This window comes from Enhydra lutris, unplaced genomic scaffold, assembly GCF_002288905.1.
Source record: "Enhydra lutris kenyoni isolate GAN:26980312 unplaced genomic scaffold, ASM228890v2 scaffoldscaffold9, whole genome shotgun sequence".
Taxonomy (NCBI): Eukaryota; Metazoa; Chordata; class Mammalia; order Carnivora; family Mustelidae; genus Enhydra; species Enhydra lutris.
Window position 1 is genome coordinate 2,925,437 of NW_019154093.1, and position 70,457 is coordinate 2,995,893.

At 57.1% G+C, this 70,457-nt stretch overlaps 1 protein-coding gene across 2 annotated transcripts; it reads right to left on the bottom strand.

The window, feature by feature from the left end:
* Nucleotides 1-22,698: 22,698 nt before the first annotated feature.
* On the bottom strand, nucleotides 22,699-59,642 carry LOC111143536 (syndecan 3). 2 transcript variants are annotated; one of them, XM_022497360.1, is made up of 5 exons: nucleotides 59,599-59,642; nucleotides 31,881-31,998; nucleotides 29,602-30,215; nucleotides 27,521-27,812; nucleotides 22,699-26,704 (listed from the first exon to the last, which is right to left on the bottom strand). In XM_022497360.1, exons 3-5 carry the CDS (start codon nucleotides 30,181-30,183, stop codon nucleotides 26,538-26,540), a joined length of 1,041 nt encoding a protein of 346 aa, XP_022353068.1. In that variant the 5' UTR covers nucleotides 30,184-30,215; nucleotides 31,881-31,998; nucleotides 59,599-59,642; the 3' UTR covers nucleotides 22,699-26,537. The 2 variants fall into 2 exon arrangements, with proteins under 2 accessions (XP_022353068.1, XP_022353066.1); XM_022497358.1 differs by lacking the exon at nucleotides 59,599-59,642 and adding an exon at nucleotides 34,543-34,554.
* Nucleotides 59,643-70,457: the final 10,815 nt, after the last annotated feature.

Genomic DNA, 70,457 nt, shown 5'->3' on the forward strand with positions numbered 1-70,457 from the left:
CGACCCCAGGGGACTCCCCACCCTTGGCTCTAAGGAAGGCCTGAAGAATGCTTCCTTCCTGCCTCCAAAAAACACATTTGGTCTCTGCCTTTGGAGGGCTCTTTCTGACAAACGGAGGAAAAAGCACTTTGTAAAACTAAAAGGCTGTGCCTGGCATGTGGCAGATGCCTCATAAACGTGTGTGGAATGAAGGAGTGGTCCTGGGAGATCTTTGCAAACTGCAACGCACAGCACGATCTCCACATATTATTCTTACTGTGACTAAATAACACGGTTATCAGAGGTATTATGGGAAACTCCATATTTCTCCCTAACGAGATCTTTTTCCTGTGAGTCCCCATCAGACAGGGAGCATAGGGCCTGGCTCTCAGTGGGCATCAATAAACGTTTGATAGATGAATGAACGCATGGATGGATAAATGGGGGATACACGAATGGATGAATCGCTGGGCGGATGATGAGCGAATGGGAAGACGGATGGAGCGGCTGACACATTTGCCTACTCATCAGCCACCTCCCTCTTCCACTTCCTTCTTCCTCGCTAAATGAATCCCAATTTCCTTCAAGTCTCTAGTGGCCGAGGAGGAAATCTGAGCCCCTGGTGACCCATCTTGCTTGGTTCAAGGTCATCGTGGAGGTGCCATTCCCCTTGCCAGGGAGTTGTTTGAGAATAGCTATGTGATGCAAGTCTAACCCAGGAGACACGAGGGGAAGTCTCCTGGGGATCCCTCAGCAAAGTTTTCCTCATTAACAGAACACAGAGAGGGGATGTTCTCTCTTCTGGCTTCTGATGTGTGAGGATGAGATGCTCGGAGATCCTGTAGCCATAAGGATGGAAGATGGGGAACAAAAGCCTGACATTCTGAGTACCACCGAGCAAAAATATAGATAGAGCCCGGGTTCTCACTGTTTCTCAGAGTTAATTCAGAACCACTGAATTAACCAGTGTGCGTGTTGAGGAGGGGAGGCTGGAAGGATGGATGGATGGTTGGATGGATGGATGGATGGATGGATGGATGGATGGATGGATGGAAGGAAGGAAAAACTGAGAGTGGGTGGGCAGGTGGGTGGACAGGTAGATAGACGGACTGGTTGATGAATCATTGGGTGAATGGGAAATGCTTAGAGAAATAGGGATGGATGGATGGATGGATGAATGGATGGGATAGGTGAATGGGCAGGTGGATGGATGGATGGGAGGATGAATGGGAGGATGAGATGGATAGATGGATGGGGGATAGATGAATGGATGGGAAGATGGGCAGATGGATGGATAGGTGGATGGATGGATGGACAGACGGACATGGAGATGGAGGGTTGGATGGGTGAATGGATGGCTATTTACTTATAATAAAATATATAGTCTCATCAATAGTATTATTGTCTTCCTCTGGAGGGCACTCACACTCCAAGGCACCCAAGGTCAGAACTAGCTGAGGAGAACTGAACTTTTCCAACACTTTCCTCCAGGCCCTCATGCCCACTCCCTATTTCATGTACCCTGGGCCTATCTGTCAGGGCCAACACTTGCCTTTAGTCACCTGAATGGAAGGGCTTGAGCCCATCTGACCCTTTGAGGCAGGGCCCTACCCTGCCAGAGAGATGTTTGGTCTGTTAAGAAGTTCAGGTGAGTTTGGAAGACAGCCTGGCACAGTGGACTCAGACAATCAGGTCCAAAGGCTGGCCCGGCATCCCAGCCCACCTGAGCATCAGCCTTCTCATCTACAAAATGGGGCTAACAGCGCCACCTCAAGGGTGTAACGAGGAACGAGCGAGGAGATTGTGTATGAAACGCTCAGCACGGTGAATAGCCCCTAGTAATTCCTCAACAAATGCCAAGCCCTCCTGGGTTCTTGCCAGCTCGGCCATGGCTGGGCATGCATGGGCTGTGGTCCGGCAGCAGCCAACGCGGGGCTACTAAGGAGTCTCAGGTCAGAAGAGCAGCCCATGGCCTGCCATCCGTCCTGCTGTGCAACACTGTCTTGAGGCATTGCTCCGTGAGCCAGCGCAGGCATAACGGAAGGACCACAGGAAACCGAGCAAGCTCAGATTGCTTCCTCCTCTCTCGTGCCACGGGAGCTGGCAGGGTGTGGCGGCGGCCGGGAGCCTCAGGAGCTTGCAAGTTCAGAGCTGACAGTGGACAGCTGGCTCGGCAGGCTGACGTGGGGCCAGCCGAGGGTCACAGCCTCCCATCTTGCAGCTTCTGGTGCTCACCTGGGCACACACAGGTCATCCCAGAAAAGCCAAGCTTCTCACTCCCATGCCTTTGCTCGGGCTTTTCTGCCTGGCTTATCTATCCCACCTCACCTTGTCCTTCTAGGAAGAAGATTTACCCGAAATGTTAAACACTCCAGGAAAGCCTTCCTGGTCCCCACCCTGGCCAAACCACACACAGGACCCTGAATTTCTGCATTTACTGCATATATCACACTATCTTGCCAGCTCTGTCTCCCCACGAGACTGAGCGTTTCTTGAAATTAGAGATGATGTCTCATGGACATCTGCTCCACTGATGTGTAAAACGATGTCTGGCATGTAATCAGTTCATTCATTCTCTTATCTCTGAACATTTATTCCAATGCATCCAAGTAGTCCTCTGTCTATTGTGGGTGTGTGACCATGCAATGATACACCGATGACTTCAGCTTATCCTTGGTCCTGTGCATTCTTCAAAGCACTTGACCTCAACTCAGTTAAATACACTGAATTGTGGCTCTGAGAATTACTATGTGTCCTTGGGCAAGTTACTGAACCCCCACGAGCCTCAATTTCCTTATCTGATTCAACCAAGATTGATGGAGAATCTGCTGGAGGTCTGTCCCAGATGCTGGGGGAGGTGACACCTCAAAGTCCCCTGCAAGCCAGCGGTAGAACAGGAACCAGCACTCACCCTGCTCATGTGCATGGATGGCTTCATCCTTCCTGCCCAAGTGCTCACGTGGTTGGCCTTCCCTCTGGCAGAGGCTGGGATGCCAGGCAGAGCCTGGACCATCCCCAACTCCACACTCCTCTCCTGAGATACTTCATAATCACATTTCATTCTGAGTTTGATAAATAAAGGTAATTGTGAGACAATTAGACTCTCTTCTCTTCCAACATCTTAATTGGAGCAAGATGCATGATTCTTTCTTGTACATCATCTTGCCAGGCGTATTTGAGGCTTTACATCTGGGTGCTCCTCGTGCACTGCAGGAAGAGTGATGGCTTGGAAACCACCACCGTGACATGCCTAGAAGCCAGCAGGCAGCTCCCATGCAGCCCTCAGCTAATCACCATGGATGTCTCCTGTCACATGCCGGGAGGGTCCCCAAGTAGATCATGACCTTACAATCACCCTCATCAATCACATGGTTCTGGTGCTCTCTGCAGCACCTGTGCAAGGGGGAAGCACATGACTTTAGGAATCTAAAGACTCAAGTTCAAGTCCCAGCTCTGTTACCAGTTTGCTCCATGACCTTGGACAATTTGCTTAACCTCTCTGAGCTTCATTTGCCCCAAATAGGGATGATCTTCCTTAACACTATCAAACAAGACACCACATGTGGCAATGATTCCTAAGAGCTGGTATCACCTGTGTGCCCCCTACCCCCACCACCAACTTCCATCTACATAACGGGCAAAGCAAAACCTAACTGAAGGGAGGGAAGGACAAATGGAAAGATGGACAGCCCCTTCTCTTGGGATCAGCAGCCCAAGATTGTACACTACTTTTCAGATGCACAGAGGAAAAGTAAATGCAGTTTTCTTATAGCTCTCACTAAGGATCTCATCTCGTGCTCAAACACCCATCCTGCTGATGCTAGAGAAAGGGTGGGCGGGGGGGAGGGCTCTCAGTTGGCAAATCCATTACCAATTAAATATGAGTCTGTCCCCCTCCAGTTGAATATGGTCTTTCTGGGGTGAACTCAGTTGCCTTGGGGTGAATGCTCAATGTTTCAAGATTTACCCCCATCCCACTTCTTCTGGCAATATGGCAGCCACAGTAGAGGTTGGTGGGAAAAACTGACCAGGCTTCCTGGAAACAATGGGCTGAGATCTCCGTCTATGTGTTGCCCACTTGGTCCATGCTGGCACCCATTCATAGCACCTCTTTCTGCTTCTCTTGGCGCTGACCTGATCCACACTGGTGCTGCTGGTGATGGAAATAGTCTGCGGACCTGGGCCTGAGCCCTCCTTCATTGTGGTGGTGGCCCAGGGAGCTCTCCATTGTCCCTGGTCACAAGGTGTGCCTCTCTGCTGGTCTCTTGATCCTAGAGGTATGCTGGAATTCTGGACTTCCTCGTGACCCACTCAGATGTGGGACCCAGCCCTGTCCTAGGTCAGATACCCCTCCTGCCGGTGTCCTGTTCCCACGCCCGCATCCCACCTCCTTCCCCACGCTGGTAAGTGGCAAAGTGGATCATCAGCCCCAATGTCCTAGGACCCTATGTAGGATTTCTCGGATCCGTGGTCTCATCCACACCAGAAGCTGGAGGGCCCCTGAGCCCCAGGGGTCTCCCTGGGCCCCAGGCCATGTCCTCACCCAGGTCCCTCCTCGCCCAGAGCCCCTGCCTTGCCCCTCCTGTGGTGGCAGAGCCTCCCTGTCCTCTGCCTGTCTGGGGAGAATTTCCCTCTTCCTCTCCTTCATCCTCCCCGCACTCCTCCTGTGATCTCCCAGACAGCCAGGCTGGGCTCTTGATATGCAAAGAGGACTTTGGGGACTTACAAAGCCTTCCCCTCTCTCCACAAAGCCTGGCTTTCAAGACTATTATCTGGCTAAGAACGGCAGGATCCTATTCAGTCAAAAGTGAACATCAATTCTCCCCTTTTGTGCTCCTGATCCTCAATCCCATTCCTAAAACCCTGGACGCCTCTGGCTGAAAAGGAAGAGAGTCACATGAAAGCAGTTAAGAAACACACGGGTACATTCAAAAACGGTATCATTCCTGTTACACCAGATTCCCTGGGTGTAGAGCGAAAAGAGCCCTGGGAAGAGCTTCCCCCACACTGCAAGGCCGTGGCCAGGTAGAGGCTCTTTCCGCCAATGTCTCTGTTAGGGAAGGGGTGCCGGGGACTTTCCTCTCTTGGGCCACAATGTCGGAGCCCTTTTCAGCCCTCTGAGGCAGGGACCATGCCTGCCTCGCCCACCAGGGCATTCCACACACACACACACACCCCCCAAGGCGAGTGTCCAGAACACATTGACCAGGACTCATCCTCCCACAGGGCATTGTAACCACATGGATGCCCAGTCTTTCGACCCTGTCCAGACCTGGTGCATCCCTCTGTCTGGGCCACACTCTTCCTGCCTGCGCCGGACCTCGGGGGATGCTTGCGCCTGCAGCGGGGTCCTCCCTCCCTGTCCGCCCTACCTCCGCACAAGGTGCAAGACACTGTAGGGCCTCTTCATCCCCACTCCCGCGGTCCCCAACCATATTCTTATTGAGTCTCAGTTTCCCCACCTTTAAATAGAATCGGATGAAAGGGTGACTTTTAGCACCATTTTTAGCAATGGAAAAACAGCTGCTCTCTTTCAAGAAAGGAGATGGGGTTCTCCTCCCATAGTGCCTGGAAAATCGAGGGTTATGTATGTATAAATATGCATGAACATGCACACACACATATAGAGTTGTGTAGGTAAGTGTGAGATAGATATATATATACATATGTGTATTTTATATATATATATTCAAGTGACACAGTCAGGCTGGGTCTGGAGACCCTGTTCACACAAGACCAGCCAAGGTCCTTGGCTTCACACAGGATGGAAACCAAATGTGAGACAGCAGGAGGTAAAAGCAGAGCTTCGTGAAGATATAAAGAAGGCAGACAGAGATGGACTAAGCATCTGGGAGGCTCAGAAAGAAAAGGAGGCAGTCCCATCTTTGCTTGTCTGGGGGGTTTTACTGGCAATTGTGACCTGATGCACACGTCCTCCCAGGCATCCAGGAACTGGTCAGAATAAGGACAGGGTCTAGGTGTCCTTCCCAAGTCACTCACTCCCTGAAGCCAGGGGTCTTGGTGTTTGGAGTCCGCGGTCTTGGAGAACGTTCGTGTCTCCATATGTTATGTCTCTCATGCCGGTAGACCCAGAGAAGTCATTAACTCCTTGGCCTTAACAAGGAGGACATACAGTAAGACGGGGTGTAAGGTGGGGGTGCAGGTCCCAGCAAGAACACAAGCAGGAAAAGAAGCAAAGGAAAAGGGCTTTTCTCCACGAGGTCCCTCCAGTCTCTCTGTCTCACAATGCTTTTGCAGGTTTCCTAAGCACAGATGCTGCACAGAGGCCATCACAAACTTCAAGAATCACTGGACTGGATATTTCTACTCAGAGAATCTAGACACAGGTCAGGACGACACTTAGCTGCAAGTAACAGAATTTAAAAGATCAACTTTGGCCCGGGGCTTAAATCACAGAAGGCTGTTCTTGTCATTATCCACCAGGAAGGCCAGAGCCTCAGGAACACAAGATGGCTGCTCATGCTCCAGCATCCTGTCTGTGGTTCCAGGTGGGAAGAAAGGGACTGGTAAAGAGCTAAAAGCCCATACCAGTTGGATGACCTTCCTTTAAAGACTCTCCTGGAGGGGCGCCTGGCTGGGTCCCCAGTGGAGCGTGAGACTCTGGATTTCCGGGTTGTGAGTTCAAGCCCCATGCTGGGTGTAGAGATTACTTAAAATTGAAATCTTAAAAAATAAATAAACAAAAATAAAGACTCTTCTGGAAGCCTCGCCCAGTGAATCTGCTTATATTTCAGGGGCCAGAAGGGGTCACACAGCATCCCAATACACCAGGGAGAATGAGAAAAATAGTTTGGGTTTTTTAATCTGGGCACACTGCCACCATGAAGAAAGCCTGTGTCCCATGAGTAAAGATGAAGAAGAGGATGGGGGGCAAGTCACTGGGCCAGCCAGTCCCAGTCTGCCATGAGCACCTGCACCCTAAGGCACGCCCCTTCCCCACTCTGGGCCTCAGTATCCCCATTTCAAAAACAGAATTGGGCCAGACGACCTTCTCCAATTCTGGTTGCCTGGGTAGAAATCCTGCCTCTGCTACTACTGGCTGTGTGATCTGGACATTTGACAACTCTGTCCCTCAGTTTCTTTGTATGGAAAATAGGGACAGTCGTGGTGTTTACCCCACAGTGTTGTGAGGATCAGACGTGCTGTCCTGCGCAAGGTGATGAGTCTGACAGAAAGCCAGAGACCGATACTCATGATTAACGCGGCCGCTGCTGCTGCGGAGCTTCCAAGAGTTCTCCTTCTGCCTACCCCTGGGTGCTGTGTGACCCGGGGCAGGTCCCTTCCCCTCTCTGAGCCTCAGCAGCTCATCTTACGAAATGAGGGGCCGGAAGCTATCTTGGGTGTGGGGGGCTCTGAGAGTTGCTCTCAGAAGCCGGTCTGAATTGTTGACAGGACAGCAAATCCCTTCCTGGGCATGGGGGGAGGTGGGGAGGGGGGAAAGGAAGGGGTCAGCTGGTTTCCTGTGGCCAGGGCGGTGATCTGGGCAGTCCAAACTTCCTGTTTCCCAGAGGGATTTGAGGACCGCTGTGTCCAAAACTGTCGCTGGGGCAACCTTCCTGCGTCATCTCCCCGGTCGGCCGTGTACTTGAGGGAAATGCCAGCAACAATGGCCCTTTGTGTCCAACTCCCCTGGCCCCAGCCCTGGGAGTCTTGTGCCCATTTTCCAGATGAGAAACTGCGGCACAGGGAGGTAAAGTCATTTGCCCACAGTCACAAGGCTGGTGAGAACTAAAGCAGGAACTGGGACCTGAGTCTTCTGAAAACATTCAGGCCCCTTGACTCCAGACTGTACTTCAGCCCCCCACCCCCAACCCCAGGAAACTGAAAAAGCCTGGAGTTTGACTTTCCAGGCACCCAATGACCTAGGACGTGACTCTCAGGAGGAGGGGCCAGGGAGGGAGGTGACCTGAGACAAAGCTGTAAGACAGGGGAGTCCTGCCCGCACCACGCCCCCCCCTCCCCGCCAACGGCCTGAGCCAAGCTTCCAGAACAGGATAGAACATCTATTGAGCAGTTTTGATGCGCCAGGTGCTGTTTTGGGTGGGGGGTTTATTTATTTTTTTATTTATTTGACAGAGATCACAAGTAGGCAGAGAGGCAGGCAGAGAGAGAGAGAGTAAAGGAAGCAGGCTCCCTGCTGAGCAGAGAACCCATTGTGGGGCTCTATCCCAGGATTGGGATCATGACCTGAGCCGAAGGCAGAGGCTTTAACCCACTGAGCCACCCAGGTGCCCACCAGGTGCTGTTCTAAACCTTCCATACAGATGGGTTTGCTTATTCTGACAAGCAACCATATGAGGCAGGTGCCGTTAACCTCATTTCATAGACCAGAAACCGACCTTTCTAAGACTTGCTAAGAAACTTGCTAAGTGCTGAAGCAAGACGGGGACACATACCCAGGTCCAAAACAATTCCTGTGCACCGGGAGGGGCTGAGAGAGCACAGGAACCCGACAGCTTGGGAGGGGAACAAGGGGCAGCATAGCTGGGACATCTGAGGGCTGACTTCAAAGGCCTGGCAGGCACGAGGGCATCTCAACAGAGCTGGTGTGGGGTATCGACAACCCAGAGTGTCTGCCACTAGGCCTGCCCTTTCTCCCCTTCCCCCAAATCATCCCCCCAACCCAGCTGATTACTTTCCTGGCACACTCGGTAAAATGGGGTCAGTTTCAAAAAAGGAAGTTACCTTTCTTATGAACTGATTTTATGACTTCGTACCTGACACCCTATCATCAAACCCATTACACAGATGGACAAACTGAGACTTAGAATAAGTAGGAAAGATGTGCCTCCCAAGCAAGGAGCTCACAGTGTTCTTAGGTCACTTTGAGTAAACCCGGATGGACAGTGGGACAAGCTGGGCTGGATACTCTGAGCGTTCCCAGGTTCAAATCCTACTTCTGCCATGTGGTTGCTGGGTGACCATGAGCAAACTGCTCCTCTGACCTCAAGTTCCATGGCTGTAAGGTAGAGCAAGCAAGAGCCTCCTTCATAAACTGGTTCCACATACGTTTATCGGGCATGTACTGCATGCCAGGCCCTGTGCTGAGAACCAGGGATGCCGAGTGAACACACCTGCTACAGGGCTGTCAGGATCCACCCGTCAATGCCAGGCCATCCCCTTCACCTTCCCCGTGCCCAGGTGTACCCCACAGCACCTGCCATAGGGCCTTCACCTGCACACACAACCACAGACATCTCTCTCCGCGGTTCGAAGGCGCTCCGATGGGAGGCTTGGCACCTGCAGTGTGTGCTGCGCAAGACTGCCGGCTGAACTGCCCTCTGCCAAGACCCTGTGCCCTTGGTGTTTTCCAGAACTAGTGACCCACACAGCCACCTGCTGTCCTGCCATCAGAGGTGCTGCCACAGGACTGGAAATGGAAGTTGCGGGGTGGGGCTGGCTCTCAATCACGCTGGGGTGTAAGGAAACATTCCCACCCAGGACAGGAAGCCCCGGGATCCACTCCAGCCAGCCTGCCCCGGGGCAATGGCTCGCAGCCTTCCTGCCAGAGGGTAGCCCCATGCAGAGCCAGCCCTGGGCAGGGTTACCGGAGGCCTCCAGACAGACCTCTGTGTGTGTGTGTGTGTGTATGTGTGTGTCTATGTTTGTGTGTAGCTGAACCTCTGCGTGGCTCTGTCCATATGTAATTGTGTGTGTGTATCTCAAAGTTCCTAGGCCCCAGAGGGGAATAGTGGCCCAGACCCTCCCATATGCACAGTAACACTGAGGCAGACACACAAAACCCCTACACAGACACACGACGCACCCACAGTCTTATATGCACATAGGTGCACATGCATACACAGAGACACACAAACATATCTTCACACGAGGACACATAAAAGACACACACAGACGCACAAGAACTGGCAGAATCAAAGCCTGAGGGAGGGGAACTAACTCAGAGAAGACGGACATGGGCCTTCAAAAGGCCCATAACTGAGGGGTACACTGATGTGTGGGTCCCTCCCTGGAGCACACGGTGAGCCGGGCAGGGACAGAGAGCATAGGGCCCAGAAGAGAGAAACACCAGCTCTGCAGATTGAGGTGAGGTCTGAGAGGACTTCCCAGAGGAAGGGACAGGGTGTGCTTTAGAGAGTAGCCTGGCCCCTCTTAGTCCATCCGCTCTCACAGGAATCAGTGTGATGTGTTCTTTCCTAATAATTAACTAGGATGCCAGGAGTCCAGAGTAGAAGAGGGGATTGGAGGTCCATTTTGGGGTATGCTCACTGCAGGAGGAGAGGCACAGAAAGATCAAACCTCAAGCATCTGTCAGCCTCTGCCCCCACTAGGCCTCCCCTAACCACCCTCCCCACCACCAGTCATTGCCCTGCCTCCTCCCAGAAGTCTCCTCTCCCCTCCCTGTCTGGGGCTATACTGTCCACCCAGGAATTGTGCCCCTTGCCTCCAAGTAACAGAAAAACACTTTTCTTCCTAAAGGGAGTTTCCTCTCCTTTACTCCATGTGGGGGGCACAATCCCAAGCCCCCAGCCCCTTGCCCTAGACTGGACAAGAGACCCAGGCCCGGCCATCGTAGCACCCCCTCCTCCAACCAGTGATTGATCACAGATGGGCATGCCCAGCAGGGAGCCCAACTCAGGGCTTGAACTCACGACCTCGAGATCAAGGCCTGAGCTGAGATCAAGAGTCGGACACTTAACTGACTGAGTCCCCCAGATGCCCCAACTCTGCCCTCTTCTGAGGCATCAACCCCCTCTCTGATCATCCAGCCTCCCGTCTCTCTCCCCTCCAACCCACCTTGTACTCTGCAGCCAAACCTTCCAAAAATGGGGGCACCTGAGTGGCTCAGTGGTTGAAGCCTCTGCCTTCGGCTCAGGTCATGATCTCAGGGTCCTGGGATTGAGTCCCGCATCGGACTCTCTGCTCAGCAGGGAGCCTGCCTCCTCCTCCTGTCTCTCTCTGCCTGCTTGTGATCTGTCTGTCAAATAAATAAAAACAAAACAAACAAACAAAAAGACCTTCCAAAAACGCAGATCTGACATCGTCACTCCCCATCCAACAGAACTCCGCTCACTGCCTCTGCCCTCGGGGAAAGAGCCATTAGCCTGCCCATCAGCTAGGACATGGGTTTAGCCTTCAAGGCAGAGACACCGAATAGCAGTAGCCTAAACCAGAGAGTTTATTCGGCCGTCAGATAGGGATTCACACACACCCCACCCAGGGGCTGGTGCTCCTTGGCCTCAGGAACTCAGGTTCCTTCTGTCTTGTTGCTTCATCATTCCTGGGCTCTTGCCTCCATTCACACGTCCCAGGATGGCACCGAGTGCACCTTCCAGCCCACATAATAGGGGGAAAGCTACATAGAGGAGAGGGCACACCACTACCCTTTTGGGGAACAATCCTGAAACTGACCATCCCTTTGCTCATATCCTATTGGCCACATTGGTCACCTGCCCCCAGATGCAAGGGAGGCTGGGAAATGTAGTCCATCTTCCAAGCAGCCACATATCATTACTGTGGGAGGAAAGGAGCATGGGTATTAGGGGGCAGTCCCAGTCCCTGCCACAGCCTGGCATCCAGAGCCTTCCACAGCCAGCCTCCATCCGGGGAGTCACACCTTTATGTGTGCTGAGCACCAGTGCCCAACTCCACTTTCCTTCCTCCAGTTCCGAGAAGCCTTCCCTGATCACCACCACCCTGGCCTGAATTAAGGGTCTCCATGCCTACTGACTGAATAATGGTGGGCCTGCCCTCCCCCACCCCCAGCCCCAGTCCTGCCCTCAGGAGTGCCCTGCCCATCTGCGGGGCGCTCCTTTGTCCCCAAGACTGTCGAGACTGTGTGCTGCAGGAGGCAGTCCCTGTCCCTCTCTCATTGTGTCCCCAGGTACTGGCACAGCACATGACACAGCACTCGACACATAGTAGCCAGCCAGGGCCAGCCAGTGAGGGAACCCGACCCCTAGCACTTTGTCTAAACCGGTCGATGTGTTGGTCCCCAGGAGGGTCGGGATCATGTTTGTGGCACAAGGGGTTGTCAGCCTCAGCTCTGAGTGAAAGGTGGCTCTAAGAGCCCGTGCACAGGAGTAAGCCTGCCTGAAGGGCCTGTGGCAATGAGGGACAAGGAGAAAACTGCCCCCAATCCCAGGACCCTGGGCTGGGTCTGCTACAAGAAGAAAAATAAAAGGTTTGGGAGCCACACCTTTGTCTTGACTGCCCGGGAGGAGAGGGGCCCCTGGAGGCAGAAGATGTTATGACATGGTCGGCAAGTCACTTTGAGGACTCTGTGCCTCGGTTTCCCCACTGCAGGAGGGATAACAACAGTGTATTTCTCACGGGGTCTGGCGAAGACTAAAGGGTTCATCCACACGCAGCGCCCCCAGGCTTGCCCATCCAAGCATCCACAGAGAATACAAAGGGGCACCCCAGGCCCCCTCACGGAGCCTCCGTTTTCGCATCTGTAAAGTGGGACACCAGCATCGAACCTCAGGGGCTCCCAGTGATGCAGTGAGACAGGGATGTCGTGGGCTCAGCGCCATGCCTGGCACCAGGGAGCCCTCCTCCCATCACCCCCCAAGACAGAGGCGGGAGGGACGGGCCCAAGAAGCCTGCCTGCTTCCCTGCTGGAGCCACGACCTGGTGCGGGGGAGGCCTCCTGGTGAATAATCTCGTTAATGGTAATCATCACCCCGATGCTCGTTAATATAATAACACTGGGCTCCCAGCCACTGCCTGGCGCAGAGCTCCTCTGAGCCTCTCATCTCTGCCTGGCAGGGGCTCCGTAAACACTCATTACGCTCTGTCCCCGGGGAGGCCGCCAGGAGAACCAGCGACTCCAGGCACACCGCTCAGCTCTGGGCCGCAGGCTCTGCTTTTAATAAGCATCCTCACGCACACTCCCGCACACGCACACACATGCACCTGCACACACTGTCACACGCACCAGAGGTGCACACTCACACTCAGGCACACACTCAGGGGGATACACACTTAGGCACATGGGCACACACACACATACACACTGGGGGGTGTGCATACTCGCACACATGGCAGGGTCCACACGCTCAGGCACGCTCACAGTCACAGACAGCATCTACACTGCAATGGGGAGCGTAGGTACTTACCAAGCACCTCCCACATGCCGGCCGTTGGTCGAAATGCTCCACTTGCATTAGCCTGTTTAATCTAAGTAAGTGATCCTGCCAAGTCCACCTTGCGCTGAGGAAACCGAGGCACCTGGAGGTTCTCGGATTTGGCCGAATCACCCACCCATTGAGCAGCAGAGCTGGGTCCTGAATGCAGGGAGTCTCCACATGCTGCCCTCTCAAAGGACATGAACTCACTCTGTCCTCATGGCAATTCTGGGTCCTTATTCCCCTCCGTTGCGCTAATGAGGAAATGGGCTCAGAGAAGTGATGTCATCTGCCTGGGAACACACAGCCAGGACCCAGGGGCCGTCTGATTTCAGAGTCTGCCTTACCCCTCCCCTGAGATGGAGGCAGGGAGGCCAATGCTGTTCCTCTTTTCAAGAGGGAGAAACTGGGATCCAAAGAGATGAGACACCCAGGGACTGACACGGAGAACCCGGGCTAGCTCGAAAGCCTGGAGTCCTGGGCACCCTCCTCCCTGCCTCCCACCCTGGCCCCACCAGTGAGCCTCCTACTCAGGGACCTGGATTCAGACTCGGAAGCCCATGACCCGGCTGCTGGTGGAGTCTGCATCACAGTGCCTCAGCCCACCCGGGATTCCTCCAGGCCATGGTGATCCAATGTCACCAGTCCCAGCCACGTGTCCCTGGGCAAGTCACATCACCTCCCCTCTCTGGGGCAGGCAACCGCTGACGCTCAGAAGCCATTTACCACATTCCAGCATGTTCTATGTGCTTCCATGTAAGGTTTCACCTTATCCTCATCTCAGCCTTGAAGAAGATATGAGCAGTCTATGGTTTTCAGATTCTGCTATTCTATAGGATTCTATGATTCCCACAGGGTCTATTATGAAAGAGCCACATCCTAAAACGATTCCATTTTTCTGGGATATTCAGGAGCCGGAAGGTTTCAGCCATTGGTCTGCAGATCACAGAGTTAAGGGATTTCCTGAATTGATGATTCTTTGAGCCTCAAGGGCAAGAAGCAATTTGTCAGCCCTCAGCCAGCCTTGAAGACCGCCAGAGTCCACTCCCTTGCCTCGCCCCCTCCCTCAGCTATGACATCGGAGCCAGCCGAGGAAGAACAGCCTGTCTCTATGGCACAGCCCCGAGTCCAGAGCCAGCGAGGACTGCGGAGGCCGCCAGAGCGCTGGGTCGGTGACTTGCACACAAAGGGCTCCATGGACCAGCCTCCACCGCCCTGGCCCAGCCTCACACACAATGGAAGGACCTTTCGCAGTTGCACCCAGCCTGCCCCCGCCATCAGCCAGAGACACCCAGAAATGCAGCTGAGTTCTGTCCCAGAGCCAGCCCCCTCCCTCCCCCCCACCCAGTGAGAAGGTGGGGAGAAGAGAGAACAGAAAGGCAGGTGCCACTCCCCTCTTTCTTAGCTGTTCTGACCTCTCTGCATGTGCTCCTATGGTCCCCTGCCCGGCATCCCCCTCTTTCCTCCTGCTCCGTTCCCGCTCTCCTCCTTCTATGAATGCTGCCAGGGCCAGCTCAGGCCCCACCTCCTGCAGGATATCTGCCTGCCTACTCTAACCCTCACTGACGTTCTCTCTCACCTACCTCATTCTGCCTGGCACTGAGTGCTACTACGTGACCCAGACATTCCAGAGATGCCTTTCCTCTCCAGGCTCTCTTCCATGCTACCACGAGAGCAATCTTTCTGGACCACAAACGTGACCTGGTCACTCTCTTTCTATAGATCTTGACTCTCCAGCATAGCATTCAAACTCATTCCCAACTCTGGTCCTGAGCTTTCCGTCTGTCTTCATTTCCTGCCTCAGATCCATGCACTGAGCCTTGGCCAGATGAAGTGAGGATCCACTTCCCAGACTACACAGGCCCCTGGAGAAGCCCTCCTAAAGCTAGAGCAGCTGGGACCTTGCCTTGATGCCAGGAAACAGGTGTTGAGGGTCCCCTCCCGTGCTTCATCCCACATGCACACACACAAACACACACAAGCATGCACATGCACACACAAAGCTGCCACCAGGGAGCCCACAGGGCTTGGCAAACTTAAAGTGTGGGTTAGTACCATGGACAGCACGGGGTGGGGGTTGTGGTTGGTGCCGAAGCAGACTCTGGGTGCTGTTAAAATCCACGTGTGCACACATGGCCTGGGACATGCATGGATTTCATACAGCAAACATTGGCTGAACACCTCCCTCATGCCCCACCCCTGCTAGGCGTTATGGAAAATACCAGAAGGAAAGACATTGACTGTCATTGGTCCCCAAGGAACTTATGGTCTAGTTGGGGACTTGATTGTCTCACCACCAATTTCCCACCTACCTCGGGGCAAGCTGCCAAACCGTGTTTACAAAACCCGTAAATCTGTCCATATCACTCCCTAAAAAGTTCCCAAGCAACACCCCCCCCGGCCCCGCCTCGGGCCACCTTTGCTTATAAGCTAAGCCCTCACCACCCCTGTGAACACTACACTCCAGCCTCAATTGCCTTCTGCCTGTGCCCAAACATCCTGGGGTGCTTTCTGCACACTTTCCCCCTCATTTAAGGACTGTTTCCCTTCTTCTTTTCCCCGGGAACTCCTATACAGCCTTCAAAACCCAAATATTTTCTCCTCCTGGAAGCTCCCAAATTCACTGTTCCCACCTCTGTACTCCCAGAGGCTTTGTCCATATCCCTGTCACCAGGCATCATTGAACTCTGCTGTTCCATGTGGCCCTCGTGTCGCACAGGAGCTAGCTGGGTTCTTCCGGGCCGGGTAGGAAAGGAGCGGTGGTTGCCAGGGCGCAGGAGCTAAGAACTCCAGCTGATCAACCACGGCTCCAGCAGTACTCATATTTGACAACTTCAGATTTCCTTGGAAGCCTAAAAATAATGTCAAAGCTGCGCTTTTTACATCACTTTCACTGTAGAAACCTGCCTGCCTTGTCTTTGGGAAGAGAGAGCATTAATTTTTATACAGACCATACACCCGGTAACTGTTGGAGTATGGTTAAAGAAAACAGCCTCTAATGGATCTAACGCAGACGGGAGGCTTAGCCCTGTTCCTTCCACATCAGGAATATTCTCAGGTATCTGATTCCACGTCTACCTTCCTTGCCTCAGCCTGGGAGTTCCCTGAGGGCCAGGACTGTGTGTCTTTTAATTCCACATCCCTGGTACCCAGCACAGTAGCCAGCACACAGGAGGCATCTCCCAATATTGTGAATGACAGATGAGAATGAATCACATGGGCTCGAGGTCAGATGGCCCAGGTTCAAATCTTCATTCCACCCTGTATTAGCTCTGTGATTGTATTTTATTATTTTTTAAGATTTAATTTGTCATCTGAGAGAGAGAGAGAGAGCACGAGCAGAGGGGAGATGGAGAGGGAGAAGCAGACTCCCCACTAAGCAAGGAGCCCGACATAGGGCTCAATCCCAAGACCCTGAGATCATGACCTGAGCCGAAGGCAGAGGCTTAATCATCTGAGCCACCCAGGCGCCCCAGAGCTGTGATTTTAGACATATTTTAAAGAGGTCTCAATTTTCTCATCTGTAAAATGGGCATCTATCTATCTATCTCATGGGGTTTTTACGACAGCTAAACAGAACACTATACAGAACAGGCCAAAAGTCTGGCCAATAGAAAATGTCCAATAAAGTTTCATTGGGTTTTTTAATTTGGTTTGGTTTTATTTAGAGAGAGGTGGGGGGAGGGGCAGAGGGAGAAGGAGAGGGAGAGAATCCCAAGTAGACTCTGCGCTGAGCACACAGCCCGAGGGGGTTTCCATCCCAGGATCCTGAGATCATGACCTGAGCTGAAACCAAGAGCCAGACTCTCAACCAACTGAGCCACCCCAGTGCCCCAGGTTCATTGCTTTTATCACACTGTTGTGATAAATTGTGTGGTTTATAGGCAAGCCCATTGGTGCTCAGAGAAAGGAGAGATCACCGTGACAAGGAGTAACCCCAGACAACGTTGTCGGCTAATATCCACTAGCATTTACCAATAAGTATTTTCTATGCACCACGTATCAACTTAATTCAACCTCAGGCCCCTTCTGTGAGATGCGTTCTGTAACTATCCCCATTTTATCCGCACAAAGAAACTGAGACACACGAGAGTCAAGAACTTCATTTATTACTCAGCCAGTAAGTAAAGGAGCCAGGATTCAAACCGGAACAGTGTGCCCCTGCTCTGTTTCCTGACTTGGCCCCACACAGTTGACCTCAAGAAAAGCTGGAAACTGAGCCGTGAGACAGAGCCACCTGCGGTGGGTAGAAGGACCAAGATCTTTTCTATTCACGCCCTTCCCGACAGCCAACCCTCAAGCTGCTGTCTCTTCCTCAGCTCTCCTGCTCCTGACCTCATACGCCTGACGGTCTCCCTCAGGCCCTCCCTTCTCTCCATCCCCCACTCTTCCAGGTCCAAGCATTTTCCCGGCCTCCTCTTACTGAGCCCAACAATCCCAGGGAGGTGTGGTCAGAACAGGGCTTTGAAGGACACACAGGAGTCTGCCAGGAGAAGGGGCGAGGGAGAGTCAAGGTTGACTGGACAATTTCATGACCTGTGTCCCCAGCTTTATTGGAATCCAAAAGCCTCAGTCTCCTCATCTGTAAACACGAGAGTAATAAGAGTATCTACGATCTATCAGGGTTTCGGTAAAGATTAAATGTATTAGTCGGCTTTGGCTGCCATAACTAGATCCCACAGACCGGGTTTACCGGCTAAACAAGAGACATTTGTTTTTTCACAGTCCTGGGGGCCGGAAGTCTGAGATCAGGAGCCCTCTTCCTGGTTTGCTGTGTCCTCACATGGCCTTCCTCCGCGCTTATGCAGAGAAAGGGCTCTGACACTCGGATGTCTCTTAGAGGTAAAGACACCGATCCTGTCCATTTAGTGTCCCAGGGGTCCGCGCTGGAGACCTCATCTAACTTCTGTTGCTTCCTTAGAAGCCGTGTCTCTAAATCCAGTCCTCCTGGCGGGTAGAGCTCCCAGATTTGGATTTGTGGGGGAGACCATTCTGTCCACAGCATAAAATAAGCTACTATGTGAAAAATTATTCTATTTCAATAAATACCTATATGGTCTATATCACGTGCCAGGTGCTGTTCTGAATTTCACACATATTCAAAAGCACTCAGGGCAGGCCGGACACTTGCGGAGTGCTGTCCATGTGTCCTGGGGACACTATGACTAGGAGGACCAGCGCTGTCACTGTTGTGCACCTGCTGTGTGTCATGCACTGTGGTGGGCACTTGGATCTGCCTGCCCTTTGGATCCCAACACACCCCTTTAGTGGTCCCACTGTGCCCATTCTACAGAGGAAGAAGCCAAAGTTGGGTGCGGGGTGGGAGCACAGTGGCTTCCCGGGGACGGCCGGGAGGACTGGCTGAGGCTGGGCATAACCCATGTCTGTTTGTGCCGAGTCTGTGTTCTTTCCTCGCAGCCTGCTCGGGTGGTAAGGGTCCAGATTCCCAGCAAGACATGATAAAGGTCTAGACAAGGCCAGAGCCTTGCAAACGGAAGGAAATGACCAGATCCAATGTTCTTCAAAGTGGGAGAATGAATGCCCAGCCAGCCCACCTCCCGGGACCCACGTGACCAGTGAGCAAGGCTGAGAATTCCCCAGAAAGCTGAGACATGCCGTCCACAGGGGAAGGGCCATGTCTGTCCCTCTCTCTGGAGGAGGGTGGCCCTGCCACGTCAGCCCTCCTAACTGCACGTGAATTCTGTCTCCAGAGTCGCTCAGGGGTGTCAGTGTTCCCAACAGGGGAGGGGATGACACGCATGGACAGGGTGGCCTCCTAGAAGTCGGCCACACGCAGCAAGGGGCATGTGGCACTGTGGGAGCCCACAGTCCCCACGGCAGGGACGGCAGGGAGGGCAGACAGAGGCCAAGGCTCGAGTCAGAAGACCCAGCTTTGCCCTTGGTGGTGTGAACCCCGGTAAGTCCTCTTGCTCCCCGTGATCTATTTATTTATTTATTTATTTATTTATTTATTTTTCTTTCTTTCTTTCTTTCCTTCTTAACATCTTTTTTTAAAAGATTTTATTTATTTATTTGACAGAGAGAGAGATCACAAGTAGGCAGATAGGCAGGCAGAGAGAGAGAGAGAGGGAAGCAGGCTCCCCGCTGAGCAGAGAGCCCGATGCAGTACTCAATCCCAGGACCCTGACATCATGACCTGAGCTGAAGGCAGCGGCTTAACCCACTGAGCCACCCAGGCACCCCCCTTTTTAACATTTTATTATGAAGAATTTAAAATTTAAACTTCAAGTAGATAAGATAATACAAGGAGTCCCCTTGTGCCCATAATCCAGCTTCTCCAGTTAGTAACCTAAATGCCCTGTCTCTCCCACCTGCGCCCTCCCCCCTGCACTGGCTGTGAGCCCATCACAAACATCCTATCGCTTTATGTGCAAATACTTCAGTCTGCAGAAGGATAAAGACGCTTAAAAAAAAAAAGTGTTGGGGCGTGTGGGTGGCTCAGTTGTTGGGCGTCTGCCTTTGACTCAGATCATGATTCCAGGGTCCTGGGATCAAGCCCCGTGGCAGGCTCCCTGCTTGGTGGGAAGCCTGTTTCTCCCTCTCTCCTGGCCTGTGTTCCCTCTCTCGCTGTGTCTCTCTCTGTCTCTATCTCTCTCTCTCTGTCAAATAAATAAATAAATAAAATCTTTTAAAAAATAATAAAATAAAATAAAATTTTAAAAAAAAGTGTAGTATGCACAATCATGGCTAAGAACACTGACAACGATCCCCCCAACCTGTGTCAGGCCCAGCCTTCGTCCTCCCTGAGTGCAAAGAAGGCTAGCAGGCTCTCAGCTCTGGCGGCGGCCAGCCTGGCCCCTCTGTCTGCCCGCAGCCCACCTGCAGGCCAGCAGAGTCAGGGTGGGTGGCCTGGGAAGCTGAGTGTGCTCTGTTCCTCCGGCAGCCTGGGCAGGCGGCTGTGACCTCTGGGGCTGAGGGAAACAATCCGCTATTCTTCCCCCTGCCCCCTCTGCTCATTGCCCATCCCTGAGCCATGCCCCCCACCCCACTGAGAAAGGCACCACATCCCAGCACATGCCCATCTGCACGTCCTCTGCGTACGATTCCCAGGCACCTAGCTCGGCCCCCATGGGCCCAGGGGCTGGAGTCCAAGTTCACACCAGAGCGGATACTGACGTATGGATTTCTATGCAGGGTCGGCGTCCTTCCCTCATTCAGTAGGCAGCACGCTGGGCCCTGCCCACCGTCGTAACAAGAATAGTGACCAGAACAGGAATGATAAGGGCCCACGGGGCACAGCACCCGCTCCTGGCTACGCGGATTCTAAGCACCACCCGTATGGGGCAGGTGCCACTATTGTCCCCATTTCCCAGGTGAGGAGACTGAGCGCCAAGTGGGACATCCACCCAAGGCCACTCAGCTGGCCTGCAGCAGGGCTGGGATTACAGGTCTGCCTGCAAATCTGGAAGGTGCAGAGGGGGCCGAAAGTCCCTAGGACACTAGCTGCTTTCAGTACAATCCCATGTCACTCCCACAAGTTTCCATATACCCGCCTTGCTGCCCACACTTGTCCGTGAGAACACAGGCTCCGAGAGGCCAAGCAGCAGGCCCAAGAGCACACAGCCGGGTCCTCCGGACTTCAGGAGCGTTCTCTTCCCACGCTTCCAACAGAGGGGCACGGGCCGGCCCCGCGGGAGTTCCACCGGGAGGGTGAAGTGGGGTCCTGCTGGAGGGAGACAGCTCTAGGCTGTAGGGATTCACTAGACGGCGGAATCGCCTTCCAAAATCCTCCTGGATGAGGGGCTGTGTCCAGAGCCTGGCCTTTAATGGTGGCCAACCTACCCCTCACATCCCAGCAGGCTTCCAGCTGGGGCCAGATCTGATAAAAGTTCAAGGTAGCACAGGGCTGGTCGCTTCACACCCCCATACTTTTTTTTTTTTTTAATGACAGATTTTTGTTTTTTTTTAAGATTTTATTTATTTATTTGACAGACGGAGATCACAAGTAGGCAGAGAGGCAGGCAGAGAAAGAGGGGGAAGCAGGCTCCCTGCTGAGCAGAGAGCCCGATGTGGGGCTCGATCCCAGGACCCTGGGATCATGACCTGAGCCGAAGGCAGAGGCTTTAACCCACTGAGCCTCCCAGGTGCCCCACCCCCCATACTTTTTTAAAGATTTTGTATATTTATTCAAGAGAGAGAGAGAGCATGGAGGGGGAGGGGCAGAGAGAGAGGGAGCAGACTCCCTGCTGAGCAGGGAGCCCGATGTGAGACTCGATCCCAGGACCCCAGGATCATGACCCAAGTTGAAGGCAGATGTCCAACTGACTGAGCCATCCAGGCTCCCCCTTCACCCCATTATAGCTATGTGGTCCGAGGCTATCGGGGGATCCACTGTCTGAGGTCCCACAGCGAGGACACAGGCCTTGGGACCCAGCCAGAACTGTAGCCGTGAAATGAATGGGCACGTGGGGGTTGGAGGTGTTGGCTGAGGAGAAAAGACACCCCCACCCGTGACTTGGTCCCAAGACATTGGATATTTCCTCTCTCCCCAGTAGACTATACATGCTCTGAGGGCAGTGGGCAGGGTCTGTCCTGATGACATCTTGTCCCCCAGTTCCAAGTGCAGGGCCTGGCACAGAGGAGGCCTCAAGAAACTTTAGTGAGGGAGGGAGAAAGGAATGGGTTGGAGTGGCACCCCAGAACTGCCCAGACCTGGGTGGGCATCACGTTTTGATAGGAATAACTTTCTATAGGACATCTGTGGACCATGGAGTGGTTTCCCTTGGAGGAGGGAAGTTCACAACCATGACACTCTAACCCCGGGCCACGCCATGGTCAGAGGGCAGAACCAGAGAAAGGCAACACTGGTGAGGTGAGTTTGGGCTAAAAACAAAAGACTTCTCAACAGGTAGAGTGACCCACTAGTCCCTGGTAGACAGCAAACCATCTGTCACAGAGGTCTGAAGGCAGGGGCCAGCACATGGCCCTCCCAGCTCTACGAACCTGTAAGCCCAGGGGTCAGTCTGTGGTTCCAGGTCAGGGAACTAACTAGTCCTGTGCTGACGTTCTGCTCCGTTCCGGCTCTGTGCTGGCTCTGTGCCGTGCTCTTCCTCACGTAACCCTTACCCCAGTCCATTTAGGGGATGGCCATTGTTATCCTGCTTTGCAGGTGAGACAGTTGAGGCTCAGAGAGCTCACAAGCAGCTTCTCCGGCATCAGAGCTAGGAAATGTCACTTGAACTTAAAGCCGGGCCTACCGACCCCAGAGCCACCCAGGCTTGTTCCGTCTGATTCCTTAGTCCTTGGGACCAAGGTCCCAAGATTGTTTCTTTGTGGCCTGAAACCAGTTCTTCCCCTGGGGGTGAACCACAGGCCCCCAGCAGCACCACAGCGTAGCCCCCACCCAACCACAGCCCCCATCCGGCCTTACCACAGTCAGCTCTGTGGTTTCCCGAACACTCAACCAACAGCAGCTTTGACCATAATGGTTCCCGTGAGGAGTTGCTGGGCAATCTCCCTTGCTTGGTTCTCAATTCCCCCTGAAGGCGAAGGTAGCTCGGCCTGGGTAGGTGGCGGGGAGGGCACGGGCTGTCCCCCACCCCCAACAAAGCGTCCATGTTTATCTCACACTGACGACACTGCATCGTTTCAGCTTAATTTTATTTCCTCTTATAAATGGGCACAGCACGGGAAGTGTTAAAAAACAAAAACAAAAAAACACAAACAAACAAACAAACAAAAAACCCCAGAAACAAAAAACCCCAAACAGCTCCTTCACAAGGCTGGGCCAGGTGAGCACCCACGGCGGGTCAGGCACCTGGGTCTCTTTTTCCAGTCTTTTCCCTCCGCTTCTCCTTAGAGATTTGGCCATGAACTCAGGACAGTTATGGTTAATAAACAGGTTATGGGGGAGAGAAAGGGTGGGGAAGTCCTGGGGGAGGGAAGGACAAACTCCCGCTGGGTTCTCGGGGGTTTCTGTATAGGAGAAAGGGCGCACAGGAGGGACACTGTCTTCGGGGGGGCTCTCTGGAGCCACACTGCCTACAAAATATATTTACATGTATTTGCCACGCCGGGGCCGGGTGCACTGAGCTGCCGGGCAGGCGCCTGGGGGAGGCTGTAACCATGGGCCCTGAGCTGGCAACCCCGGGGCCCGGTCTTGGCGTCTCTGTAAATCTGTACAGTTGGTGGGCTTCTATTTACAGGCAGGAGGCCTGAGGAAGCAAGTCCAGGCTGCTGGCTGTCAGGAGAAACTCAGGAGAGCCGAGGAAGAGGTGGCCACTCCTGCCCCACCTGAGAGGCCCAGCCGGGTCTGCATCCCATGCCCCAGGCCCCAGCCTGGAGGCCTGGACAGATGGCTTTGCCAACCCTTGTCGGGGGGGATCTGGCCTGAGCACCCCATGCCACTGTCCACAGGTCTGTCTCATCCAGCCCTGGTTACCACGCAGCCACCTGCAGGGCTCAAGGGGACAAACCTTCCAGGAGACGCACCCCCCTCTGGCCTCCTAGGGAAGCAGAGCCTGGGAGAGCCCAAACCCCACTTCTGGAGGCCCCAGGTGCCCTCCCTGGCAGCTGAGGCCCAGGCTCAAGCCACACCAGCTCCCTCCCCTTGGGAATTTGCCCCACTTCTAGGAGATGCCAGGGCTCCCGCAGGACTCCCTCTCCCAAGCACACTCAGGTTGACCAGACACGTCCCCCTTGCGCCCAGGCTGGGTTGAGCCCCGGCCCCCACATTGCACCGAGGAGAGCTCCAGCTCATCCTCTGAACCGACCTCTCTCTTGGCCAGCCCTGCCCGGGCTGGGCCAGCTGGAGTGCATTTGGACCAGTCAGAATATGTTCAGTTTCATGAGGATAATGCCTGGGCCTTTGTCGTGGGTCCAGGGCTCCACGAACAAGGCCCTCAGCCCCTTCTCTCAAGTGCAAAGGACTGAGAGAAGAGGCCAGAGCTAGGAGGCAAAGCCCCAAATTAGAAGCCAGCCCACAGGATGTGGGGAGTGAGGCCTGCTGGGGCCCGGCTAGACCCACGCAGGCCACTCCGAGCCCATCCCAGCTCACCCATCCTTGCCCGGCCCTACCCGATTATGGGCCCCGGCCCGCATCAGGGTCTCCAACCCTGGGCCCACCATCCCTGGGCTCGTGTCCTCTCTCCTCCACGCTCCCTGGCTTCTCAGCCTTGGCCTGCCCAGGCCTCGTCACCAGAGCTGCCAGCCCCAAGACAGTAGCCACCCACCCGGGAGCAGGGTAGAGGGAGCCCAGGGTGTTGGTCTCGCCCTCCCCCCAGCCGTTCTGCTCTGGGGACAACAGAGGCCAGGTCACCTCACCTTAACAAATCATGGGCCCAGGGTGCCTCCCCTCACTCCTGCCGCCTTCAAAGGCTGGCTTCCTCACAAGCTTCCAGGCCCTACCCAGGGTGACACTGGCTCTAAAAGACAGAGCCCTGACCTGGAAGTAGGATGGTAGCAAAAGACAGGGGTTGAAGTTCCCTGGAAGCTCTCCCTTACCACCTCAGGCACCCCTCCCCCTCCCCTGCATAAATCTGCTGCCAGGGAGTCCTGAAAAGGGAACAGAAATAAAAGCTGGGTTCCTGCCTTTAATCCGGGCTGAAGGTGATGGGTTGGGGGGTGGTGAGCGCCAGCCAACCACAACTCAGATCCCACCCCGTGGCTTGGTGAGCCCCCAACCAAGCACAGCCTCCTCAAAGAAGATGTGTGGCCCCACATTTAAAATATCTACAGAGGCAGCCCCCCACCCCCATAAGGGTAACAAAGAAGGGGGAGGCAGGCTGAGGCCTGCAGCACCCCGGCCTGGGGCTGTGAGTCTGGATGGACTGCTCCCTGCTGGTGCGGCTCGTGCAGCCACAACCAGGAGAACCAGCAGGTGGTCTGGCCAATGAGGGGATCAGTGTGCACGGGGAGGGCACCAGGGAGGGACCGCGCGATGGGACTGGAGAGGCCGGTGGGTGGGGGAGAGGGTGCAGGAGGCCCTGGGCAGCAGGGCCCACCCTCGCAGGCACTTTGGGGACTTGTGTCCTGGGAGGCAGAGTCAGCCCCTAGCTCAGAGCAGAAGGGGGACATGAGGAGACCAGGAGCCAGGCCACACGCCCCTCCCCGCCCAGGGCTTGTGGTCCTAGGAGACCCCAGCTCCCTCCGCAGCCTGGGACCACATTCCAAGAACCAGCCTGCCCTCCTCAGCAAGGCTCCTGGCGAGCAGGAGTGCTGGCCCTGGACTAACCCCCTGGCGAGCAATAGCGGGGAGGGGAGCGAGTTTCCCAGGTGTGCAGGGCCCCGGGGGGCTTGTGGCCACATACCCTCCGTGCCACCCTTTATTCCAGGGTGCGAGCGTGGGGCTGTGCGGGGCGAGCCTGGGCATCCACATGGGGTTGTTTCTGACGGGTCAGGGTCGCGGGCAATGTGGCTGGCGTTGGTGTCGTGGTAAAGCACTGAGTGTGACAGGGCAACTCAGGGGACCCAATATGGGCTGACTGCTCCAGCTCGCCTCCACCCTCTCCAGGGAACCTGAAAGCTGGAGACAACACGCGTGGTGCCACAGTGTATGTTGGGGAGAGGGGCAGGCCGCACGGTCACCATCAGGCGATGGCATCTGGTGACTCCCATCGTCATAAGCCCCGGGGGACTGTGAGAGACACGGGAGAGTCAGCGTCTTTGGAAGAACGTGCGTGTCTGTGACAGGTCTGCACCGAGCAGCAGGACTGCGTAGGCTTCGGTCACTGCGTGCTTCTGTGTGTGACATGATGTGACAGAGCAGGAGATGGTGTCTGGGCGGAGCCCACTGGCAAGAGGGCAGTCTGAGCAGCCCCGCCTGTCCTTGCCAGGGGCCCCCAGGGTGCTCTCAGGAAGTCCGTTCCTCGGGGGCAGATGGGGATGAAGGGGAGGCCTGTGGTATGGGCATACAGGGCAGGGGTGAGGGGAGAAGGACCCCACAGCCCCAGAGAGGCCAGGACAGAACAGGCTGGTGGCAACAGGTACCCTCTCTCCCTGGCAGAGAGGGGCCCTGGGACAGTGGCAAGAGGCTGCCGCTTCTCAGTGATTTCAAGGGCTGATCCGGCCCAGTGCTCGTTCTGGAAACCCGCCCGAGCGCCTGTCAGGCTCCAGGAGACGTGGGCCAGCCCCGTGGGGCCGGGGTGGGGCTCGAGCCCCTGTCAAGCCCCGCCCCTCCTGCCGGCAGCCAATCCGCAGCCTCCTTCCTCCTGTCCGTCTGACACGAGGTCCCGCTGCAGGCCGATGGGGGAGGGGGAAACGAGAGATGAGCTCGTAAGGGCACAGTCAAGGGCCGATGGCACTGCCCCCTGCCCCTTGGGCGAGGTCTCTGTGAAGCTGGCAGTCTAGGCAGACCTCAGGAGGGCGGGCAGAGATGAACTGGGGCCGGGCTCCCTTCCAGGCCCAGTCCTGGGCCAGGGCTGGTGGGGCCGGGCCGGGGGCTAGGCAGAGGGGCGCTGCTGAGCTGCGGGAGTCACTGTGGCTCCGCTAGGCGTAGAACTCCTCCTGCTTGTCGGGCTTCTGGTACGTGACACTCGCCTGCTTGGGCTCCTCCAGGGTGTAGCTTCCCTCGTCCTTCTTCTTCATGCGGTAGATGAGTAAGGTGACCAGGAAGGCAGCGAACAGGGCGCCCACCACCCCACCTACAATCACAGCTGTGGAGGAAGAAGGCAGAGGTCAAGGGCTGAAGACAGGGTGGGTGGAGCTTCGGGCCTGAGGAGGGCGGCCCAGAGCCTTGAATCTGAGGCTGGGGGCCGGGCCTCACAGCCCCTTGCTCGGGCCTGGCTCCCTTCCAGGCACCTGCCGCACACTCAAAACCCCCACACACGCTCCAAGAGAGTCTGAGATGCCACCAGTCGTGGACGTGCCCACATTTTATAGACGTTAGGAAAGCAAAAAACTGTGGCAGCTGAACTATGATACATCCCAACTATGGAAGGGCCCAGAGCTTACTTTAAAAAAAAAGTAATAAAAAGTTAACTTAGGAGCAGATGTGCAATGAGAACCGGTGAAGAGCAGAATGACACTCCCCCCTCCCTTCTATGGATGAGGACAAGGGAGGCTGGAGAGCTGGAAGACCCACCCAGGGCCACGCGGCTCCTGAGCAGGGAGCAGAGTCTGGAACACGAGTCCAGAGACTGTAGACACAGCCAAGGCAGGTCCTTGGGGAGTCAAGGCTGGGGGCAGGTCAAGCCATAGGATGGGGTCAGAGATCAGGGCTCAAGGGCCAAGGCCCAGAAGGGTCAACCAGCACAGCCCAGGGAAGAAAGCATCAAGGTCAGACCCTGGGACAGGGGAAGGTCAAAGGACAACCTAGAGGGTGGGTCTGGGGGCTAAATCCTCACCTTTCCCTCCCTAGGAAACGGGGCTCCTAGAAACCCACACCCAGACCTCTTCTCAGGTTCCTAGAGGTCAAACTGAGGCTGGACCAGCTGCCTCACTCTGGGCTCTTCCAGGGCCCCAAGCCTCACCTACGAGCACCTCCTTCCGCTCCAGGATGCTTCTCTGGGGCAGCTGAGCCGCCGAGCTGCCTGAGTCGATGGCGTTGTCCAGGAGGCTGGGGCCTGGGCGTGCACCCTTGGGCAGCGCCCCAGGTGGAGCTGATGGCTTGGCGGTGGCCCCACCCATGGCCACCACCTCATTGGCTGTGTCTGGCTGTGTGGTCTCCTCCTCTGGCAGCTCAAAGTCCCCGCTGGGCCCCCCACTCACAGGCACCTCAGGCTCATCCCGGATCGTGGTCAGGACGGACTCCGGAGTTGGGGTCTGTGGGGAGCGTGGCATGAGCCCGGGAGCCGGGCCTCCCCGCACCTCTTGCCCTGGGGCAGCCCACCCTCCTCCCCCACACACACGACCCCCCCATCCCCAGTGGGCCTGACACTTACGAAGCACTCGCCAAGTGCCAGGCACGGTGCTAAAACACGTTATAGGCATTTGGCCCTCACGACATCCCCCAAAGGAGATATTATTGCCCCTAATAAAAGCCTGAAAAAAGGCTCAGAGAAGCAAAGTGACTTGCCAAGGACACACAGCTAGGAAACGGTGGAAACAGAACAAAAATCCCGCTCTCTCCAGCTCCATTGGCTGTGTCTGTGACCACCACACTACCCTGCCTCTCTCCCCAAGCCACATCCTGTCCCCAGCCCTCTGTCCCATCTCCCTCTCGCCACCATAGTGACCATCCTTGGGAGCCTGCGTCAGACTGCTGTCTGAGGGCTGCTCAAAGCGGCCTGGGCCACTGCCTGCGTACCCGGGGCAGAGGGAGTACCTCGGCCTGGGGGTGAGGGGTCAGTCCAAGAGCACCCCTGCAGGGCACCATGCCCCCCCTGGAGGTGTGTCCGGGAGACTAATCCAGGGGCTCCCACTATGTGGAAGCAGGACCAGGGCTCAGATGTCCCCCAGGTAAGTGAGGAGAGCTGGGCCTGGCGTCTGCTTTCTCTACCCTTCCCGCCTGGCTGAAACCACGGGACACCAGGCTGCCCTGGGAGTTGAGGGGTGCTGAGGGCAAGGCTCGCATCCAGCTGGGGCTGGCCTGGACCTGCCAGCAGCTCAGCCCCCCGAAGGCCCTCTTCCACTTGACAAAGGGCTTCCGTACCTGGGTTGGAGCTGCTACCTCCCCTCCCCCACCCCCACCCCCCGCCCCTGCCCCGCCCCACCCCGCCCCACGTGCCCAGCAGGGACCCGGCTACTTCTCCCATTTCCTTGATCCCATGCATCCCCACCTCCCTGACATCTTCACCCTCTTCCCCTGAACCCTCCATCCCCCACCCCTAACTGTTCCCCACCGACACACGTGCGCGCCCCAGCCTCTGCAGCCTACTGCAGGTCTCAGATCCCGACCTGGCAGTGACCCACTAAGCCGCCTCTGTCACGGGAGGAAGAGGCAGCACCACCCCAAGGGACAGGTGCGGGTGCGGGCTGAGGGCTGGCAGGGGGCCCCCGGGCAACAGGCTGCACGCGTGGACTACAGGTTCTCCTCTCCCGCAGTCTCCCTCTCAGTTACCCTCAGACTAACAACGACGGCGACGGTGGTGACAACGACAGTAGGGAAACTGCTGGTGGGTTTACTACTGCCAGGCACTGTTCCAAGCACTGGACAATTCCCACCGCGCTACAGTTCGCATCCTACTGTTTCCTCCTCCTGGCAGACGAGGGAACAGGGAACAGATGTACAGAGAGGACTGGTGACTTCCTGAGGTCATGGGGCTCCCAAGGGCAGTGGGACAACCGCACGCCGCAGTGCCTGCCTCCTGAGTCCGCGCTCTTCACCAGAACCCGCAGGCCCCTGGCCCTCCCCGCCGCCGCCACACTTCACCCACTCCTTTCCCCATCCATATCTGGTCCCAGTATCCTGGTCTCCTTTCCATCCTGGGCCCCTTGACCTCTGTCCCCATCCCGGGACTCACTCTCAGCCTCAGCCCTCTGGCCTCATGCCTCTCTCACCCTCTCCATCCCCAAATCCTCCCCCCACCCCTTCAGTCTTTACCCTGCCCAGCTGCATCCTCCCTCCCCTCCCCCCAGGCCCTGACCCTCCCTCCTCTCCCCCCCTGCTCACCTGAGCCACCTCCGTGGGTCCAGGGGCAGTAGTCCCCAGGGGCAAGGTGATCTTCTCGGGGATGTCAGGCTCCTGGGTGGTAGCTGGCCTGGGAAGGGCCCTTGGCCTGGAGGTAGCTGTGCTGACCATCCTAGGTGTCGGGGCCTCTGTGTCCAAGACGGCCACTGTGGTGGGAGGTGCGGGTGCTGCTGGAGTGGTGGCCCGGGCCGTGGCTGCCGTGGTCAATGGAAGAGGCAGAAGCCTCCGCACACCGGTGGTCCTTATGACAGAGGTGGTGGCCGTGGAAGGGGGGGCCGCAGGGAGGCTGGGGGCGGCAGTGGCCACTGTGGCAGGCACCGTGGCCACAGTTAGGGCCCCCCCAGTCGTAGCAGTTGTGGTAGCCGTGGGAGTGGAGATGGTCGTGGCTCTCTGGCTGGGTTCTTCTGGGACCTCTGTCACCACGGGGGGGCTGGTGGCTGGCTCTGGGGTGGGGTGCCCAGAGGGGAGCTCTTCTAACGGGGTGCCCACAGGCTGGATGTCCACGGTGGGCAGCACTGCGGGCGTGGTCGACACCGCCATGGCCACGTCTGGGCTGAACCGCATGGCTGTCTCAATGCCCGACTCCTGCTCAAAGTCTGAGGGGGCAGGGGAGAGGAGAGAGCTAGGGAGCTGGGTGCTCACGAGGGGTTTGAGGGTCCCAGGTAAGCAATGGCCATCAAGATTGGTGGGGTGGGGAGGGCTCCCAACCCTCACTTTGCATAATTTTCCCGGGACAAGATGAGGGAAAGAGGGAAGGCACAGCCTGGCCAAAGGTTACCAGTTGGCTGGTGGCTGGCTATTCCCTAAGTCCTCTCTGCCTGGCCAAAATTTCTTCTGGGGGGGGCACCTCTTCCAGGAAGCCTTTTCTGATTATTCCCAAACCACCCAGCCTGGACCTTCTGGCAGGCTGAACCCAGACCAGTGGCAACTAAACCCCTACAGGGTGTTTAGCCCTTGGTAAAGACTGGGGGCCAGCAGGGAGTGGCATTCTGGGAAAAGCCAGACCTGGGTACCCCTACCATGAGCATGGTGGGGTGGGCACAGCCATGGCTTCCCCAGAGGCTCAGGCCACAGGGAGACAGCAAGGAGGAGAAGGAGCCCTTCCTACAGGGGAATCCCAGGGCAACCTGGCTGTCTCTGAGCCAGGACACATGAAGGAGCCTGGGAGGAAATGAGGAGAAACGGACAGAAAGAAGGGATGCCTGACCAGAGACAGAAGGGGTAGAGAGTGGCCGGAGAGATTCAGGAGAGACATGACCCAGCAGAGGTGCATTTTACCAAGATTAACTCGCAAGAAGCTTACGTGGAGTCAACAAAAGCATGGAGACCTGAGGCAGGGGACCACGGGAGCCCGGGGCCACGGCGTGCAGACCTCCTACATCCCAGCAGACAGTCCTGTCCCCTCCCTGGGCCCAATCTCAGCGCAGACTCCTTTTTTTTTTTTTTTTTTAAATAATCTCTATACCCAGTGTGAGGCTCAAACTCACAACCCCAGATCAAGAGGCACAGGTATCACCAACCGAGCCAGCCGGGCACCCAAGCACACAGCCCTTTTCACCACCGTCTCCCGAGCTCCTTCTCTGTTCCGGGCCCTGACATCTTATGCTGAAGCCTTCCAGAGGCTCTGAGAAGAAGGCGTATTTAGTCTCATCATTCCCAGGTGAGAATACAGGGCCCCAGAGAGGGGGAGAGTCTGCAGGAGGTACGGCTGTTGGGTGGCAAAGCCGGGATTCAAACTCAGGGTCCTCCCTCACTTCGCACCACTCTGCTGGCCTTCCCCAGGGCCAGCCACAGAACCGGACTGTCCGAGGCACAGTGGAGGCCTCTGCCCCTTTCCGTCGCACCCTGAAACTGCCCTGGGCCCCCGGTGATTAGATGGGAGAGGCACCTGACCCAAGCTGAGTCAGCCCAGTGATCTCACTGAGGATAGGCCCCTGCAACCCAGATGCGGCTACTACATCCCTGCAAGAGGTCAGGACAGTACTGTTCCCTGGGTCACTGAGGAGCATCATGACCCCAGACAGGGGCGGGAAGTCTGCAGAGTCACAAGCAGGGCTTGCAGAACGCAAGAAGAACAGTGGGGAGTGGGCAGTCCTGAGCTCTGAGGTCTCGAGGCCCTGGTTCCAGCCCCAGGAGGATGTTCTGCCCTTCCGGGGCCTGGGGTCCAGGAGCTTCCCCTGCCTGACCTCCCCTTCCCCCCACCCCACATGGAAGCGGAAGGCCTTGCCCACACATGGGGAAGGGGTGGGGGTGGTACTTACAACCCGAGCCCGACCCTGAGTAGAGGTCATCCAGCTCATCGTCGGGGAAGGAGTCGTCATCCCCAGAGCCCTCGAGGTCCACGGGCCTCTCGAAGTTCTCGCTGCGCCAGCGCTGAGCCTGGGGAGGGCAGGGACAGGCAGAGAGCTCAGCACCTGAGGCCAGCAGCCTGGGTGGGCCCAGAAGGACAACAGACACGCTCAGGGGCCAAGTGACAATGAGGGACAGCATTGGGCGTGGCCACCCCATGGGCAAACAGAGCCAGGAGGGCCTGATTATCACTTCCCACCCCTGCCCCGGGGGGCCAGGGTAGCAGCCCCATCTTCCTGCCAGTTGGCCACCACTGGGGACCGGGCCACTCCCCCACGCCCTGATCAGAACTGCAGGGGTGGCAGAGCTGGGCTGAGAGCCAGAAGGCTGGCTGTGAGTCCGGCTCCAGCACTCACCACATGTGTAACCTGGGGAGAGTTATTTGGTCTCTCCCTGCCTCAGTTTACTCATTACACATAAACAAACAGTGCCCACATTCTTGGGATGCTGTGAGCACGCAGAGTGAGCTAACGTGGGTGTGAGCACGCAGAGTGAGCTAACGTGGGTGTGAGCACGCAGAGTGAGCTAACGTGGGTGTGAGCACGCAGAGTGCGCTAACGTGGGTGTGAGCACGCAGAGTGCGCTAACGTGGGTGTGAGCACGCAGAGTGAGCTAACGTGGGTGTAAGCAAGCAGCGGGCTAACGCGGGTGCAGTGTTGAGCACCTGTTGCACAGAGTAGCATGACTCTCAGTGTGGCCGCTGTCATCAGAGCCACCCTCAAAATGCCTGTCACAGACAGCCCACCCAGTCCTCAAGAACAGAGACGGGCCGCCATTCCACAGACGAGGGAGCTGAGGCCCACACGGCCGCCCCCAGTCACCAGATAGCACATGACACAGTGAGGTTCAGACCCTGCTGGGGACCCGAAGTTTGAGACCCCACAATCCCAAAAGCAGTGCAATTAGTCTCTCATACAGACATGGGGTTTGGGGAGATTTGGGGCTTTGGGAGGGAAGTACCTTGGGTAAGAGTGGCCGAGGCAGGGGTGGGGAGAGAAGGGAGTGCCGGCTCTAGCCCTGGCCCTGGCCCTTCCCCAAAAGTTGGCCCAAGAAGTTGGCCCACCTTCCCACAAAGGATCTCAATGCCTGTGTTAGCTCAGGGCCCGAAGGCCACTTCCACTTCCATAGGGTCAGAAGGGGTAAGAGGGATTTCTCGAAGGGTCCAGCTCACCTGGCCTAAGACTCCTCCTGGTGTCAGAACCTGGGAGGCCCGGAGCTGGGGCCGTCCCTCCCCACTGCAACACTGCACAGTGTGGGAGCCAGCACAGGGGCAAGCAAGGCAGGAGGGCGCCCCGCACCCCCGCACCCCCAGGGGCAGGCCCCACCCTCTGCCACACCTTTGACCCCGATTCCAGGCTGGGCCCAGCCAGTCCCTACCCCCAGGGAGATCTCCCAAGCGAAGGGAGACGGACGCCTGGGGCCCAGATCTGGAGGATCGGCACCTCCAACCGCAGCAACTGAACAGAGAGAAGGCGTCTCCAGCAGAAGGAAGGGAGTGAGCACAGGCTCCGAGGTGAGGAGGTACAGCCTGGGCTCCCAGGACTGGCCCTGCCTGCCCTCCAGCCTCATCCAGGGTCCCTCTGCAGCCCTCCCCTTGCTGGATTCCAGCCCGTGGCAGCTTAGGGTTCTTGGAATGCGCCTGATCTCTCTTGTCATTCATGCTGTTCCCTCCACCCAGAACACGTTTCCTCCCTAGCCCCTCACCCTCCGGCGTCTGGCCAGCAAACCTCTACACCCTTATCACTTCTGCTGAGAAGCCCCCCAGTCTGATCTTTCAGAGTCTCCTGGGCTTCTGAATTCACACTTAGCACTACTGCTTGCCTGTGCCCTCACTCGGTGGCTGCCCCACCCCACCAACGGACAGCGGCAGGACCTTGCCCAGCACACAGTAGGTATTCAGGAAGTGTCTGTTAAGGGACAGTGGGCTGGAAGACAGGACTAATGCCTGGGGCAGGGGTGGAGGAGGAGGGGCTGGAGCTGCGGCAGGAAAGCCCCATCATGGGAGGCTCTGGCGGACCCACGGACAGCTTCCTCTTGGAAATAGGTTTTACTTTTCATCCTGACCGCAGGTCAGATGACTGCGAGTGTGATCTGAGGAAGAGTCCAGGCAGCCACACCATCTGCCCGATGCGGGGAGCCACGAGAGGGGTGCGAGCCGGAGGGGGACCGGGTCAGCGCTGCATGCGGAGCTCGGCCTCTCACAACCCCACCCACCTGACGGGCCCCCATCTGGGGATCGCATGCAGCTAGGGTGAGGACCCCAAACCTGGCTTCCTGCCTCAGCCCCGACCACCTGCTCCACAGCCCGACCCAGGACCGCCAGGGCAGGAGGCCAGGGCAGCGAGCCAGGAGATCCCCCCATCCCTCCACCCCACCCCTGTTACCACACACACACACACACACACACACACACACACACACACACACACGCCAAGTAATGAATTAATCAGTATTTACTTGCTACCAGTGAGTCATGGAGTGGAACAATTAGTGTAATTGCTCCTGTGACTAATTGCTGGGTCTTTCTTGGTTTTAGACATTCCAGGAGCTCAGAGAGGCTCTCACCCAACTTGCCCCAGCCCCCATCTCTGCCCCCACTGCCCGGAAGAGCGAATCCCAAGACCCCAGAGGAGGGAGATGGAAGGCTCCCTGCACTGCCAGCCTCTTCACGCCGGACCAGCCATGATGGAGTCCCTTGGAGACGTTCTGCACAATTCTTAGGCAAGCAGCCAGGAGCCAGAGGTGTGCGATTCCTGCTCAGGGCCACACAGCAGGATGGGGACTGAGCAGGGACCGGCGATCTAGACTCCCAGTTGTGGATGGAGCCACCTTCCCGGTCTTTCCCTCCTTCCAGAAAGGCCAGGGAGTAGCTGAGAGACCTCTAGCTTGGAGGAGGAGTTCTAAGAGGTCTGAGGTCGCTGGGGACCCCCACACTGGAGGAAATGTGGGGGCCAAAATAGGGAGTCCACATGATTCCTCGGTGACCAATGCCTCACAACAGCCCGTGATAATCAACTCCTGGAAGGGCCTGCACAAATCCAAAGACGCCCCCCAGAGCCACAGACTCTTGAAATGACACACCCAGAGACAGAAAATGCACAGAGACACGCCCTGATACACACGCACCCAGAGGCAGCCACGGAGAGGCATCTCGTGTTGGCGTGCCTTTGGGTACAAACAGGTGCAGGCCTGGGATGGGGGCGGGGGGCAGGCACTGGTGGGCGCACACGGTGCTGCTCTGAAGCTCAGAGACAAGCATGGAGCCTCCTGTGAAGCCACCAGCCTCCACTCAGGTACCTCTCACCTAGATACTATTCATCCCTAGCTCAGTAGCCATCCACATGACAACCGTTACCATGGCGACCAGCTCCTCCATGCTAAGGACCAGGAGCTCCAGCTCCCCACAGAGATGTGGTGGGGGCAGGAGAGGAAAGATCATGGAAGAACAGAGAGGATGCAGGGCGCGAGTGGGGGGCGGGGGCGCGGAGATGCAGGACAGAGGGAAGCCAGGGGTCAGAGGGGCGCGTGGAGGGGGGAGACGGGGTGGGAGCAGCGCAGGGAGGACTCGGTGAGGGAGAGAAAGCAGAGAAGGCGAGAGTGGGAGGCAGAGGGAAAGAACTCTCTCACATCTTAATTTAGCCTCACGCTCATCAGGCAAAGCTGGGGAAGGGGCCACCTCAGTGATTTTCCAAACCTGCATCCAAGAGAACACCCTTTCTGAATAATAAGCGGCCCCCAGATGAGATGGAAGGAGGGACGGCCAAAAGCCCAGTCACCCCTGAAAGCTTAACACAGGGGGACACCTGTGGGGGTGAGGGGTGGGGTCCAGGATGCCATCTTGCCCAGCCCTCCCCCCAAAGCCAGCTGAGTGCCAGTCTGACCCCTCCCTGGGCCAGCTGGGGTGCAGGGGCTCAATGGGGACCCCCCAGGAACGCTGCAGGGGTGCAGGTGGCTGCAGCTCCTGCAGGATCAGGAGGAATGAGAGGAGAGAGGGGAGGAGAGATGGCGGCAGGGCACTGAGCCTGGGAGGCAGCAGGGAAAGCCTCAGAAGTCACAGAGTGCCAGAGGAGGATGGGGACAACAGCCTTCGGCCCCTAAACGACCTCTCCATTTGCACAATTCCATGCATAATTAGCATAATTATCCAAGCCTTTCCCTTAAAGGAGCACTGACTCCGAAGGCCCCAGGACCCCCAAGGCCCCAGGAACCCATGGCCTGACCCTGCCCCTCACTGCACCCCACATCCACAGGCCTAACAGCTCCCCCCTGCAGCCAGCAAGCAGTCCAGACTGCCTCCTCTGCTGTGCCCCACAGACACACGCAGCTGCACACATGGGGCCAGCACACACACGATCATGAACCACGTTCACCGACCCCCTCCACTCACTGACAACCCGGCCCACACGAGCTCCAGCAACATCGAACCACAGAGCGGCTCCCCACCTCCGCGGGGACGCCAAGCCATCCCCATGTCCAAGTCTGTTCCCTGAATCACACGTCCCTGCACACGTTCCCCACGGCAGGCACGCAGACCTCACGGGCTGTAACCAAGCTCTGCTCTCGCTCACGTGTGGCCCACCCACCCCACCAACAGGCCGTGCAGAAGGCCGGCGCAGAAACCATGACTCTTCTGCTTCCCACCCTGAGGCTCCGGGAGCAGCAGCGGAGGAAGGTCTGGACTCCCCAACCCACTGCCCGGCCTCCGCCTGCGCCCCCAGCCCCAGTTCCTCCCTGTGTGGTCACAGTTTGGAACTCACACCCCCACCCAGCTGTTCACACACACCCGTGTCTGGGCACTGTCCACACGCCCCAATGCACAGCAAACACACCGTGTGCTCCCCGAGCCGCCCCAGCCACATGCCCCGAAGAGGACCCACTGCACCCTCGTATATCTTGCTGCCGATGCCTTATCAGCAGGCCCCTGATACCTGCACCCCTCAGTCTCCTCCACACACATACACGTGTGCCACGCGTGCTTTCCTCGTGGGTACAAACAAGTACACACAACACTGGGGTGAGACACGACCCCCTTTCCCAGAGCTGCCACACCCCTGCCATTCTTCCTCGCCCCCCCCACCACCACCGACCTTGGCCCACAGCTTCACCCCAAAGAGGCACCACACACTCCCACCACGATCAGAGGGCCTCCCCGTCCACGACTCACCCCCACCCAACCCCCTCCAGAGTCTTAGAGCAGCCAGGCGGGGTGAGGGACCCAAATCAGCTGGACTTCTGGGATGTCTGCTCACATCTGCAGTCTGCAGCCGCTCACTCTGAGGGCAGGGCGCAGGGCACGCATTCAGGGAGAAAGCCGGGGAGCCTCCCTCTGCACCCCTCCACCCCAGGTCACCCCCTCATCCCGGACCAGAGAAGTCTGGGGTTGCTTCTGCCCAGCACCTATCACCTGCCCTCACCCGTCACGAGCCTTCTCTGAGAAACAGGACAGCACAGAGGTTAAGCCAGAATGGATCAGCTCCTCCCTTCCTACTCGGGGGACAACAGGCAAGCCTCTGAACCTCTCACCTCAGCTTTCTCATCTGTAAAATGGGGGCGCTGATAATAGTGTGTAGCTTTCCTACAGTTGCTGTGAGCATCAAATAGGATCATCCAGGTAACGGGCTGAGCACAGGACCCATCGTGCAGAGCTGAATAAATCAACACAGCACAATTATCGTTAATTCTGTGCTAATCTTTCTATTATCCTTTCTGAAGATTTTGTCTCCTTTGTCCCTTATCATCCTCACCATGGAAGACAGAATCTGGATGATTACACCCATGCCATAGACGACGCTGCCAATGCCCAGAGAGGTTAAGAGGCATTGCCAAGGCCACACAGCAGGGGAGAGTGCAGACAGAAAAAGAGACGTTGGATGAGCTGGGAGAAAGGGCGTGTTACAGACACAGACGCACAAATTAGGTCAGCTGGCAGGGGGCCCGGAGCCCAGCACCCCTGTGCACTGCTAATCATGCTGCATAAGCTAAGAATAAAACCAGGAATAATTAATTCTAACCAAGCTTCCTTCCCTGTGTGAGCCAGACTCAGGAGCCACTCTCTTGGTGACTGGGGGCAACGGGAGTGGCGGTTGGGAGCCCAGCTCTAGATTCACACACTCTTGGGTTCAAGTTCAGCTCGGCTTACTTGCTGGGTGACTCTGGGCAAGTTACTTAACCTCTCTGAGCCTCTCTTTGGTTAAACAGGGACACTAATTACAGAGGTGGCATACCATACTCATTTGTCAGTCTTATCCAGGCACGTTCCCCTCCTCAGTCCTTACGTCCAGGCTAAACCAGGCCTGAGTGCTCACTGGGTTCCACTCTTCCTTCCTACAGATGTGAAAACTGAGGCTCAGAGGGGGAGACTTGCATCATCCTAGGACTAGAAAGGTGGGTGGCGGGGAATGAGCCTGCCAGGAGGCACTCAGGGAAGTGAAGGGATTTGTCCAGAGACACACAGGGACAGTAATTATTAGCTCAGGGAAGCAGGGTGGTCTCAGCAGCACCCTCTGGATCCCCACAGGCTCCATCCCCACCAGTCCCTGTCCCCAAAAGGCCCTGAGTCCTGTGAGAACTCGGTGCCCCTCACGCTCACCAGCTCCAACCCGGAGACCCAGAGTGTCACTGCAGGAATGTGGGCCGGGCCAGGCTCTGGGCAGCGGGACAGCCAAGGGGGCAACACAATGGAGAGCCAGGACAGGGAAGGGGGGACGCCTCGGTCCCCAGCCCCCACCCGTTCACAGCTGCCCTGGCTGGGAACCCAGCACCCACCACATTCACTGGCTGCTGGAAGGGTGAGGGGCACGAACGCGGCATCTGCTGAGGAACGGGGCACAGGGCCTCAGTTCTGGACAGGAGCAGTGAGGAGGGGCAGAGAAGGCCCACGCTGAACCTGACAGCAAGACCCAGAGGCACACACTGTCACAGACACACCTTCCCTTCTTCCAGACACCCAGCTCCAGTCTCCCACAAGGGCAACTCAGAGGGTAGGAAACACCCCTGTAGGCCCATCCCGGCTCAGCCAAGTGCTGAGCATCCCCGCCCCACATCCAAACTCCACAATCAGTTCCTCGCCTGGTCCACTACCCACCCCCTGCTCCCGCCACCTCCCGGGACCCCTCTTGCCCCGGGGCAGCACTACCCCCGTCCACACCCACCCTGGGCTCCACGGGGAGCAAGCCGGTCCCCACTCGCACCCACAGCCTGGAGACCAGCCGGCTTCCACGAACTGAAGGAGCCCCCTTCTCCCTTCTCCTCCTGCCTCCTTTGCAAGACCAACAGTGGAGCCTGGTGCTCTAAGGGCCTTTCTGATTCTGACACTGGGCAGCCAGGCGTCTGTTCCTGGGGTCAAAGAGATCCAAGGCAATGTTTTTTTTTTAAAAAAAAAAAAAAGTGGAAATAGCCCGATTCTGAACAACAGACGACTATTTTGGTAAGTTGAGGCAAAACCACGGCATGGAGTATTACACAGCTGTCAATAATGGTGTTTCCACAAACCTACGCTCTCTTCTATCCACTCATTAAAAGGCAGGACTGGGTAACGAAGGCTTTCATTTTCTACTTGATTCAAAGACTATCTCTGACCCGGGAAGAGGCTCGTGCTGCCCTCGGGAGGCCCCGAGCCCGCACTGCTGAGAGGATCCAACGCACGGGTCCGTCTCTCAGACCTGGGTGACCTGGGGCAGGTCCTTAGCTCTCTCAGACTGTTTCCTTGGTAAACAAAGAAAATCCCCACCTCTCGGAGACACCCCCCCACCCCGCCCATTAACCAACTGCTCAGTAAACGCTGGCTATCATGCCATTACCATCATCAAGTTTAGAAAATAGGTTACAAAAAAGAAATACGGAATATGACTCTGCTTCAAGGAACTCCCCACCAAAGCGAACTTCTTCACACCGAATCCTACTAAACCTTTCCAGAGACTTCTCTGGGTGGCGGGATGACAGTTTTTCATTTTTTTCTCAGGACCTGCCTATGTTTTCCAAGTTTTCTATGATAAGCTCAGAGTACTTTTTCTTAAGATGCATTTATTGGGGGGCTGGGGGCAGAGGGAGAGACTCTCAAGCAGACCCCCCACCGAGCACAGAGCCCCACGCAGGCCTCCATCCCATGACCCTGAGCCAAAACCAAGAGCCGGATGCTCCACTGACTGAGCCGCCCAAGCGCCCCCCAGAGCACTTTTAGGATTAGAAGTAGCACGTTCTTTCTGGACCCCCATTCCTGACATTCTCCACTCTGTGAAACTCCTGGGCCCCTTCATTCTGCAGAGAGCCCACTGGAAATCTCGTCCTGGAGGAAGCTCACAGGCAGACAGAGGGACACGCAGAACAGACTGGAACCACCCAAGAGCCTGAGGGGAGCTGGCAGGCCCTGCACAGCCCGCCTCGCCACAAACGGGACGGCTTGGCAGGGCCCAGCTTCCTCCCCAGGCACGGAAAGGTCTGGTGGCCTGCCCGGCCAGACACCTCACCCACCCGCCGCCTTCTCCCATCAGCCCAGTTCCTGCCCCTGTCACTCCTGCCAGTCCCCGTTGGGGGGAGCACGGAACAGCTGCCCACCACGTGGCCTCCGCCGAGACCCCTCCTCAGCCCAGGGCTGGGACGCGCCCGTCACCACCCTGTCAACCCCAGCCACCTGCCTTTGAGCATCACCCTCTTGGCCATCCTGCCTCACACTGCTCATTTATTCCTGTCCCCAAGCTGGTGCCTCAGAGCAGGACCACCCACTGAGGCCCCATTTCTAGACTCAGCGGCCTGCTCCCCCAGCGGCCCACCCTCCCCTCCTGCTCCCCCACAGTTAACCCCTCTCAGTGCTGGGGACGGTAGGGCACTCTCAGGCCTGCCCCATGCTGTCCCTGCCTCTGAGGGGAGCCCTCTTGCCCACCTCCACCTTGGTCAGCACCTACTCGATCGAGAAGCAGGATTCAGGAAGCTCCCACTGTGTGGCAGGCACTAATCTGGGCACTTAGGGTCCCACAATCAGCAGGACAAGTGAGTCCTCATGAGCTCAGTCAGCTCAAAATATGCCTTCTTGGCGAGGCCTGCCGACACCAACCACCTGATGGTCCACCTTAGGAAGGCCCTTTTGGGGACAACCTCCACCGTCTTGTCATTTACCAGGGAAGTTGGGCCACCAACCATGCTCCCACTTGAATGGGCCCCTATTCTACCAAACCTCGCTGAACCCACTCGGCCTCCCTGAGACGCAGATGCTACTGTCCCCATCCGCAATGAGAACGGGGCTGTTGCGCCACTAGAAGGGGACTCGAACCCTGGCCTCACTGACACCCGAGATCCTGTCCTTGGGGAATTCCTGCACCCCCCCCCAAGACTGCAGGCAGCGATCCCAGCTGGGATGTGACATTTCATTGCGGGTTTTTCCTGAGGAGGCCCGGAGCCATTCCATCCCTTCTCCTGGACAAGAGTCGTTAGCACGGAGGGAACACTCGCTATGTGCCAGGCTCTCTCTAGGCACCTTTCCTCAGTCCTCACAGACATCCTCCCAGTGAGGGACCATCCCCCCCATCTCACAGATGGGTACATCAGAGTTCAGAGAGGCAAACAAGTGGCTCAAAGTCACACAGCGGTGGGGCCAGATTTGAACCCGAGATTAGCTGCACCCCCAAGACCGTGGCACACACCTACTCCCAGGCCTGGCTAGCCTGCCCCACCAGGAAGTTCCTTGGGAGTGGGAACACCCCCACCCCCCACAGTATCCTCTACAGACACCAACAGATGGACAGATTGACTGAACGTCCGGGAAGGAGCAGAAATGAAGGACACGTCCTCCCCTGACAGATGGCCCAGCTCAGGTGCACAGCCCCACCCACCACCCCATGACTCACCAGCAGCTGCCTCAGGCCTGAGGCCCTGGTAGCCATCAAGCTGAGGGCCTGCCCACTCCTGGGGCCCACAGGCCTCCGAACAACCCGGCGTGGGCTCAGACGGTCCAGTCCTGCGCTTCTCGGGGCCTCAGTGTGCCCTCCTACGAAATGGGGATCATGACTCCCCACACGCTGAGACGCCCGCCGTGATGTGCCGAGCCGGGACTGGGCGGTTATTAGGTGCTACGACGTGACACGTGTCCCAACTCAAAGCTTCGCTCCTCAGAGAGGGACCCCGACTACCAAATCCACCCAAATGACCTCCCACCACACCCAGTTGCTCTGCCAACACCAGGGTTGTCTCCTAGCTCACCAGGGCCCGCAAAATTTGCTTATTGACTTTCTCATCTAACATCTATCTCCCCCTGCAACAGTGGGGACGGTGACTGGGTCCACCAAGGCCACTCCTATGTTCCCAGGACCCAGAATATTTCTGGGACACAGTCAGCCTCCATATTTGTTCAGTGAACACTGGGAATGGGCTCACCCTCCACAGCTCCAAGGCACCCCCTTCCTGCCTCCAGTCACTGTGTGATCCTGCGGGAGGCCCTGGCCTCTGGCCTCAGTCTCCCTGTGTATAAAACCAGGGGCTCCGACAAAGCTTCTCTCTGGTCCTTCCAAAACCCAACCAGGAGGACTCCAGCACAGCTGAGAGGAGGAATGAGAACCTGAGGCTGAGCCCAGCCTATTTTTTTCATAAAATAACTCTGCAAATTATATGCAAAAATCTGTAGATTAGCAGGATCCCAGGGGAGCCTACAATTCCAGCCACTTGACAAGCAGGCCCGGGCTAGGGGGAAGGAGCATTTCCTGAGCACCTGCTGAACGCCAGGCTCCTTCCAAGGAGCCAGGTGAGACGACCCTCCTTTGGACAGACAGGCCGGTTGACTTGCTAGAGGTCACAGAGAACGCAGGTGGAGAGTCAGGATAGAGCTGGGGGGTGGCCAGGCAGGGGGAAGTGGGGCCTGGCAGTGCGGAGGGGGTTGGGGAGGGCACAGAGAGAACCCAGGGCACTGTGTCTCGTTCTCACGCTCTCGGGACCAGAAAGAAGGCCAGCTGAAGGGGCAGAGCAATCCTCAGCCTGATCTTGGGGGCCCTCTGAAGCCAAGTGACCCCCAGCCCTCCTCCAGGAAACCAAACAGACCCTGGAATCAGCCCGGGGCAGACCCAGCCCTTCCAGCTGTCCTGCGAAGCCTCTGACACCCTCCCCCAAGGCTTCTCTGGCACGTGCCAGCATACCCCCTGAGGACCCACAACGCACACACACCCCCAAGTGTCCCCATCTGTGTATGTCCAAGCCCAGCTTCCTTGAGGAACCGGGCTGTGGTCACCCCACCATCCCATTCGCTGTTATTTATAACCCAGCAGGAGCTCACATGTACAGAGAGGCGACTCCCCACCCCCAGCCCGGAGCTACCCCACTGACTTCGGAGCTGCTCCATGGCAAGGGTGGAATGAGCCCGACTCGGGGAGGGAGCCGCAGGGGCCCACCAGCACCACTGCCGCCATGGAGAAGTGAGGCACAGGGCAAGGAACCACACCAAAACACTGGGGGAGGAGTGGGCAGAGCCCCCTGAGGGCCACACTTGCCTCCAGCCCGAGATGACACTTGTGAGACACTGGGGGTTTGATCGGGGAAGGGAGGGGACTCTCACTCCCTCTTCGGAGTCCTGGCAGACAGACAGGGCCTGGCGATGAGCAGGGGCTCTGAAGCGAGACTGCTTGGGTCCAGATCCCAGTCCTGGCCCTCAGGAGCTGTGCGGCCCTGGGTGAGTACATCCACCTCTCTGAGGCAGTTTCCTCCCTACAAAATGGGCATAATAACAGTACCAAACTCAAAGGGTTGGGAGGATGAAATGAGATTATCCAAATGGGTCCTTGCCCCAAAGCCCGGCTACTTCTCAGCTTGTCGAATGCAGATGCTCCATGAATACTTGCAGGAGGGAAGGATGCAGAAACGAAGGCAACCTGAGTCCCAAGAGAACAGGTGTGGGTGAGAAGACGGGGCAGTCGGAGCCTCAAGTGGTGGCCATGGTGCCAAAGGGCCCAGCAGCTCCTCTGAAGGTTACACGGACAGTCACGTGTGAGCCAGGAACCCTACCCCCAGGGTGCGCACCCGAGGGAAGGGAAAATGCACGAACACATACGTTTAAAAAAAAAAAAAAAATAGCCGCCTTCTTCATGACGGGCACAAAGTGGAACTGAGCCAGACGTCCGTCCGCTGACAGTAAGTGAAAGATGGCCAAGTCCACACCACGGAATTCTAAGCCACAAAGAAAGTAGCGAAGTCCCCGCACCCGCTGCCACGTGGATGAAGCTGGGAAACGTTACACGGAGCGAAAGAAGTCGTGCGCAGAAGACCACACCGCGTGAGAGGCCGCCCCCACGGGCCGTGCCAGGCAGGTCCACAGAGACAGAAAGGACAAGAGATGGCTTAGGGCTGGGGGACTGGGGAGAGATGGCAGGGACTGCTGAAAAGGTACGGGCTTGCTTTCGGGGGTGAGAAAAATGTGTTAAAATTGGGGATGGCCGCACAACTCTGTAAATGTACTAACATCCCCTGAACTAGATGCTTTAGATGGTACACTGGATGGCATGTGAGTCAGATCTCAATAAAGCTGCTGTTTGAAGGGATAACAAAAGGATGAGCGTGAGATTGAGGCTCAGAGAGGGTAAGGAACTTGTCCAGGGTCACACAGCAGAGCCCAGACTCAAACACTCAGATGGAAGAGGAGGTAAGCTTTCCCCCTGCTCACCAACTTTCCCATCTGCATATCTCCCCAACCACAACCCAGGTGAAGCTTCCCCAGGCATTCCCCACCCGCCTCCCACTCCCACCATCCAGAAGGGCAAATGGACTCTGCAGACCACAAGTGGGAGAGGCCCAGCACTGTGACTGCCTCCTCTGTGCTTGTCAAAAGCCACTTTGTTGAGTGAGACCACTGGGAGGGGGCAGGCCTGGCCCAGAGTGACCCCAAGAGAAGGTGAGACAGCTCCAAACTCAGGCTGACCACCCTCTCCACCCCTCTATAGCAGCGCCGCACCCCCCCAGTCCTCAGAGGTTCCATGGTACCCTCTGTCCACGCAGCTGGCCCCTGGTTGCTCTCAGGGAGAGGCATGAGTATGTGGCCTTGCCAGGAAAGGGGGCAGGAGTTGGGGCAGGGCCCAGTGGTAAAGCCTGTCTGAAGCTAAGACAAGCATGACTGTCCCCTGCCCCCTATGGCTGCCTAAAGCAGTCTTGAAGACAGACACGACTCTGGGCGCCCCCCCCCCGCCCATGCCACGCTCCACAAGGCTCCAAAGCACCAGCCCCTGCCTATCTCAGCTGGCAGCCGCCCCCCGCCCCACCGCCGCTGGTTCCCACCCTCTACTGGGCACACAGTGGCCTATCTATCCCGTGGGCTAGCTGTGTCTGATGGGTGCTCTGTACCCCCTGCATACCCCTACGACGTGGAACTCAGGTGTGAAGCTCCCACCCACCTAGTCCCTGGTTCCAGCCCACTGCCTTGGCACCTGCTCTGTCCCCAGCTCTGGTCCCCCATCCAAGCACCGTGAGGGAAAAGGTGACCTCATAGAGCCTCATGGCACAGACGTGGAGCGTGGGCCACGAAGGGTCCCAAGGGGGGGGGTGTTGAAAGTCCCGGGAGGAAGTGGAAGGTGCCGGAGAAAACCACAGTGCCCCACATCCCCTCCCCTGACATCATCTACCCAGCCTCCTGTGGGTCCAGCACAACTTCCTGTCCAGCCGTCCGCTGCCCAAAGGCAAAGCCTCTCCACTGAGCTCAGATGGAGTGTGATGCTCACTAGGGATATAAGGACCCCGAATGTCCTGGCCCCCAAGGGCCCTGCAGCCCAATGAGGCAGACCTTCCTCTCCTCACCTGTCACTTGACCATGGCTTCCCTGACCAGTGCTCCTTTGGGTCTCACCTGTCCCCTCACCCAACCCTCTGCAGGCCAGTCACGCTCCAGCCCTGGGCTCCTACCATCCGAGCTGCAGTCCCACCGGCCTGCTCCCCGAAGGGTGCTCCCCAGGGCCAGCCCCGCCCCAGAACAGAGAGAGGCCCCACAGAGGGTTGGATGAGGCCCACCGGTCCGGCCCAGGGCCTGGAGCAGACAGCGCCTGCAGGAGAAGGGCGGGCTGCGGAAGTGGGGCGCAAAGCCAGGACAGCTCGGAAGAGCTAATACCAAGACACCATCCCACTCCTCAAACTCCAGGACGAGGACAGCGGTCACGACTGTCCCCTCCGTGGTCACAAAGGCCTCTCGTGACACCACTGGCCCCGGGATGGCCAGTCCTGGTTACCAGCTCTGGGCGCTATAATGTGAGGCTTTCTGGGCTAAGAAAGCCCAGTCCTCGCAACTGCCCCACAGTGAGGCGACCAGCGCCCAACTTCACGGAAGGCGCACAGTGAGCAGCCCGAGGTCACCCTGCAGACTGGCAGAGGTCATGGTCAGAGCCCAAGTGGGGCCAGCGCACCGTCTATCTCAGCCACCCCCCCCCACATTCATCCAAACATCAGCTGGGCAGGAGGGGTGAAGGGGGCACCCAGCCCGCACAATCTTGGGGCCCCTCCCTCCCACCGTGTGCCAGGGACAGTCACCTCTGGACCGTAGTCCACACTGCCCCCGACCAGGAGCACCTTCACCACACCGCATGACCTAACAGCACTTCTCAGCACCAATGCTGCCACCCCCACTTAGCAGCCCTGACCACTCCCCTTCCCCCAGAAATGCCAGTGGTACCCCGTTATTGTGACAGCCAAAAATGTCCTGGCACCCTTCCCAACGCCCAGGCACTGACACCTTCAATGCCCAACTCAGGCCTCCCTTAGTCCTGGAAGCTTCCCCCTCCCACCCTGTCCCAGTGGCCCCACCACCCCTGCTCAGGGCCCCAGATTCAGCATGTCCTGCTGGGCCACATCTTACCATGCAGTTCAGAGATGTTGTGGCCAAAAACAGGGTTCCCAGACATGAGAATCCCCGGGACACCTTGGGCAGAAGATTCCGACACAGGGTCAGCAGCAGGTAAGTAGTTAAAGGAAGGGACCGCCTCCCCGGGCTTCCCTGATCCCAGCTGTCACCTTACTCAGGGGACACACAGCCATGCCCATCTCCCCCCTCCGCAGGATGTCTGTTCCCTGGGTTCTGTGAAGGTCATATAACAGAACCTCTGAAGGAACCCGAGGTTTGAGTTTGCAGTGTCCCTGGAGGTCAGGCAGAAGACAAAGCTCCGTGTCCCTCTGCCCCCAGCCCCCGCCCTTGCCTTAATCACCGCTAAGGAGGCCAGATGACCAGCTGCCCCTCTGGCCTGGGCTCCCCAGACTCTGGGATTAAGATCTGGGATTAAGGACGGACATGGTCCTGGTAGCTCAGAGGCCCGACAGCGTGCATGTGCACGCGCGTGTGCGTGTGGACACGTGGGCATACCAGTGGACACGTGCAAGCACACTCGGGGTATTTCCAGGCATGCTGTGGGTACTGTCACGTGTGTGCACCTGCTGGTGGTCTTAGACACCTGTTGGGTCTGGCTCTGTTTACATGAGAGCTACATGTGCCTGGGGGATGGGGTTGTATGCGTGTTGCTGTCCATGTGTGCCTCTGTGTGTTCAATACATACGTGGGTCTTCTCTCCACGTGTGTGTGTCCACAGGGCAAGGGGGTGTGCTAGGGTCTGCATTCCCCTTCAAAGACACAGATGGGCCCACACGCATGCACATTTCTATGTGTGCCTCGACCTCCCCGAGGTAGGGAGGGCATCTCCCAACTCGTCCCACTACTCTCCCAGGAGCTGCTCAGGTCCACGCCATCCAAGGTGTTGGGGGCGAGTTCCCCACAGCTGAGAAGGGGAGAGGGAGCAACCTGGTTGTCCTAGGTCACCAAGACTGGCCACACTCGAGGCACTAAAACAAGGGAGTAGGCATGGGGACACCAGGGCCCCACGCATTAGCACAGATGCCCAGGGACACTGTCACACACATGCACATGTACACAAATCCTGCCCCTTGCCTAGACCGAAGCTGAACCAAGGCCTAAGCCCCACAGGGAAAAAGGATTCCCATGGGCTCCGGCATCACCTCACAGACGGTCCCCTGAACACAGATTCTGGATCTGAGACCGTCCCCAGCTGGCCTCCCAGCTCCCCCGCCTCAGTGAGAACAGGACTCAGTCAAGCCAGGGCTCAGCTCCCAGAGGCCCCCAAGGAGCCCAGGAGGAGCCGTTCTGCCTTCACCGCTGGGGGGCCCCGAACAGTCCAGGGCTGTCTTTGGGCCTCGTGTCCTCAGGTGAACCGCAAAGTGGAAGGCTGATTTCCTGTAGCCCTCCGCCCTTACAACAGCACTTCTGCAGGGGTGGACGAAAGCATGGGGAGGGTAGGAGGGTAGGGAGGAGTCTGGGTCCAGGAGGGTTTAGAGTAAAGAAGAGTCCCTCTGGTTCTGATGCTGCAAGACCCATCCCCCAGGGGGCTTCTCAGGTCCTGGCCCCACTGATGTGGCAGCCAGGGAGGTCCCAACCAGTGAGGGAGGAGTGGAGCAGGGGGCTCTGGGGAAGCAGAGCAGGAGGGAGGAGAGAGGGAGGAGGGTGGGAGGCAGAGAGGGAAGGAGAGGAGCAGGGGGATGATCTCTGGTAACCAAGCTTGAGCCTCCAGAAGCCCACGGTGTGTCCATCTTCCAGAATGGTGGAGGCCAGAAGGACCTGGGGTGACCCCCTCCCCCAGGTAAATGAGGCAGGAAGGCTGTGTCTCTGCTGCCAGCCTCCACACTCCTCAGCCCCAAGTTCAGGGATCCCAGGAGCAGGGGCTGGGGAGAAGAACAGGTGTGCGGCCAGGCGACAGGATGTGTGAAAGGAAATGATGCAGGACTGTCGGGACTTGGGGAGGGAAAGCAGGTAGTCCGCGGGAAGGAGGAACCGGGAGATGATGTAAGGGCTGATAGCGGCTGCTAATGCCACAAAGTCACCAAGGGAGGGCTCCCAGGAGGTGACGGTGGGACCCCGCAGGAGCCAGGAGCTAGGGCAGAACGCAACGGAGCTGGGGCTCCGCAGAGAATCCCAACACATGGGAAGAGGGGCTCGGCCCAGAAATCCAGAAGGAGGGAAGAGAGAAGGAGCTAAAGAAGGGCTCACGGTGCTTGAGAGCTGGGGAGAGGTCGATAAGGGATTCCCAGAGGAGAGGACAGCCGTGCTGGGTTTTGGAGGATGAGTAGGAGTTCTCTGGAGAAGGGAACAGTCCACAGAGCGTGAACAGCACGTGGCTAGAGTGAAGATGAAAGAAATGATGTCATCCTCTGTGCCCAGGAAGCAGCTGGGAGTCACGGGGTGGGGAGCAGCGAGGGTATAGAGGGCTGAGGGAGAAGCTGGAGAAGTCCACTGGATGTGCTGACAGGAATCCATCTGGCATCGAGTCTTGGGGGAGGGACGGCTTCCCGGGAGAGAAGGGTGGGAGCTGGGCCTGCCATCTGGGCCAAAGAGACACAGGTCAATAGCAGAAACATGGTACAAGGGATGGGGCCCTTCCTGCGGGTCAGGAGACACAGTTCTTAGTCCCAGCGCAGCAACTGACTTGCGGGGTTACTCTGGGCCAGCCCTCTACCTCTCTCAGCTTCCGTCTCCCCACGTGCAAAATAAGGCTGAACCGCCAGATCCCGGAAGAGCCTTGCTAGGACTAGAAATCACTCCTTTGGCCTCAGTTTCCCCTTCAGGACAATGAACAAGCTGAACAAGAGTGCTTCCAAGGGCCCTTTCAGCTGAAAGCCTCGTCGGCCCTCTGATCTCTCCCCAGCCTAGGATGGCCTCAGCCCACGACCCCACCTAGACAGAAGACAGGCACCAGAGGAAAGACCTGTGGGGGAAGCCAAAAGCCCCCAGACCTGGATCAGGGCCTCTCCCACAGCGGCCACCCAGGTTCAGGCACCGAACAAGACATGACAGGCCCTAAACTCACCCTCTCAGGGCCCTACACGTCACCGTTCACGATGCACGAGGGAGCGCTGGGCAGTGCCTCTACACCAGAGAGCGTTCTAGACTGCCTGCGTTCCAATCCTAGTAAGTACGCCACTCTGTGAGCCCAGACAAGTCCCTTAACCTCTCTGTGCCTCAGTTTCCTCTTTCGTGAAATCACCATAATGGTACCTATTTCGTAAGGCTGTTGTCAGGGTTCCGTGAGCTTTTATATGTAAAACGTCTGGCGGAGAACCCTGCACCAGGCAGGCATTCAGAAGACATAATTCAATATTAATACTACCACGTCTGTGCTCCTGTTGGCACCCCTGCCAGCCCCTCGGGGCCGTGGGGCTGCACCCACTTCAAGACCAACACCCCCTACAGCAGGAGGGAATCTAAATGTCCTGGTTTGGGCTCAAAGCCCACCCGGAAGTCTTTGAAGCCGATGCCCCATGGGCTTCAACCGTTCAGTCCCAGAACCCAGATCCCACCCCCCCACCCCCCCACCCCCACACAGGGCCAGGTACCCCGCAGGCGCCCAGTGAATGTATTAAATGCAAGGAACAACACACTCTCGTGAAAAACAGCAGCCCCCTCGGGCAATGGCTTCTCAACCCCACCGGCAGGTGTGTCCCCACCTCCACATATGGCTCTCCTCCCTGAGCTGGGAACTGCTGCTTTTAACCACACCCGGATCTGCCATGACCTTTCCTACCTCTAAGCCTTCGTCCACCCTGGTCCCCTCTCATTGTGCTGGTACACCCTTCAAGGCCTGGTACAAAGGACACCTCCCCCGTGGAGCCCTCCCTGATACTCCAGAGTCAAAACCAACCCCTCCTTCCTCTGATTCACGACCCTCAGCCCCTCACAGGTGCCGGCTCCCTCCCCTAACTGGGAGCTTCCTAAGGTCAGAGGCCAGGTTAAGCTCCCTAAGGCCTCTGAGTGCTCAGCACAGGCCAGACACAGAGGGGATATCAGTAAATAGCAGATAAAGTAACTGGCAGGTCAGCAGCACTGTAGGGACAAGGACCCAGGTACTGGACTCCCTGCCCAGTGCTCCTCCCCTATCCAGGAGACCAGACTCACAGCCCAGCCCCCTGGATTTGACAGATCACATCCCAGAGGCTGGGAAGAGAGGCGGTGTTCAGGGTGATGGGTGAGGAAAGAGGCTCGTCCTACCCTGGCCCAAGAGGAACCACAGACAGGCCACGTGAAGGAAACAAGCTTCCTCTCCTCCCCACCCATCTGCCCCCCACCCAGCACAGCTCTCCCTTCCCAAAGGGGTCACCCCGGGCCAAGCCCTGGACTCATGTCTGATAGTTCCTCAAATGTGAAGACTGGAAGGGTTCCTGGGTCACCCAGTCCAACCTCCCCACTGCACAGATGAAGAAAGTAGAGGCTCAGGGGGGGTAAAGCTGCCCGTGGTCACTTGACAGGCCAGCAGCAGACTCACCTCTGAAACGTTAGGATCTTAGAGAAAACATACCTAATGTAAGAAAAGTCAAAATAACTCTCCAGGAGCAGCTTCCTTTTACCCAGCTGCCAACCAGGTAACTGGCCGCACCTCCCCCAACAGCAGCCTCCCCCCAGCCTAGTGAGCGAGGCCTTACTGGCCCTCTGAGCCGTGGAGAAGACCGCAGCTTGCCCAAGTCCACGGCAGACTGGGACTGGAACCCGGCTGGGACGGGGGAAGCGGGGGCTCCCTCCCTGCTTCTCTTCAGGACCTGCCCCTGAAGCCTCGCACACAGGCCCAGGCCTAACACACACCCACCACCAACACACATCTCCCCGGACAAGGCTCGGCGACAAGACGCAGGACACACACACGAGATACGCCTGCACACCCACAGCCCCCAGCGGAGGGCCCAGCACACAGCAGATGCTCAAAAATGGCTGCAAAATGAACAAATTCATCAGGCAGAAGACGCCCCCATGTGAGAATGTGGGGTCCCGCCCCCAACATTACAGCATCTCCTGCCAGCGGCCTCAGTTTGGGCTCACTGCTTACCTTCTAGGGCCTCTGGGTCCCCATCTGCAAAATGGGGTAACAACACCCCCCTCCCAGGGTCACAGTAAGGACTGAGATGCCACACGGTGAGCACAGGAACCACACACCCTGTAGGTACTGGTCATTGCCACTGTCCTATGGTTGTCACCATCTGTGCCTGTCTTCCCAACGCAGGGAGCATCTTTTTTTTTTTTTTTAAGATCTTATTTATGTACATGAGAGAGACAAAGAGAAGGAAAGAGAGAAAGAAAGAGAGCACAGAGGCAAAGGGAGAAGCAGACTCCCCACTGAGCAGAGAGCCCAACATGGGGCTGGATCCCAGGACCCGGAAATCACAACCTGAGCTGAAGGCAGATGCTCAACCCACTGAGCCACCCAGGCGCTCACCCAACACAGGACACATCTGGAGGGCCAGAGCCAGAATTCAGAAGCAGACACCCGACCTCCACCTCCACGGCAGCCAGGCCCCAAGGAGGGGGCAGCCCCCGCTTGGTAGGCTGGTGAAGGGCAGCTGGGAACATGGGCGCCTATCCCCAGCCATGGGCCCTGCCGGGGGACAGCAGCACGTGGGTTCTGCCAAGCACCCTGACAAACAAGACTATCCTTCCCTGCTCCCAGGAGAATGGCCCTGTCTCCTCAGCCCCCGAATCCTCCATCCGAATTCCCCCACACCCCAGCCCAAGGACGAGCACCACAAGCCACCTGCAGGCCCACTGGCGATCAGTTTGCCGCAATCAGATTTCCCAGATCCCACTGGTGACTGATCCTAAATTATTCCTATTAAAGTCTTGGCTGGGAAGCAGGGCTGGGGGCGGGGCGTAGGATGGGGGTGCTGGTGGATGGTGCAAGGGGTAGACTGAGCTCTAGGGGAGCTTGGGCTGACGCTGATCCCAGAGTGAAGCAAGCCCACTGCCCATCCCCGAAGCAGAAGAAAGGCCCTAACTAGCGTGATCCCCCACCCCACCCCTCCCCATCCCCATCCCGTCTGCGGAAACCCTGGCCCCAAAGGGGTGTGATGACAGGGGCAGCAGTGGGACAGAAAGGACTCCAGAGAGGGCGAAGGGGTAACTGAACACGGGTCTCCGCTGGGACCTGGCTGGGCGAGCCCTGGTGAGTGGCTTTACAGCTGAGCCTTCTCCATGGGCTGAGCGGAATGCCACAGCCTTTGCGAGCGGCCAAGGGCTGGGCAAGCCCACCCAAGACTGAATAACCAGCCCCAACCCTTGGCCAACGCTCCAGGCCGCCTCTGGGCTTCAGGACCCCCACCTGTGAGATGGCAGCTTCTCCCTTCCAGGCCAGCTCCCACCTCCAGGGTTCTGCTTGGGTCAGCCTTGATCATTCCAGCTTGGTTCCCACTCCCAGCCCCAAAAAGCAATTCTGCAGTGAGATGGAGCGAGGGACAGGAAAAGAGCAAAACCAAAGCGGGGAAATGGAAGAAATAGGCATTTGCAGGAGTGCCCACTCCTTATCAGGCTCTCTATTGTTTCCGGTGGTTCACACTCAAGCAACTCTCAAGAGAGAGGTTCTCTGAGCCCATTTGGAACAAGAGAACGAGGCTCAGAGAGGCTAAGAGAACTTGCCAAGATTACACAGCTAGAAAGTCACAGAACCAGGATTTCAACCCTGGTCCAGTTGGCTCTGGGGCCCCTGCTCCTTCTATGACCTCACGATACACCCTCAGGTGTGGAGACCCCAAAACAGATGGCACCAAGGCCCAGCTGGGGGTCCCAGGGTGGAAAGAAGGCAGCCCTTGGCCAGCTGGGTCACAGAGGCAGTAGAACCCTCTCCACCTGGCACAGAAGGCCAAGCACGGGCCTTCCCCGTCCCCCTGCCATCAGCAGCCAGGTAGGGAAAAGGCCAGATGGTTGGTCAGGGGCCACCCCCCACTCCCATCCTGCAGCTGGGCCCTTGGCCACTGCTGCCCAGACTCCCCCGTAATCACAGCTTCCTGTTTGGCGTTGAGACTCGCCTGGTCAGTGGGGGGAGGGAAGCAGCCACCCCTCTGGCCAGGGCCTGCTCTGGAGGGAGGGGGGAGCCGGAAGTAAAGGCCCCCCAGCCTCCCAGAATCTTCGGAGTCTGGGAGCCAAGGCAGCCCCCCCTCCCTACAAGGAGGCCAGTCAACAAATATTTACCAGGCGCTGGCCTAATGTTCCCACGATGTGGTGGACTGTTAGTGGGGGCAGCAAGACAAGCGTGGTAGTCCAAGACCAGCCCTGACCCCGCCCCCTGTGGGGCTGGAGTGGGGCAGGAACTCAGGACAGTTCCTGGCACCCTGCCCTCCCTCCCAGCTCCCCCCACACCGCTGCTCCCAGACACAAAATCACAGGCTTCCAAAGCAACTGAGCTGGAGCCCAGGGCCGCCGCGCCTCTGTCCCACCCCGATGTGGTGGCAGGCGCCCCCACAGTCAGACCGCAGGCCCACCCTGCGCAGCCCCCAGGCGCCTCCCAGCCCACGGGCACAAGCCGGCGCCCAGCAAACTCCTGCCAGTCTGGCTGTCCCTCAACCCACCTCCAAAGGAGAGAACACGAAGCCCCATTCCAGGGTCCACGCCCCCCAGTCCTGGTTTCCTTCCCTCACCCACTCACTCCTTCACTCAAACCCTCCAATTCTGTGCCAGGTGCGCAGCTGGCCTTGGGGTTCAGCAAAGACAAAAGCCACAAAGCCTGCCTGCGGGGGCTCACAGTCTATAAGGGAACCATTCAGGCTGTAGGAGACCCACCAAGTCACTAAGGCCGCAGGGAACCTTGGGGACAAGGGGGACACGGCTCAGGGACAGGGCAGCAGGGATGAAGATTTGGGCTGGGCCCGTGACAGCAGACCGAGGGTGAGGGGGGATTAAACGCAGGCCCGGTCACCTGTGCAGAGGGTGAGCCCCAACACCAGGGGCATCCCATGCGTGCCCAGGGAATGGCGGGATTTTAGACCCCTCTTCTGTGCCAGGACCAGACCTGAGTCCTGCCCCCTCATCCTGCACAGTCTTCAATGCTCTCCCTTAGCCCAAACTCAGGACCCTCAAAGTCACCCACTGTAGAGATGACAAAACCTTGTGAGGTGGGAGAAGAGCAAGGGCCCCGGGGCCAAGTCCTCATTGAGCCCTGCCCCCACCTGCAACTTGTGGCTACTGTCACCCACCCCAAAGGCCAGGGTGAGAGCAGAGGTGAAAAGACAGAGGACACACCCAGCAGAGCCTGGTGAAGAGAGAGCCCTGTGAAACAGTGGATAAAGTGAGCTTCATGGGGGGTGGGGTAAGGAGGCCCCAGGGAGGAGCATCTTGTCCAAGGCCACAGAGCGAGAAGGGGTAAATGCAGAATGAAGCCCAGTTCTCTCAGCACGGCAGGCCCTGGCTTCACCCAGCTCGGCTACTTTCCAGCTGTGTGGCCATGGGCAAGTCACTGAACCTCTCTGTGCCTTCATTTCCATAAAACGGAGGTTCTCATTCCCACCTCCCAAATTATCATGAGGATTAAATGAGCCAATACAGAATGAGTGCTTAGCGGGCAGGGCTCTCTGTGCAAGTTAGTTTGCTGTTCATGTCATTAAGCCCTCCCCAGATCGTGCCCACAGCCCTTGGGGGAGGAGTGGGCGACAAAGACAAATGGAGACTTCACCCCTCCAGTCCCAGCTGCCTCAGTCTGCTCCAAGCCTCAGCAATCCTACTGGGGCCCCTTCTAGAATGACCCAAAGCAGCAGCGAGGCCTGGGTGGGGAAGGGGGTTCCCAGCTCTGGTGGGAGGGTTTGGAGGGACGCCTGTGGCAGGGCCAGGCTTCTAAGGAGCTCTGTCTCCACCTTGCTCTCCACAGGTGCCCCAGCATTTTCCAGAGCCCAAGCCCAGAACTGCCCTACCCCAGTGCTGCCTGGGGCCCCCAGGGACCCCATGTCCCAGTCCATGAGGTGGGAGGAGCCATCTGTTTTCAAAAGGCCACACGGCTTTTTTCTTTCTTTTTTAAGATTTTATTTATTTATCTAATTGAGAGAGAGAGAGCACAAGTGGGAGGGAGGGGCAGATGGAGAAGTAGAACCCCACTGAGTAGGGAGCCCGACTTGGGCTCAATCCCAGGACCCCAATATCATAACTGGACCCAAAGGCATACCCATAACTGACTGAGCCACCCAGCTGCCCCTAAAATGCTTTTACCTTCAGCAGAGCTCAACCCCACACCAACCCCCAACACAAGGGAAGAAGAAACAAACTGAATTCCCAGATGGCGGCACCATGTCGCTCCCCATCCCAACTCCGCCATGAGAATTTTGTAACCCCGAGTAGCAGTCCTGAAGTATTCGTCCCCAACCGACAAGTATGAGAGCCTCGGGTCAGGACAGGCTACAGCTTGCTCTGTGCCACATGGTGACCACTTTGATGACATATCTCAAAACCTCCTCCTCCAGGAAGCCCTCTCTGACCTCTCCAGGCCCCCTCCTGGAAAAGTCCTGTCTCCCGAAAGCTTGCTAGGCTCTGTTCATTCTACCCAAGGAGCTCATGTCCTCATCACAACATCTCTGTGAGTGAGGTTGGCACTGTTTCAGTCCCTATTTCACAGATGGGGAAGCTAAAACAGAGAAATCCCTTACTCAAAGTCACACACCAGGTGTCTATCCCTGAAGGCCCTGCCACCTTGGGGGCCAAGAGTCAGCAGGCCCCTGTGATGTCCCTGTGTCAGGGCCTGGCCTCCAACAGCCCCAGGGTCCCCAACTTTTAATTTTTACAGTGAGGACAATCTCACTCTGACAACTCAGCATCCAGAGTCAACCAGTGTAGATGGAGGATGAGAAGGGAGCTCTAGGGCAGGGGGAACAGTTGGGGTGGGAAGGGGGGCAGGAACAGGGGGTGGGGCTTCCACAGAATCCCTTGCTTAATTTCCCCTCCCCCCCCCTCACTGCGTCCCCCCGCCCCCGCCCCCGCCCCCGCCATCACACTGCCGGCCTGGGCAATGGCAGCCTTAGAACAAGAAACCAGCATTGGCTGAGTGTGGACTCAGCCAACCACGGGGCTGCATGAACCTCTCTCCTTGTCGTTACTCCCTCGGTCTTGCAGAGATGGAAGCAAGGCACAGAGAGGTTAACTAACTTTCACAAGGTCACACGGCCACAGAGCAGTGAATTCCCATCACTGGGGATATTGAAACATGACTAGATGAAGCCTAAAATCCTTTCCAAGCTTCTACATGAACATGTCTCCAAGCTAGAACTTCTAGAATCCCCACACTCCAAGCCTGTCTGGGTGGTGACAGATGTGGCTCTGAAGGCAGCTATCCCTCAAGAGTCCTGGTCACCTGGTCTCTCAGGAGAGACGACTCCCCAGAGCAGAAGCCAGGACACACACACACACACACACACACACACACACACACACACACACGCTCCCTTTGAAGCTGGTGGGCAGAGCAGGGGTCATCTTGTCCCTCCCCTGCCCAGAGCCAGTCACCACCCATCGATGATGTCCTTAGAGGACCCCACCATGGAGGCCAGGAGCCATCCTGGGTGGGGCCCTTCTGGTCTAACCTCGGTCCCTCCTGCTACAGGCATCTCCTTCTTCCTTCAGGGTGGCACGCCTGGCAGCTGGGACCCACCCTTTACCCTGCTGGCTCCTGGGCCAGGGGAGGTGACACTCCTCCTGGGCAGCCCAACCCTGGGGAAGACGTAAGGTGAGGAGAGGGGCTCCCCCTCCCACCTCAACTGGAGTCCCTCCCAGTCATGCCCACCACCTTGGCCTCCAGGCCCAGACCCAGTGAGGGGGTGTTGCTTTATCTGCTCCTCAGCTGTGGGTCTGAACCACACCCACTCTACTTCGCCCTCAGGTTCAGGGACACCCTGTCTCACTGAGGCCCTCCAGAACAGTCTTCCACCAGCCAGGCACTCCCTTCCTTCCTTCCACCACCCTGTGGGGCACGAATTATATTAGCCTTGTTGTAGGAGTGAGGAACAGTGGTTCAGCAAAGGATGGGACTAGCCCAGGGTCATACAGCTCAAGATTCCTGCCGGGTCTCCAAATATCAAGCCTTTTGTCCTATGCCCCCTTTTCATTCATCTACACATCAAACATTTACTTCTGTGAATGAGCACACGTATCATTTCATCTCACTTCCGAAGACGGTGTTACCAGCCCCATCTTACAGAAGACAAAGTAGAGGCCCAGAGAGATGCGACAGTGTGCCCGAAGTCACAGCATGAGTCAGTGGGGGTGCCAGGATTTGAACCCAAGGCTGGGTTATTTCCAAGATTTTGATTTCAAAACTGGTCTTTCAAAAGCATGGCTGAGAAAGTGACCCAGGCGCTAGGATGGGCTGGGTCCCAGTCCCACCCAGGGACCTCTTCTCAAACCCTGTGGGGGACGACTGGGGATGAGACTACCAGCCCACCAGGCACTGTACTCAACTTGGCATTCAATGCTCCCTCCACCCTTCATTCAGGTCCCAGGTGGGGAAGGCTGTTGAGGAGCTTGTCTGTCCAAGAAGCAAATTCTCGGTCCATGCCTGTCCTCCTCCCATTTTACAGGCCAGCCCACCAAGGCCCATGGAAACATGCAGGGACAGGGTCGACTCCTGGGGGCTGCCTGAGAGACCGGGGTCCTTTTCAGCCTGCGGAATGAGGGACAGGTGCAGCACCTAGAACGAGCCACAGAGACTGGGCCTAGAAACCCCCACCTCATCCCCAGCCCGGGCTCCAGACTTGGCATCTGTGGGGGAACTCACTTGGGACCTAGGTCCCTCAAGGTGGGGAGCTGGCCCTTCTCTAAACCTCCTCCTGCTCCCCCTAATGGAACAGGGACTGAGCTCAACCCCACAGCTGCGTGGTCATTCAAAGGGACACTGAAGGGGTCACCGCGTACACACATACTCCCCTCGCCCTGCACACACTCTGCCCCCCTCGACGGTACGAGCCCCGTGCACAGGGTCACCCATGCAGCCACGAGCACTTGCACACATGCACACACACATTCCCATGGGTCCAAGCACACGCCCACCTCGGAGGTCTCTCCCACACACACACTCACCCCCCCACAACGGGCACCCACAGCCCCAGCCCATAGCTGCCCACCCTGCCGCTGGCACACACAATAGGTCACTCCCACAGGGTCCACATCCAGGTAAGGCAAGGCGGCAGGCAGCCATGTGCTGGGCTGTTGCTCATCCCTCATCCTTCACCCCTACACAGCTCACAGGTCCCAACGCCCCGCGCGGAGGGGATCAGACACACGGGGTCACTCTCACTCACCCCCTCAGGTCACCTTCACGCAAATCACTCTCCACCCCTCCCCCTCTCCGGGCCCCCACTGTCCTTCCCAAAGCGACCCTCGGAGGAACCAAACGCACACCTCCCCGCCCCGGCAGGGAACCCACCCCAATTCTCTAAAAGTGGCCGCGCTCTGGGCACACCCGCGAAGCCAAAGCCACGTTCGCTCCAGACCCACGACACACCCAGCCCGGGCCCCGCGCCCGACGACCCCCCCCCCCCGCCCCGCCGTCAGGCCAGCCCGGCGCCTCTCGACCCGGGGCCGAGGACCCCGCTGGAAAGGGGCGCGGTACTCCGCGCCCCGTGCTCCGGTTCCCGCCGGGCCGCCCGCCGAGGGAGGGGTCCCCAGAGCCCGGAGAAGCGAGCCCCGGAGGCGGCCGGCAGCGGGGACGGCGGGGGCGGCCTCCCCCAGGGGCCAGCCCGGGGGACGAGGAACAAGGGGCTGGGGGGCGCCCGCAGGGGGTGGGGCGCGGGGGCTGGGGGGCGCGCGGAGGTCGGGGGAGGGGGGTGCGGGGGCGGGCTGGGCGGAGGGGGTCGGGGGGAGGGGGGCCCGCGGGAACCGGCGCGCGTCACTCACCCCCGCGGCGCGCCCGGCCAGCAGCAGCAACAGCAGCGGCGGCAGGAGCAGCCCGCGGGCCCCGGGCCCGGCCGCGGCCCCGTTCCCGGCGCCTGCCCCGTGGGCGGCCCCGGCGCGGTGCGGTGGCCCCGGCTTCATGGCGGCGGCGGCGGCGGCGGGCGCCTTTGTTCCCGAGGCGCGGCGCGCGGGGCGGCTGCTCGGCGGCGGCGCGGCCCGGAGGCTGGACCGACGCGCTCCCGGCTCGGGGCTCCCGGCTCGGCGGCCCGGCTCCGCCTCGCAGCTCCGCGCCCACAGCAGCCGCGCCCGCAGGAAGCGTGCGCCGCCGCCGCCGCCGCCGCCACCGCCGCCGCCGCCGCCGCCGCCGGGCCGCCCCCAGAGCGGGCGGAGCGGGAGGAGGGGCGGGGCGGGCCGGAGCGCGCCCCCCGCCCCCCCCCCCCTTCCCCCCCCCCCCCCCCCGCACCCCGACCTCCGCCACCTCGCGCCCTGGCCTTTGCCGGCCCCCGCCACAGTGGCTGCTGTGCGACCTGGGACTCGTGGGCTGCCTCGCTGAGCCTCGACCACAAGGATGGGGATCCAGTAGAACGCTGCGCTCCTCCGAGGACTGGCAGGAGCGCAGGAAAGAAAGGATCCCGCGTGGGAATGCAGGAGGACGGGCCTGGCTCACTGAGGGCCTGAGTAGATGGGTGGCATTTGTGTGATCACTACTAGCTTCTCCGTAAGGGTACCGTTCCTGTGGCTTTTCCGGGTCCCAGGCCAGTGGACACAGTGGGCCAGAGGTCACCCAGGTCCAGGGGCTTGAGTACCTTCAGGACACCTCCGACCACGCCTGGACCTCTCCAGGCCTCCATGTCCCCTGCACACCTGAGGGTTGTAGGCTTCTTCCCCTGTTACCGGATCAGCAGGGGGAAAGTGGGGCAGCCTTGCCTCCTGCGCACCCCCACCTGCTGTGGGGGGCCAGCTCGCTGACACCTCCAGTGGGGTGGTTTGAGAAGGGGTGTGCAGGTGTCTTGCCTGGTCTATCTCTACTGCCCCCCAAACATTCTGTGCACTTTACTTTTTATTCAAGTCCCCATCCCAAAGCACAGGACCTCCAGGAGCGAGGGGGGGGGTCTGGGTCACCTGGCTCATCCCTGGAGCCCTGGCACATAGTGGGAGCTCAGAATCAATCTGTTATGTCAATGAATGTGTTTTCCATTCACCTGAGCTCACCTGGCCCCAGATGTTGGGTGGGGGATGGGGGAGCAAAGTGAATATTTCTTAAGCCCCAATGCCAGGCAGGCATGGCCCCACTCGTTACCTGAGTTGTCTCATTTCACTCTCAACAGCCCCCATGAAGAAGGTGCTGTCAGTACCTAGGTGGGAAATTGAGGCCCAGGGAAGGGAGGTCTTTTGCTAATGATGGCAGGCTGGAAGTCTGCTCCTATGTCTGGCACCCTGTTCCGGGCCTGTTATCAGGAAATAGGAACCAAATTGAGCTGAAACTGGGACAGTTCCCCCAAGGAAAAAGGGAACCGAAACCAGGACAAATGGAGCCAACAGGGAAAGGGCTGGGTTTGGGCCCAGGGAAAAAGATCCTGGGGTGCCAACCATGATTTGGGGTGTCGGGGGGACTGGCACTTGTCCTTCAGCGCCCTGATGAAGAGGTCCCAAGGACAAATGTCAGCTCGGCATAAGGCTGAACTGAACCTAGTTCCTAAAAGGTACAGAAGACCCGGCTAGCTGCCCCGTGGCACAGATCCTGGAGTGGAAGGGAGGGAAACTTTCCAACTCTGAGATGCAAAAATCCCTAGGAATTCTTGTCCCAGTCTCTAGGAATCATATTCCCGAAGTCTTGGAATTCTGGCCCACGGGTGCCTTGGGGAGATGGGTCCAAGAGGGCCGAAGGGGCCCGGGAGAGGAGGAGGGGTTCCAGCTGAGACAGTACAGGTTGTGGAGGTGAAGCACACCGGCTCTGGGTCAGGCAGATCCCTGTTGGCCAGTTACTGACATGTGTGGCACTGGAGGCTTCACCTTCCCAAGCCTCAACTTCCCAGCTGGAAGATGGAGATAGTGACCACGCAGGGTCCATGCACTCACGCATTCATTCTCCTGATAGCTGAGTGCCTCTGTGTGTCAGGCGCGGTGCCAGGCGCCAGGTCGTGACTACACGACCCCTCCCCTGCCCTTGTACTCTGGATTCCATAAAGGAGGCTGCAGTGCTGTCTATAAAATAAGGCACCTGTTAGAGTGGCAGTCACCTTCCAGAAGGGCTGCCACCGGCCAGGGACCAGACCGGTTCTGAGGGCTTCCAAAGGGCAGAGTTAGGATCAGCAAGGCTAGGGCAAGGGTATGAGAAGGCGGTTTGGTGTAAGGGGGTGTGGGGAGCCCCGAACAGCTGGAGCTGGCCACAGATAGTTACTAGGAGCGGTAGTGGAGACTCTGTCTTGGGAGGTATGCAAGGCTCTGAGAACGAGCTATCAGAGAGGCCATCAGGACACCATGCACAAGGTGGGCAGTGAGCATGGCTCATCTTCAGAGGTTCCTGCAGGTTCTGAGACTTCTAGAAGCAGCAGCCCCTCCTCCCTGACCTCCTAAGAAGGTGGGGATTGGAGGATCTCTCAGCTGGGCAGGCGGGGAGCGCCACCTGCCGCTCCTCAAAGACACTGGTCACCCGCGGGAGTGAGCACAGGTCTGGACCCCTGAGTGTCTCATCCCGCTCCTTCTCCCCCTCCCCCACCCCGCCCCTGCCAGTGCTCTTCTCGGGATTCAGAGATGCACATCTTCATGGGCCCTCCCACACCCAGGGTTCCATCCAGTCATCTCCCCCGTGCCTACCTGTGCGTTCTAGCTCCGCCCCAGCCCCTCGGGGTCTCCCTTCCCCCGCCACGGTGACCCACCCAGGCATCAGGTCCCCCCTTGCTCCTGGGCCCCTCTGGGGAGCCTCGCTGACTGCCTTGGGCAAGGCCATTCAAGCCCCATCTTTGCACTCCCCACCTGACTTTACTGGCTCCCCCGAAAGCAGGAACACCTTGGAATTCCCAGTGGTTCACAATCCCAGAGCTCCAGCGGAGCTCAGCGTGCACCCGGCGCTGCTGAGAAGTGTGCAGAGAGAAGCTAGGAGACAAGCCCAAAGTCACACAGCTGGTAAATGAGAGCTGAGATCATGACCCGAGCCCTTAATCACACTGTAAGGCCAAGTCCAGAGGTATGTCAGGAAGCTTCAGGTGAAAGAAAGAGTCAGGGAGGGGACTCCTACTGTCACATGAGCACAACCCGCAGGCAGACTGGGATGAGCCCGGCCCCAGATAACCCCTGGCAGGTGCACCTATCGCCACGCTGCCCCCCCCACTTCTGGTCGGGCTGTTCTCTGCTTTTGACCTGGACCCTGGGCTCCAACAAGACAGCAAAGGGGACATGGGAGCCTCAGCCAACAGCTTTGAGCTCTGTGCCCGAGTAACCCTGTTGCCAGTTCCAGCTCCAGGCCTGGCATCCAGTAGGTGCTCAGTAATTGTTGGCTGACGCTGCCTGCCCCCCAGACATTTGGCTCCACAGGCTGGCTCTTTGTCACCCAGCACTGCCCTTTAAGATGAGAACCAGGATCCACGGAGGGCTGACTGCTCGCCAGGCACTGTTCTGAGCACCTGACGGCAACGGTCTCACGGACTTGTCCCCATGGTCCTGTGACATGCAGACAGCTGCCTGTCGGGGCGGTCACCACGAGGACCAAAGAGCCAATGCTTGGGAGCCCCTCCAACAGAGCCTGGCCCCCAGGGAGCATGACACATATATTTGCTGTTCCCGCTGGCCCCATTTTACACTCGGGGAGACGGGCTCTGAGAAGCTGGTGACAGGCCAGCTGAGGGACTGGACTGGTCTTGCAGGGGAGGCCAGGGGAGGCCCAGACACCCTGAGCACAAACTCCTGTCTGGCCAGGTCTGCCCCAGGCGCCAGGCCACCTGGTGAGGGGGGGGAGAGCAGGGACAAAGACGGGGGTGGCTCCCAGATCTGTGGGTCCGAAGCTTACACAATTTGAGGAGACCACGAATACAAAATTAGGAACAAGGCTTTGGAAGGGGGCCATGCAGGCAAAGGTCCCTGAAGCTTCAGTTTCCTTAAGTTTACAACAACTTTGCCTCTACGTTTTTGTGAGTGAGCAGGGCACTAAGCACGGAAGTGTTAACAACACTCTGAGGGGTTGGTGGCCACAGAAGCAACCTAGGAAGGCTTCACAGTGCTGGGGGTGGCAGCATCTCCCCTGATCCATGGCAGACAGGTCACACTGAGACTGAGCCCGGCCCAGGAGGATGGCCTCTGAGGCCTTGAGCTCCAGCTCCAGCTGTGTGTGGATGAGGCCAGGAACATTCTAGGGGCTTGTTCACTGTAACCTGTAACTTGTTCACTGTAACTAGAAAGAACAGAGCATGGGGGGGGTGCTCGTGTTGCTCTCCCTACTGAACCCCCTTCATCTGCCCATGTTATGAGTGAGAAAACTGAGGCCCGTAAAGAGGAAGTGACTGGCCTGGGGTCACAGAGTCAGTCTAAGGCAGAACCCCAGGCTGCTTCCTTCCCTGCCCTGGGGGCTTTCTCTCACCCACTCTTTCCTCCTATTTGCAAAAACTCATGACATAAAACCTATACCACAACCAAGGCCCTCATTCAAGCCCTTCCTTCCATGGGGCACCCCGGTCCTACCAGGCAAAGGTAACGGGGCTAGGAAATGGATGTGGCGGGGGGCTGGGACAGGCCCAGAGGTGGGCTTTCCCAGCAAGGGGAAGGGGGGGGATGAGGGGGGCTGCAGGGATGTGGAGAAAGGGGAGGGAGAGAGCAGAAGGGGTGGGAAGGGAGGTGGGCACTGCCATTCCAGAAGCCATCCCACTTGCCCACCCCCGTTCCTGGGAATAAATTGCACATTTGGAGTCATTTTCCTGGAAGAAAAAAAAAAAGCCTCTCTAAAAATATTTTTCCTTTCTCACCTCATCCTGGGGCTGGAGCTGCCCAGCTGGGTGACATCCAAGGAAAGGGGGTGCAGGAGAGTGACCTGGAGCAGGAGTGGGGCATGAGAAAGGGGACTGAGTGGGGCAAGGAGACCCTCTCCCTGCCACCCCCCCTGAGGCCCTGGGATCTGAGCAAACACTGCGCTCATTGAGGTAGTCGGGCTGTCTTGTGTTTCTTGGTGTTTTGAGGGCCGTAGAGATCCCTTCCAAACCTCAGCCTTCAGTTCTGGAGCCCCTGCTCCGGGCCAGGTGTGCACAGACTGGGAACTGAGGGAGCTGCCTCCCAGGGCGGGCGTGGGCAACGCATGAGCAACTGCATTCACGTGGAACAGGTCCCTGTTCGGTCCCTCACCGCCTGCAGGGGGCGGAGGGGGGGGGTGGTAGGGGCTGGCCCTGGGCCTCAGGCTCTGCACCCATACAGGGATCAGATTCCGGCAGGGGGCGAGGGGCAACTTCATTCCCAGCACCTGCTGGGGGCCCTGGGACGGACCTGGCAGAGGGCAGAAGCAGGGGGGGACTCAGCAGCCGGGCTCTGAGGGGGGCGGGGGGGGACTGTGGGGTCAAATCCCAGGTCTGCCACCTCCCGCCCGGTGACATCGGGGACCATGTTCCTGCCATGGAAGTTAGAGTGAGTGACTGTCCCGCTCCAGGATTTGAGGGAGGCAAGCAGGGACCGGGGACCCTCTGCTGGGACTGAGGACCGAGGCCGAGCCGCCTCTGGAACAACACAGCTGTGGCCTCCTGAGAATCCCTGGCCCAGCCCCACCCCAGAGACCCCTGTCCACCTGGCCTCTGTGAAGCTCCATGGAAGTTTCCTGGAGTTCTGGGGAGGGAGCAGGGGCGGGAGCTGGCTCGCAGGGGCCAGCACAGATAGCAGCAGCCTGTGGCTCCCGGGAGAAATGAGAAACAGGCAGGTGCTCTGATTTGTCAGGGACCCTCCTGAGCTACACCAGCCTCAGGGGTGGGGGGTGGGGGGGACTGCTACCTACTGCCTTGTGACAAATTATCACGAACACAGCTGCTTCAGAGAGCAGCCAGCACTGATCGGCTCCCCCAGTCTCTCCGGTCTCTCCGTGTATCAGGCTTCCGGAGCAGCTGCCCTGGGCTCTCTCACGAGTCTGCAGTCCTGGAAGGCTGCATGGGGCAGGAGGCTCTGCCTGCAAGGTGGCAGGTGTGAGTACCCAGCCCCTCCCCACAGAGTGTCCCAGACAGGGAGCAAGCAATCCAGGAGAGAGCACGCTGGCTGTGTGACCTGGCCTGGGAGTCACACCCCACCTCTCCACAATGTCCCCTCGTGTCCCTGTGGCCCTATTCACCTGGGATGACCCCAGGAGCAGGGCCCCGTAGCATGTGGGCTGTGGAGCAGGGATAACTCAGTGCTACTGGCTTCGTGCTTGAAAGCGTCCCAGTTGGAAAACTAAATTGAACAGTGACTCTGGTGAAGATTCCAAGGGCCCCAACATGGCAGGGAAAATTGGGCCCGATGATAAATGACAACAACTCCTATTTATGGCTTACTATGGGCCTAGCCCTGTGCCAAGTGTCCAAAGGGAGGAACAAGACCCACAGAGGTCGCGCAGGACCTGTGGAGCTGGGGGTCATAAAAAGGCTTAGAAGGGGGGAAAAAAAAAAAAAGGCTTGGAGGTTTTAGTTGTTGAAAGTTTGGAGCAGAAACCAGGGATGTGGCCCCATAAAGTGGCGCCAGGGCCTCTGGTCATATTAACAGAGACATGGGGCTGCCCCTGTCAGCCCCCCACCCACCTGACCTCATGCCATCCCCGTGAAGGAGGCAGTGCTGGGTGACCAGGCCAGTGACAGTTGGCTCAGAGAGGTCAGTGATGTGACAGAGAGGAGACCCAGTGAGTCAAAGGCAACACTGGGGCCTTTGAGCCGAATTCACATGACCATACCTGGAGCCACCCCAAACCAGAGTGAGGGACTAGCCCTGTACCCAGGAGAAGCTGGGCACAGAGGGGAAAAAGAGGGGAAGCTTGATATTAGGGCAGATGCCAGTCTGGGTGGGACTCCATTCCTGAGCCCCTCAAGCCAGGGACACCCCCCCCCCCCCCCCCCCCCCCCCCCCCCCCCCCCAAGCCCGGACCTTGGAGCCTGGAACCCTCCGGCCTCTATAATACTTTCTTTAGGCAGCAGCACCCTCGTGTGGCTAAAGCTGGGAACTACATGAAGTCCCTTCTTCCTGCCCCAAAGGCCCCTCGCCAGCGCCTCAAGCTTCTGAAACCGACTCAGAGCCAGGGAAAGACAGAAGGCAGCTATTCCTGGGGCTAACGGAAGGTGGTAAGAGCAAGACGGCATGGATAGAGGCCTGGACTTGGGGTCGGGAAACTTCAGACCAAATCCTTACCTGGTTATTGATTCATTCGTTTTTATGGGGGGATCTCAAACTCCTCATCTGTGTAATGGGCTGATACCGTCCACTCACCCTTACCCCCAAGGCTTTCATGAGCATTAAGGAATTACCAATACGGATGCATTCTGTCAACTGTAAAGCACTGTGACCAGTAGAAGGCCATTATATAAACGTGTTGAAGGGACTCTGGAAGAGAAACTCGAGAACACAGCCATCTAGCTGGTGGCAGCCCAGGATACCACATCCTGGAGCAGAACTGGTGGGCAGCCAAATGCGGAGGTGAACAGGCGCCCAGGATAGAAGCTGGATCCTGCTGTACTGAGAAAACTACAGAACTCTCATGAAAGAGATGGAGGCAGACACAAAGAAATCGAAAACATTCCACGCTCATGGATTGGAGGAACGAATATTGTTAAAATGTCTATGCTACCTAGAGCAATCTACCCATTCACTGCAATCCCTGTCAAACAGAAAATGGAACAAATAATCCTAAAATTTGTACGGAACCAGAAAGACCCTGAATAGCCAGAGGAATGTTGAAGAAGAAAACCAAAGCTGATGGCATCACTAGTACAGACTTCAGGCTCTATTACAAAGCTGTCATCATCAAGACAGTGTGGTACTGGCACAAAAACAGACACGTAGATCAATGGAACAGAATACAGAGCCCAGAAATGGAAACTTAACTCTATGGCCAGCTAATCTTCGACAGCGCAGGAAAGAATGTCCAGTGGAAAAAAGTCTCTTCAACAAATAGTGTTGGGAAAATTGGACAGCCACACACAGAAGCATGGGACTGGACCACTTCCTTACACCGTGCACAAAAAAAAGGACTCAAAATGGATGAAAGACCTAAATGTGAGATAGGAATCCATTAAAATCCTTGAGGAGAACATAGGCAGCAACCTCTTTGACCTCAGCCACAACAACTTCTTCCTAGACACATCACCAAAGGCAAGAGAAGCAAGGGCGAAAATGAACTATTGGGACTTCATCAAGATAAAAAGCTTTTGCACAGGGTTACCTGGGTGGCTCAGTCATTAAGCATCTGCCTTTGGCTCAGCTCGTGATCCCAGGGTTCTGGTATTGAACCCTCCGTCAGGCTCCCTGCTCAGCAGGGAGTTTGCTTCTCTCTCTCTCACTCCCCGTGCTTGTGTTCCCTCTTTCCCCGTGTCTCCGTCAAAGAAATAAATAAAACCCTTAATTTAAAAACAAAAAAAAAGAAAGAAATTCTAGTTCTCAAAAATATGAACTAAAAAAAAAAAAAAAAGCTTTTGCACAGCAAAGGAAACAGTCAACAAAACCAAAAGACAACCAACAGAATGGGAGATCTTTGCAAACAACATATCAGATAAAGGGCTAGTATCCAAAATCTATAAAGAACTTATCCAACTCAACACCTAAAGAACAAATAATCCAATCAAGAAATGGGCAGAAGACATGGACAGATATTTCTGCAAAGAAAACATCCAGTGGCCAAGAGACACTTGAAAAAGTGCTCCATATCACTCGGCATCAGGGAAATACAAACCAAAACCACAATGAGATACCACCTCACACCAGTCAGAATGGCTAAAATCAACCAGTCAGGAAATAACAGATGCTGGAGAGGATGCGGAGAAAGGGGAACCCTCCTATACTGTTGGTGGGAATGCAAGCTGGTGCAACCACTCTGGAAAACAGCATGGAGATTCCTCAAAAAGTTGAAAATAGAGCTACCCTACGACCCAGCAATCACACTACTGGGTATTTACCCTAAAGATACAAATGTAGTGATCCAAAGGGGCACCTGCTCTCGAATGTTTATAGCAGCAAAGTCCACAATAGCCAAACGATGAAAAGAACCCGATCTCCACCGACAGATGAAAGGATAAAGAAGATGTGGTGTTTACATACAATGGAATATTATTAGCCATCAAAAAGATGAAGTCTTGCCATTTGCAACAACATGGATGGAACTAGAGGGTATTATGCTGAGTGAAATAAGTCAATCGGAGAAAGACAATTATATGATCTCACGGATATGTGGAATCTGAGAATCAAGGCAGAGGATTATAGGGGAAGGGAGGAAAAAATGAAACAAGATGAAACCAGGAAGGGAGATAAACCATAAGTGACTCTTAATCTCAGGAAACAAACTGAGGGTTGCTGGAGGGGAGGGGGTAGGAAGGATGGGGTGGCTGAGTGATGGACATTGGGGGTGGGTATGAGCTATGATGAGTGCTGTGAATTGTGTAAGACTGATGAATCACAGATCTGTACCCCTGAAACAAATAATACATGTTAATAATAAAAAAAAATTTTTAAGAATATAAGACACTAAAATGATAATACTAATTTTTTTTTAAGATTTTATTTATTTATTTGACAGAGAGAAATCACAAGTAGGCAGAGAGGCAGGCAGAGAGAGAGGAGGAAGCAGGCTCCCTGCTAAGCAGAAAGCCCGATGTGGGGCTTGAACCCAGGACCTGGGATCATGACCTGAGCTGAAGGTAGCGGTTTAACCCACTGAGCCACCCAGGCGCCCCGATACTACTAATTTTTATAGCTAGTACTTACACAGTACTAGCTGTAGATGCTTTACACATTTTAATGCATTTAGTCCTCACAACTACCTTACAAGTACCCTTACGCCCATTTTACAGATGAATACCAACTGTGGCATTTGCCAGCAGCACGCAGTCTGTCCATTTTGCAGGAGTTTAGGAGCACGTAAAGGGCACAGACAGCTGAGTCAGTCAGGGAGGACTCCATGAAGTCCTTCCATGGCCCTGGAAGGAAGTAACGTGGGCCCTGGATAAGCCCACTTGGGTGGGAAAGGGTGGTGAGGGCCTTGCCGGCAGAACAGAAGTTACCCAACAAGGAGGTGGAAAATACGAGCATTTGTTCAGGGTGGGTACAGACTATGAGATGAGTACATATTATGTGGTCTATTATTTTCTGTACCTTTGTGCACCTTAGAAATAATTACTAATTAATAAAAATTAAAAATATTTTAGTCACTGTGTTCTGGAGAAATGACATTTTCCTTCCCTGAGTCTTTGACTTAGGCAGTATATATCTACAAAACATTTGCTGGTTGAAGAATTAGTAAATGTTAGTTTCTCTTTAAGCGTTAGTTTTTAAATTCTAAAAAAAGAGAACAGAACAGAAACTCCCTCCTGCATAGGGAGGGGTTTGCCTCATGATGCACCGAGGAAACTAGGCTCGGGCCCCCAAAAGACTTGCCTCGGATCCCAGGACTGGGGTGAGGACCTGACAGCTGGTTCACAGCAAGTGACTTTGTACGTGATGGCCAAGGTTGTCGGCTTCACCAAAGCCCACATGCAGATGCCGGATGAGTGAAGCCAAAGGTAGAACATGGCCCGTCACCACCATTCACGACGCTCAACTACGTGAGCTCACATACTCCCCACAGCCGACTTTGATACGCAGCTTCTGTGACTCCCCTCGCTTTGCACAGAAGGAAACTTGGCCTCAAGAGATGACACGGGATCAGAGGGACTGAGCCCCATGTT

Bases quoted from the DNA above. Each gene is read 5' to 3' on its own strand.
- LOC111143536 (XM_022497358.1), bottom strand. The intron at 30,216-31,880 runs GTAAGTACCACC...CTGCCCCCTCAG, and splicing joins CTCAGGGTCGGGCTCGGGTT to ACTTTGAGCAGGAGTCGGGC. The intron at 26,705-27,520 runs GTGAGGCTTGGG...CTTCCTCCACAG, and splicing joins GCGGAAGGAGGTGCTCGTAG to CTGTGATTGTAGGTGGGGTG.